The sequence below is a fragment of the Eurosta solidaginis genome, chromosome 3 (genome assembly GCF_040869045.1).
Source record: "Eurosta solidaginis isolate ZX-2024a chromosome 3, ASM4086904v1, whole genome shotgun sequence".
In the NCBI taxonomy this organism is placed as follows: Eukaryota; Metazoa; Arthropoda; class Insecta; order Diptera; family Tephritidae; genus Eurosta; species Eurosta solidaginis.
In genome coordinates this window covers 170,348,561-170,420,649 of record NC_090321.1, presented here as the reverse complement: position 1 = coordinate 170,420,649, position 72,089 = coordinate 170,348,561, and the positions used below count along the sequence as shown (strand labels likewise).

The window sequence follows — 72,089 nt, the reverse complement described above, 5'->3', positions numbered from 1 at the left end:
ACTATGTGTTGCCACCTGAGACGTGGGATGTGCTGGGGTCCTGGCAATTCACACACTCACTCATACCTGACAACACAAATTCGGCTGAGAACTAAAAAAAACTATAAAAATTAGACAAAAAAACCCAATTTAGCGGACAAAATTATTTCCAAGCCGACTAACGGACCACATTCCGGGAAAATAAAAACCCCAACTACACAAAAAAACTTAGTGCGTTCAGTACTGCCTCACCGCGTGAATACAAAAATCCGGATAACTTGACGTGAAGTCACATGGCTCCGTCAACTACTGCCCCCGATGACCAGCCCGGACAACCTGATCCGTCCAACCATCCCACCGCAACGTAGGTGGCAGCTCCTGTGGCTGCTCACTCGGACTGGTGGGATGGTCAACTTCACAGGTTGACCCGACTGACCCCCGCGACCAGCGCCTCAGGTGCCACGTTGGGCGCCATCTGTTATGGATTCGCATTTACAGTGGAAGCAGTAAGGAAGGCGGTCGGCATGATGTGGTGGTGCACAGTGGCATCATTGTCGCTGGAGCGGGTCCTTGCCAACCTTACTGTTCCTTCGCCATAATCAGAAAAAAAGTCATATCATGCCTATCAAACTAGCAGCTGTCAAATTCAAAAAAAACCGACGGAAGCGCAGAGACCGACTCAAAACGCTTATAAATTCAAACTAAAACAACATCCGGTCGAACCGGATGTCACGGACAGACCGTTGACATTCAAATTTAAAAATTAAAAAAAAAAACTACACGCAAAAAAAATTATCGAACCGGACACGACCGGTTACTAACTGCTGAAAATTAAAATGAAAAGCTGAAAATTAAAATGAAGGCAAAAGGAAAATAAACAAAGAGGGCCGAATATATATAGGAGGCGCCACGGGTGGTGTTGCGACGCCCGGTGCATTATCCCACCCTCAAAAACCATGGCCACCGTCGCACCTAAAGTTCCGGTGGCCCCTTACCTGGATGCCTAAGTTCCTTCTAAAAGAATGTAGGCGCCAGCATTCCCATTTTAATTACAATTTATTTATATATACATCTTTAAATTCGAGGCATTACCTAATATAATATACTGTTTCGAACATAAGTATGTCGTTTCAATAAGGCCACGGAGCTCGTTTTATTTTCTATCCTTATGTTGACGTGTTTAATTTGGTTACAATAAATTCCATTTCATTTCGCTAATACGTAAGAGAATGCAAAGAAAATTGCCTTTAATTAAATAAGTCAACTGGAACTACGCTCCAGTAGAGTTAGACTGCAGTGTCCTAAATGCGACAACGCTCGCCCGTCTGCATCAAATTTGTATGTACGCACTATTTATATATATATATATATATATATATAAGGACAATTCCGAATGTAGCAAAACTAGAAGTAAGGGTTACTGAAGCGCAAGTGGAAGGAAAATAAAAGGAACCCAACCCCTTGGAATGCGAAACTTCTTAACTAAATGTTTAGGTACAACTTACAAATTTTAGTGGTCTAACCTAATCTTAGAATATTATCTGGAACTTCTATGATTGCATTTAAATTGCACACCAATGTTCCATATTCTGAATGTAATACATACTTTATCTTTTTGCAAGTACAATTGCATTAAATTCATTTTTATTTGTCTTATTTCGAGTCTATGGAAATTTGATTGCCACACCAATAGATATGGTCGGGCAAAAATCTCGTAACAATTTAATAAGCTTTTATAGCTTTAGTCTTCGTTGGTACATACCAACTTGTGCCGTGTGATCATATAGAGATCATGCAGTTTATGATTTTTTAGGTAACGTTTCAGTCGCAACAGTATAGTGGAGCAGAAAAAAAATATTTCAAAAAAAATTATATAACGAGTTTATTGGTTCATGATCACAAAGACATAAATCCTCTATCCCTTGTTGCGACTAGAATCTAATTTCTCGCGGAAAGGCATATGTCGCTAATGTGTAATGCATTACCCATTCACATGGCTTTCGCATGTATATATATATATATAAAAAAATATGGTTCAGAGTGACTCATTCAAATATGTAAAGTACTATATATACTGGTGACACTATTCTCTAACTTGACTTGAATAAAATAATTCACAGAACTCGAACTTTTATAATTTTGGCTTTCTACTTCTTGACTGTATTGACTTTTCACGAGCTTTACAGAACAATGCTTCTTACTCGCAAGATTACGGTGTTCGGCTTTACATTGCACATACCCGACGGGTCAATAGAGTTAAGAACACCAATATGTCCGAATTCCTATACCGTATTTCCATGGCTTTCACATGTATATAAAAAAAAATTATGTTTCAAAGTGGCACATTTAAATATGTAAATTACTGTATATATACCGGCGACACTATTCTGCAACTGGACTTGAATAAAATAATTCGCAGAACTCGAACTTTTATAATTTTGGTTTTCGATTTCTTATCTGTATTGACTTTTCACAAGCTTTACAGAACAATGTTTCCTACTCGCAAGATTACAGAACTGGTTTTACATTGCACATATCCGACGGGTCAATAGAGTTAAGAGCACCAAAATGTTCGAATTCATATGCCGTATTTTCGAATCGAGTAACAGAAAAGGGTCTTTAGTTTCATTAAGTGTGTTTGGAGTGAATTACAAAATTTTAAACGATAATCTGTAAGTGACGAATTTTATCACTTCATATAAATACATAATATAATTTCCCCGAGTTGGAACGGACTCACCCGGTTTCAAACGTTGTTGTTGGTTGTGGTGCGCGGTCGTGGACGCGCTGTGTTGGTACTGTTGGTGGTTGTTGCGCTCTGGTCCGAGGTGATCGAGTGAAACTGGTGGCAATAAAACTTCGTGTTGACTTTTACGATCTGGATGATTTGGTGCTAATTTGACGTTCGTTGTATTACGCTGCAGCGTACTGCTGGCCCTGGAGGCGGAGGTCTTGGTTTAAGAGTCTTCCAGCAATTTCGCTTGTGCTGGTAATATTATAAAAATGGTTATTTGAATTCGGACTTGTCGATGCTGTCGTATCAGCAAGATTCGTTAAATGTTTTTTAAATGTCCTTTTTGGTCCGCAGGAAATTGCAACAAAAGACGAAAGATTCCAAACGGTTAGATACTAGCTAAAGCTTCGCCACAATTAGAAGGGGAAAAAAGTATTCGCAAAAATTATTTTGCCAATGTGCTGACCGGGTAGTTGGTTGATAAGCATGTGGGGCTCAGTTAAACGGCAAGCCGTGTGCAATTAGTAGGGGCACTTTTACAATTCCGTATTGGTGGTTTTTCACTGCTGCCGCCTTTATGTGTCGCTTATCGTCCCTTTTTCGGTGAATGCCGCTTTTCTCTTTATAATTTAATGTTTCTCTTTAGTTTTTCTTTGTTTTAAGCCCGGAAACACATGGCTACTTTGCTTTTTTTTTGTTCTGCAAAATTTTTCACGTTCTTCTACTTTCCATGGCCGGAAACTCATGTCAATTTTTTTACTAGTGATCGCCGGTCTTTTTTTCTTGTTTTTCGATACTTTTCGCCCCATCACCAGTCACTAGGTGTGTTCGCACGAAAACGCTCCCAAGTGGACCGTAACCGTAGACCATAACAGCAGACCGTAACACGTTATTTGAATTCGGTATACCATTTATCACGATATCAGCACGATATCAGTTGACACAGCTTTTTCCCCAAGATCCTCAATTTCCTCACGCAATGCATCAACCTTGGTTTTGAGAAATGCAAACTCAGTTTGTGCATTTTCGACACCCGCTACTCTTTGTTCACATCTTCCTATTCTATCTTTCGCATTCGCTAACTCACCCGTAAGCTCGCTCATTCTTTGCATAACTCTATTCTCCATGGATTGCATTGACTCATTAATATTTTTAATAATATTTTCTTCGTGCGTTTTGAATTTTTGTGCCCACATTTCATTTATGTGTTCAATAATATTTTTTTCATGCTTTTCGAGTTTTTCTCTCATATTTGCATAAGCTGTTCGGCTGATATACTCTCACCTTGTATTTTTCGGTCCGTGTTCCGTGATTGTGTTGAAATTGATGCATTAGGCGACAGCGAAGTGATTGGTGAAGATACATCATTCCGCGCCAAAAGCCCTGGTTGTTGTTGCTTTGTGAGCCTTGTATTCGGTTTACTCATTTTGCCACAAAAGAAACCCAAAAATAAAAACCAACTTGAAGATTTTAGATTAAAGTCGCTTTTTACTCATTTGGAATGTAACCACTTTTATAAAAAAAAAACTAGCAGAATTGCATAAATATATCACCAAACACTTATTTGGTACAAATTTACGTAAATAAAGCAAAGAAAACAGCAATCCTTTGTCAGCGAAACAAAAACACGTCTACACAGCGAACATTTATTATTTATAAACGCTGGCTTTTTCGCAATTTCTTGCTATGTTGCACATTGGATATTCATTGATATCTAAGTATATGGGGATTTTGAACATGGAATGGGCAGTTTTACCACCAGGTAATAAAGTTGCAGCTATACCAGATGAAGCCACTGCCAGAGCTATTTTGCCTTGAGCTCGCACCTTTGCCAAAACAATTTTAGTTAGGAAAGTTTTTCCTGTCCCACCAGGGGCATCTAAAAACAAAATCTCACCTACTTCATTATCGACACTATAACAAACGCGTTCGAATATTCCTCTGTGCTCATCCGTTAAACGTTGAATGCCATTACGTAGAGTGTCCGCAAGTTCTGTATGATTATACGAAATTTCGCTTGCGTATTCCCTGTTCACGCGTTCACCGTCTATAGATGGTTCGGGTAAGCCGTATTGGGATAGTAAGTTCCACCCCATTGACAAAACTGTATTCTGAAGTTCGATTAAGCATTGATTAACAGCTCTGTCCCGCATTACGTTGTTAATTTCCCCTTCAATATGGCGTCGCATGCTTCTGAGATAGTCTTCTGACAGCTTATCCTTGTGTTTTACCCACAGAGCCATAGGATTCGATAGAGAACAAAATACCACTAAAACGCAAAACAAATGTCGCAACCGGCTTGGACTGTCACTAATGCTTGCTTCGGATATAGCATCATCCCAATGCTTGTCATCGTCAAGCAAATGGCGTTCTCGGCAAGCATCGCGGAAAGTGGGATATTCAACTCCCAAAAAAGTGCGAAGGTCCGAAAAGGAAGTAGGTCCTCGTACTGTATGCAACAACAACCGCAAGTAAAAACACTCGGCATTGTTCTGATGAACCACATATACACGTCCAATGGCATGTTCCTTAAAAATGCCGGGTTCTCCATCTACAGATCTGCCCCGTTTCCTGCGGTTAAAAACACTTCTTTGCTTATCACACGTGTAATAAGAGGGAACCTCCTCATACATTAATGTCCTCGCAAACCTGTCTCTTTCGCAAAGCCGAAAGTATGCCAGTAAAGTGGTTTGCCTCGGGTTTTCTACTCGATCTGTCACGTTTTCGCAATGAAGTATATCCTTTGCCCTCCTTCTAGATGAACCTCCAAATGCACTACAGTGGGATATCGCTAAGGAAAGCTTAATATTCTCCAAACGGCCTCTGAAGAGCTTATATAACGCCCTGATTGAAATCTAGTTATTTCGTCATTCTCATTCCTTAACGCAAACGTTGCCTGGTCACTGCCGTTATTTATATACTTGCATATATATTTAATGGATGATACACTACTGCACACTTCCACGTTGATGTGGGCCTGAAACGTTTTGGAGAGTACAGGTGAATATGGTACGACCCATCTATTGTCCAAAATTATATCTTCACCACGTAATCTTAAAGTGGCAGTAAAGCCACCTTTTTCTGGGGACCGTCGCCGATAAGAGGGATATCCATCCTCTCCCGTTATGGTGTGTTCTATAATTGCCCGTGGATAATCTTTCGAGCATCGGCCGTCCTGCATGCATGGAGAGTTGCTATTTAATATCCCGCAAGGACCATGTACCATGTGTGTTCTTACTATGTCAAATAGTGTGGCATCTGTGTTGCTGTCTGGAAATACGGCACTTATCACATTATCAATATCGTTAGGGCGTATTTTGTCTTTCAACCAGAGAAGTACATGTGCATGTTGTAGACCTCGTTTTTGTCACTCAACGCTGTACATAAAGCACAAATCTGACCCAAACAGATTGTCCTTTGTAATTAGGCATATTAGAGCTTTAAGTTTTAAGTGGAACACTCTAGCTATTATGTCGTGCCGATCGTATGCATTTTGACCAGGCAAAAGTTGCTGAGTAATTTCAGCCCACTTCGGATTTGTTGTCATCGTTATAAAGAGATCAGGCTTTACATATTTTCTAACGTAACAAAAAGCATCGTGTGTACGTTCGTGCATGTATCGTGGACCTCCCGTAAAACTGGACGGAAGTATTACTAATCTGCCCAAATTTTCTGTATCTCCATCTTGTTGCATAGCATCACGTAAGTGCACATACTCCTCAGCACGCAACCGTCTTTTATTACTCCGTATGTAAACCAAACGCTCGGTTTCAATTTTAGCATACATATCGCCGATAAACTGATCAAATAGTCCACGAAATCTTTGCAAGTATACAAAACTGTTTTCTCTTATCTGTAGCATGTATGCATAAAATTGTTGTGACGACAACTTTTTATGTGGGTTTGTCAATCTAGTAGTAGGGTTAATTTGATGTAATTCAAAGTTATATCCATCTTCCCCGTGACAAAAAATTAATGGGTATTGAAGAGCATCGTATGATCGATGTGTCTCGTATATACAATGAAGACGATCGTCATGAGTGCGCAAAACAATATCGCGCCTTTCACACTCTTGGTCAACTAAAACAACTGCAACTTCATTTGTAGTATGAGGATTGTACCTTCTTGGACGTTCTGTTGGGGGCCTTTTATCAGCACATATTACAAATTTATAATTATTATTTTGCTCTTCGGGAACGAAATCAAGGGCATTTTTAAAACCGCGTACATATGGATTTACATCATGTAGCATATATTGCAGAATAGATATCAGACTACGATTAAGTTGTGGAAAGTTTTCGTTTCTAATAGCCGCCTGATCTTCATAATTCGCTACGAAATATATTTGCAGGAACTTTGGCTCATTCTCGGGTAACAATGAACCAATAAGGTGATAAACCTGCCCTTGGACTTTGAAGGTAGGCATAAAAGGTCCTTCCGTCACTTGTTTTGCTCCAAAAGATGTCATTTGAAATGCACTGTTATGCGCACGAATGTTTTCTAAAAAGTACTTTGACTGCGAGTGATCACCGTTGAGCAGAGCTTTCAAAACTTCAGGCGGATTTAGGAAAATTTCGTAACTGACATTTCCATTGGAACAACACATTCCAACCGTTTCTTTTTGGAATTTAAGGGCATCACAAAATCTGCATTTCAAATTCATTTCGCCAATTAATGAGTATTTAGCATAATCTACTAAAGGGTTATATGCAAAAGCACTTTTTGTCTTAGTAATCCAGGAGAGTAAGCCGTTACCTACATCAATATTTGGGGGAAGCTCTTCAGTCATTTTGTTCCCTATTTAGCGTATGTCGACGCGGTCAACATGCAGGCGAACTTGGCGATTTTCCTCTGCCTCCAAATGCCGTATTCCGCGTATTCTTTCCCTCTCGTTACTTGATCTTCACCTAGGCGTTCGTAATTTTCTGCAGTCATAACTATACTGCTGCGTTGTTGGTTGCTACTTTCCAGCATTCTAGTAATGTTATGGCGATGTCGATCATTTATCAAACGTTCCTCACGATGCAAAAACGTTTCATTACTTGTTTGGCATAACCTTGGACATGATGAGTGGATGCGCTGCTCATTTAACCGGGACTCCCTTTCGACAACAGGTTCAGAACCTCGAGACAAAATGTGGCGCTCTCGGTTATTGCTGAGTCGTATATGTTGTTCTTCTTCATTTTCAAAGAAGCGATTTAAATTTGTCCTAATTTGCTGCGTACTTAAACGAATTTCTCTCTCAGGGGAGGTTTCTAATTCGCGCGACAGCGCGTGACGTTCACGATTAGCCAATTGCCTATTGGCCCTTTGGTCACTTGTTTCCTGTGACCCTAAGTTTGCTGAGCGGATGCGCTGCTCATTTAACCGGGACTCCCTTGCGACAACAGGTTCAGAACCTCGAGACAATATGCGGTGCTCTCGGTCATTGCTGAGTCGTAAAAGTTGTTCTTCTTCATTTTCAAAGAAGCGATTTAAATTTGTCCTAACTTGCTGCGTACTTAAACGAATTTCTCTCTCAGGGGAGGTTTCTAATTCGCGAGACAGCGCGTGACTTTCACGATCAGCCAGCCATCTGCCTATTGACCCTTTGGTCACTTGTTTCCTGTGACCTTAAGTTTGCGGAGCGGATACGCTGATCATTTAGCCGGGACTCTCTCTCGACAACAGGTTCAGAACTTCGAGACAATACATGGTGCTCTCGGTCAGTGCTGAGTCGTGTATGTCGACCTTCACTGCTTTCAAAAAATCGATTTAAATTAGTCCTAACTTGCTGCAAACTAAGACGAATTCCTCTTTCGTGCGGTGCTTCTAATTCGCGCGACAAAGCATGGCGTTCGCTATCAATATGTCAGTGCGCATCACTTTCGGAAGGAGTTTCCATAGACCTGATAAATGCTATACGTTCTCTATTTGCCGAAAGCCTCGTTTCATAATTTTCACTCGATTCTTGTGATCGCATTAGTCTTAACCTCTTAGCAGCTTTAGTGCGTTTAGATAAATTGGAAAGCTTTTTGGGCATAGTGTTTCTAAAAATAATGCAATGAAAATTAAATGGGCACATAACAAATAACCTTTCTGGCATTTGGCATTACCGCATTTACGAAAATTTTATTTAGTGTATGTGTACGACAACCAATCGCACACCTACCAAAACATCGCAGTACACACGAAAACTTTGCGCCACCTGTCAGCGAATAGATAATCGAATTGCACCAAAAGGTTTGAATCCCTGATTAACGCGTGTAAAAGGTTTAAAATCTTAGCTAAAAGTACTTCATATTGTAGGTAAATTTATAGATTTTGGAGCAAATACATTTTGACCGATAACTCAGTTATCGATTAATTTATCGAAATATCACAAAATTCAAATGAAACCTGTGACCTTCCTCTATTGTTTGATGCCCATATTGTACGCATATTTAGAGGTTTTAGGTAACCTCATTTTAACCGATTATCGCAATATGGCAACGTGAAATAATTTTTTTTTAGTACGCCACTGTATCTATTCATGAATTTGATTTTTAATTTATATGAAATTGAAAGAAAACTTTGCAAAGGCATTCTTTGATATTTGTTTGGAAACTAAGTGCATTTTCCTTCGTTTTTCAAAAAAGAATCCTTAAAAGTGCTTAATTATAGCTTAAACAACTATATCTTTTTTGTTTCTCACGCGATTTTAATGAAATAAGTTCTAGATTCCCTTCTGGATTACAGGCTATCCATCTGTGAAAGTCTCATAAAAATCCATTAGCTAGTTTCCGAGATTATCGATATCATACAGACAAACAGACAAACCGACAAACAGACAAACAGAAAAAAGTGGTGCCGATGGATTCTACGACATTCCAAACGTCAAGTACACTAATTTTTTTTTTAGAAATCTTTTTTTCTAGAGATTTATTATAGTATAGATAGATAGATAGATAGGTAGATAGATAGATAGATAGATAGATAGAAGATAGATAGATAGATAGATAGAAGATGTAACTCAAATTGCCTGGTTGTTTTGTTTAAAAGATATTAGCAAAATACAGGGTGCAATTTTTTGCTAACAGATGTTCACAAATCAAACCTCATGAGTACTTGCTACTCACGTCTGTTTTTTCAGTTTGTTGAACTCTCACTAAAACAAAGTAAAACAAGTAAGGAAGGTTAAGTTCGGGTGTAACCGAACATTACATACTCAGTTGAGAGCTATGGTGACAACATAAGGGAAAATAACCATGTAGGAAAATGAACCGAGGGAAACCCTGGAATGTGTTTGTATGACATGCGTATCAAATGAAAGGCATTAAAGAGTATTTTATGAGGGAGTGGGCCATAGTTCTATAGGTGGACGCCATTTCGGGATATTGCCATAAAGGTGGATCAGGGTTGACTCTAGAATTCGTTCGTACGATATGGGTATCAAATGAAAGGTGTTAATGAGTATGTTAAAAGGGAGTAATCCTTAGTTCCATAGGTGGACGCCGTTTCGAGATATCGCCATAAAGGTGGGCCAGGGGTGACCCTAGAATTTGTTTGTACAATATGGGCATCAAACGAATGGTGTTAATGAGTATTTTAAAAGGGAGTGGGCCTTAGTTCTATAGGTGGATTCCGTTTCGAAATATCGCCATAAAAGTGGACCAGGGGTGACTCTAGAATGTGTTTGTACGATATGGGTATCAAATTAAAGGTATTAATGAGGGTTTTAAAAGTGAGTGGTGGTTGTTGTATAGGTGGTCGCCTTTTCGAGATATCGCCATAAAGGTGGACCAGGGGTGACTTTAGAATGCGTTTGTACGATATGGGTATCAAATGAAAGGTGTCAATGAGTATTTTAAAAGGGAGTGGGCCTTAGTTCTATAGGTGGACGCCTTTTCGAGATATCGCCATAAAGGTGTGCCAGGGGTGACTCTAGAATGTGTTTGTACGATATGGGTATCACATTAAAGGTATTAATGAGGGTTTTAAAAGGGAGTGGTGGTTGTTGTATAGGTGGTCGCATTTTCGAGATATCGCCATAAAGGTGGACCAGGGGTGACCCTATAATTTGTTTGTACAATATGGGTATCAAAAGAAAGGTTTTAATGAGTATTTTAAAAGGAAGTAATCCTTAGCTTCATAGGTGGACGCCGTTTCGAGCTATCGCTATTAAGGTGGATCAGAGGTGACCCTAGAATTTGTTTGTACAATATGGGCATCAAACGAAAGGTGATAATGAGTATTTTAAAAGGGAGTGAGCCTTAGTTCTATAGGTGGACGCCGTTTCGAAATAACGCCACAAAGGTGGACCAGGGGTGACTCTAGAATGTGTTTGTACGATATGGGTATCAAATTAAAGGTATTAATGAGGGTTTTAAAAGGGAGTGGTGGTTGTTGTATAGGTGGTCGCATTTTCGAGATATCGCCATAAAGGTGGACCAGGGGTGACCCAAGAATTTGTTTGTACAATATGGGTATCAAAAGAAAGGTGTTAATGAGTATTTTAAAAGGGAGTAATCCTTAGTTCCATAGGTGGACGCCGTTTCGAGATATCGCCATAAAGGTGGGCCAGGGGTGACTCTAGAATTCGTTTGTGCAATATGGGTATCAAACGAAAGGAGTTAATGAGTATTTTAAAAGGGAGTGGGCCTTAGTTCTATAGGTGGACGCCTTTTCGGATATCGCCATAAAGGTGGGCCAGGGGTGACTCTAGAATGTGTTTGTACGATATGGGTATCAAATTAAAGGTATTAATGAGGGTTTCGTGATATCGCCATAAAGGTGGAGCAGGGGTGACCCTAGAATGTGTTTGTACGATATGGGTATCAAATTAAAGGTATTAATGAGAGTTTTAAAAGGGAGTGGTGGTAGTTGTATATGTGAAGGCGTTTTCCAGATATCGACCATAATGTGGACCAGGGTGACCCAGAACATTATCTGTTGGATACCGCTAATTTATTTATATATGTAATACCTGCCAAGATTTTAAGGGTTTTTTATTTCGCCCTTCAGAACTTTTTCATTTTCTTCTACTTAATATGGTAGGTGTCACAACCATTTTATAAAGTTTTTTCTAAAGTTATATTTCGCGTCAATAAAACAATCAAATTACCTTACCATGTTTCATCCCTTTTTGCGTATGTGGTATAGAATTATGGCATTTTTTTCATTTTTCGTAATTTTCGATATCGAAAAAGTGGGCGTGGTCATAGTCGGATTTCGTTCATTTTTCATACCAAGATAAAGTGAGTTCAAGTAAGCACGTGAACTAAGTTCATTAAAGATATGTCAATTTTTGCTCAAGTTATCCTGTTAACGGCCATGCGGAAGGACAGACGGGAGACTGTGTATAAAAACTGGGCGTGGCATCAACCGATTCCGCCCATTTTCACAGAAAACAGTTAGCGTCATAAAATCTATGCCCCTACCAAATTTCAAAAGGATTGGTTAATTTTTGTTCGACTTATGGCGTTAAAATTATCCTAGACAAATTAAATGAAAAAGGGCGGAGGCACGCCCATTTTGAAATTTTCTTTTATTTTTGCATTTTGTTGCACCACATCATTACTGGAGTTGAATGTTGACATAATTTACTTATATACTGTAAAGATATTAAATTTTTTGTTAAAATTTTACTTTAAAAAAATTTTTTTTTTTAAAGTGGGCGTGGTCCTTCTCCGATTTTGCTAATTTTTATTAAGTGTACATATAGTAATAGGAGTAACGTTCCTGCCAAATTTCATCATGATATCTTCAACGACTGCCAAATTACAGCTTGCAAAATTTTAAATTACCTTCTTTTAAAAGTGGGCGGTGCCACGCCCATTGTCCAAAATTTTACTAATTTTCTATTCTGCGTCATAATTTAAACTCATATACCAAGTTTCGCCGCTTTATCTGTCTTTTGTAATGAATTATCGCACTTTTTCGGTTTTTCGAAATTTTCGATATCGAAAAAGTGGGCGTGGTTATAGTCCGATATCGTTCATTTTAAATAGCGATCTGAGATGAGTGCTCAGGAACCTACATACCAAATTTCATCAAGATACCTCAAAATTTACTCAAGTTATCGTGTTAACGGACGGACGGACGGACGGACGGACATGGCTCAATCAAATTTTTTTTCGATCCTGATTATTTTGATATATGGAAGTCTATATCTATCTCGATTCCTTTATATATGTACAACCAACCGTTATCCAATCAAACTTAATATACTCTGTGAGCTCTGCTCAACTGAGTATAAAAACATCAGACCTCAAGCCGGCAAATAAAAACTTATGAAATAGAAAGGTCGCCAAACTAATATTTACAAAGTAAAAAAAAAATAACTGGCAAACCCTAAAAGAAAATTTGAGCAATTTTTTACGACAGAACGTAACTGGAAATACCCGTTCAGATATATCGGGAGAATTATCAAAAGACGCGTTTAGACCTCGGTATCAGATCTTAAAAAAGCAAGCGAATTTATCTATCGCTACCTTAATTCACAAAGGCCCTATCTGCAATGCAATTCCTATGTAGAGAGGGCCTTGTGGATTAAGTTTCTCTTTAGTAAACTCTCAAATTTAATTTTATGGAAAACAATTTTTCGATTTTACTGTAATGCTGTTATGTCGGAAAGCATTGGCAAACTCGCCCGAATACCAGCTGATAATGTCAATACCTTAGAGCCCAATTACATACAACTTTGAGAACTTTGACAGAAGTTGCGCTCCCATTGCTATCACACGGTCCTGTCAAAAAAAGTTTGTGGAACGTAAGGTTGAGAAAAATTTTGAGCCATGAGCAAAAAACGAAGTGCTTATCTGTCAAAGTTGCACAAAGTTGTATGTATTTCGGCCACAACACGTCAAATTTCGAAGGATCCACTTTCATACAAAGTTGCTTTACGTTCCACGAACTTTGTATGGAAATGACCACTCCAAAGTTTTATGTAATTGAGCCATTAGTTACTGGTAAATCTGCTTGGGGTTCAAAAATACGTTTCTTCAGATGAGGCTACCAAAATTGAACTACATCATCCGAATGCACCTCCCAAATAGCAATAGGTTGAGTTTACCAATATGTAATTAAAAATATTCAGGGTATTCGTTTAAAGTCGTATATGCCTCGAAAAGCTCGTATAATAGTGTAAACCTCGCATTTATTTTTGTGGCAACAAATCATAACAACTTAAGTCGAGTTAAGAAATTATACCAGTTGAAATTTCCTCCAGCGATTTTTTAAAAGAAAACTGCTTCATAACTTAGCCAAATGTATTAGACTTAATGGTCTAGAAACCAAATAATATAAAACCGATAAAAGTTCTACAAAACTGTTACCAAAAACCGGCAGAAGAAATTCTGATTGGTCGAATTTCTTAACTCGACTTAAGTTGTTATGATTTGTTGCCACATATTTATTTATTTAAACGAATATATTAATTGATTAACAATAAAAATTAAAGGAAAAACAATTTGTACCCACCAGTTTAAAATTCACTTACAACAATACAACTGCACAGCACAAAATACAACTGCACAACTGAACTTCTTCAAACAACTAAAATTTATGTCCAGCTAAAATTTATAAAACCTCAAAAAATCAAAGAAGAAAATTGATTTTTAATTTATATGAAATTGAAAAAAAACTTTGCAAAGGCATTCTTTGATATTTGTTTGGAAACCAAGTGCATTTTCCTTCGTTTAAAAAAAAAAAATCCTTAAAAGTAGCTTAATTATAGCTTAAACAACTATATCTTTTTTGTTTCTCACGCGATTTTAATGAAATCAGTTCTAGATTCCCTTCTGGATTACAGGCTATCCATCTGTGAAAGTCTCATAAAATCCATTCGCTAGTTTCCGAGATTATCGATATCATACAGACAAACAGAAAAAAGTGGTGCCGATGGACTCTACGACATTCCAAACGTCAAGTACACTCATTTTTTTTTTTAGAAATCTTGGATGTACAGACACGGTTTTCTAGAGATTTATTATAGTATAGATAGAAGATAGATAGATAGATAGATTGTAGGTAAATTTATAGATTTTGGAGCAAATACATTTTGACCCATAACTCAGTTATCGATTAATTTATCTAAATATCACAAAATTCAAATGAAACCTGTGATCTTCCTCTATTGTTTGATGCCCATATTGTACGCATATTTAGAGGTTTTAGGTAACCTCATTTTAACCGATTATCGCAATATGGCAACGTGAAATAATTTTTTTTTAGTACGCCACTGTATCTATTCATGAATTTGATTTTTAATTTATATGAAATTGAAAGAAAACTTTGCAAAGGCATTCTTTGATATTTGTTTGGAAACCAAGTGCATTTTCCTTCGTTTTAAAAAAAAAATCCTTAAAAGTAGCTTAATTATAGCTTAAACAACAATATCTTTTTTGTTTCTCACGCGATTTTAATGAAATAAGTTCTAGATTCCCTTCTGGATTACAGGCTATCCATCTGTGAAGAGACAGACACGATTTTCTAGAGATTTATTATAGTATAGATTTCACAGGGCATTAACAAAAACATTTTCGAATGTATATTGTGGATTTCAAATGGTCTTACATTTTTTAGGCTATATAAACCAACTACTTCTAAATATTCTGTTGAAGAAATTTCATAGTACTCTAAGATGGAATTAAATTTCTTACTGACAAAAATTTCTAAACTTAAGTAAATTTCATTGTCGATAAGATATATTTTTTTTATTTGTCCGAATGTAAGAATTCCGTTTTCTTGTCTTAAATTTAACATAAATTCTGGCCTATAAAAATATCCATATTTACATTTAAATTTTTTTATTATTAATACCTGAGGCATTTTATTTTTATCAAATGTCTTAGATGAAAACTTCTGTGCACTTAAATCTAAATCTTCAAAACTTAAATTACATAGTGGATCACAAATAATTTCATTCTCAAATGTCATACTTTCCCATTTAATACTCATTTTTGTTTCATATCTATTAGCAAGGGATTTACATATATTTTTGTAATTATTGATAACTGAAATATCCCTTATAAATTCGCGATGCTTAGCCTCGTATCTCAGTGCCCACGTATGAATCAGAAGACCCATTTCAAAGTCAAAAAGTGATGTTTTGGGAGCAGGGGTTCTTCATAAACTTCAACTATACATTTCAAATGTAACTCTATATCTTCTCTAAGACATTGTATATGTTGTTATTTTAAGACGGGAGACAATGTAAGTTTTATTATTCGAATAAGCGAAGTAACCCCATTCCAGAAATGCGGCATAATATCATAAAAGTTAAAAAAGATGAAAGGCATGTGCAAAATAAAACATAAGTTTTGAGAGGCTGACAATCCAATGGATATACTTTGTAAATATCCGAAATTGAGACTTTTAATTTTATCGTTAATATCTGTTATTGAACGTTATTTGCTTTGCGCAAGCGTCTGAAAAAAGAGTTTTAAAATGAAAGGTAGAGCGCCTTCCAAAATATCGTGCATTACATCAAGATTAAGACTTTCAAAAATTTTGTAGTGAGATAATTTGTAATTATCACCCCATTGAGTATTTACCCTCTCTGTTTTTGACATTGGTTTAATTTTCTTCGCAGGAATTTCGCTGTTCATATTTATAGGAATGCAAAGCTTAGAATGTCTACTTAACGAGCTAAATGTATTAAATACTCTTTTACATGTTTTAGGGGAAGCGCACCTCAACTTTAGTCCATGAGACTCGGATAACAAATGTTCATTTTTTAAATGAAATACAACATTTGCAACAGTTTCAAATTCTTTGTTACATGAAAAGCAAAACTTTCCCATTGTTAGTTAATTCAAAACTTAATTAAATAATTCCTTAAACTTATTCTCGAACTTCTAGTAACCTAGAACTTGGCTTTTTTTGTCGTCAAAAGTTCGCCAAAGTAGCATCAAATTGTATATTAAATACGTAAAATGCTTTAAAATAAAGATCGAATACTTGTCTAAACTTATAAGAGGGGGGAACACCTATCATCTTACCATCAATGGTAATAAAATATTGGCAAATTGTGGCTTTATCTTGTCCAACTGCAATGATGGTGGGCTGACTAGACGCCACTGTAAATTCTGTTATTGGGGTGTTGAGCTGCAAAAAAATAAATTTGTTATTTGTGTTGATTAAGAATAAAAACATTGATTGCAAATTACGTTTTCAAAAGACTCGAAACTATCGACAGATTTTTGGTAGTTTGTTTCTTTTTGGCCACGTCCATTTGCAGCAGATGCCAGCTGCTTTAAAAAAATCAAATAAGGTAGCACTTCGGAGGGCCAATCAGTACGGTTTCCCAAATTAGATCCGCCACTCGCATCAATGAAAATGTTTTCCACACAGGTTTCATACTTTTCACAGTTTTCTAAAAAACCTTTCGAAATCGCTCCAAAATTGCTGTTAGTAACCTTATAAAAGAAAAAGGAAAAAGATGTATCACTGATTCAGCTAGTTAGTGTTTTTCCTCACGCTTAGGGTGATTTCCACAATGCTTTCGTAAAAAGTTGGTACACTCGCGCACTAAGGAACGTCGGTAGCTGTCACTTAAATTGTTTTTTTTTTTTTTTTTATTCCTCAAGAATGCACGGGAAATCTCCACATCGGAGGTAGTTTTGCAACTCCTGGTGAATACTCTACCATTAAAATAAACTTTGGCATTTATTCTTATACTTGCTTCGTGATTTGAACTTTTAGCAACTGGTGATCCCTTCTTTGGCAAATTTTCATTTATTTCCAATAAAAACCAGCTACAGTTTTTATATTGGCAAATAATTTCTTGGAAATCGTCCACAAAAATTTCAGCTCCATTGTGGTCTCTCAATGTTATTGCACAATCGATATTAATGTTTAATTGCTCCACAACTGGCAAGAAATACAATTTACTTTTGCAAAATTTCATTAATTTTTTACATTAATTACTTGATACAATTGCTTCTTTCGTCGAAAACTCACGACTTTCAGGATTTGTGATTTTAATGAAACGCAATTGTCCCTCGTGTTTAATTTTCAGAAACATCGTGCACATGACGCTTTCCCAATTGTCGGACAAGTGATACTGGTTTTACTTTTAAGCCAATAGTACTAATGTGCAGAGTGCAATGAATATAACTCTGAGTAAGAGAATTTCTTAATACGTTTTTGGTTTCGTTTTAAAACCAAAAATACTTAAAATATCGGAGAGACCATCTTAATGCCTTCCTGATCTCAAATTAAAACTAAAAAGTATTAAAGTTTGGGAGTGAGAGCACGTCTTAGTACTTTCCTGCTTTTACTTTTAAGCCAGTCGCACTAAGGAGTCGAGTAACATTAATATAATTGAGAGTGCGAGAATTTCTTAATACTTTTTTGGTTTTGTTTTTAAACCAATAATCAGTGTTGCCAGGTTATCCTTTTCGAGGCTAGATTTAGCCTTTTTTTTGCCTTTAGCCTCGAAATTTTGGGTTTAGCTTCGTGACTTTTTTCTAGCCTTTTTTACTCCGAATGTATTTTTAATAATTTCTAAAATAAAATAATTTCAATAGTTCCTGTGAACACCTAATACCTAATAATATGAGTTCTCTACAAAAGATTAATTCTTTTTCTGCTGAAAATTCGTTAAAAGTTTCAAAGCCAGATGTATTTTCTTACTTTGAAAAAGAGAAGTATAGTTATTCTTCAAGTCAAATAGCATTAATAGAGCTGCAGTGGCGAAAACTTATAACAATACAATGGAAAAATGTACACTCCACCTTGGAATTTTGGTCGGAAGTCCGAGAACATAAAAATGCATTAAAAGAACCTCCTTTTTTAGAACTTGTCGAAATCATATTTAGTTTTTTTAGTATTACCACTCAGTAACGCGGAGGTTGAAAGAATTTTTAGTGGCATGAAAATTCTGAAAACTAAATTAAGGAACAAACTAAAAATTAAAATGCTTAATGCGCTGCTTAATATTAGATGCTCGTTAAAACGATTATCTAAATGTTGTAAGGATTTTGAAATTACCGATGATCTCATATTTATGGTAAATAGCCAAACTTTATACGCAGACTTAAGCTCTTCTGATTGATTCTTCAGACGGGGAATATTTTATATAAATAATTAGTTTATATAAATAATTAGTTTATTATTATTATATTTTTTTTATGTATATACACATATGCAATCATTTAAAGTAATTCCATGTGCTAGTCAAGGAAAATGTGCCTGATATGTTTTGAAACAAGAAGTTATGTTTAAGTTATGTTTATAAGTTTTTATTTACTAATGTGTAAACTAGAATATAAAAAAAAAATTATGAATTAACCAAAAAAATTTCTGACCGTTTTTTAGCTTCTTTTTTTCTAAATTTAGCTTTTTCTAACCTTTTTTTTTGCCAATCTAGCTTCTTGTTTTGTCATCACCTGGCAACACTGCCAATGATACTTAAAATATTAGAGAGCGAAATTTAATATTTTTTGGTCGTAGATTAAAACTGCAAAGTATTTATATTTTTAAAACGCGACAATCAGCATTGATTAAAGTTTTGTTTCAAAACCATTTTGGAATAAAATTTATTTCATAATCTTAAAATAAAACTTTTTAGAATTAAAACACAAATTTAATACCAAAAATGTTCAAGTTCAATAGGAACTGGTATTAAAAGTGAGACTCCACTTTTTACTGTGTTGCCGCTGGAAACGTGGAATATATCGGCCGCTCTTTAGCGGTCTTTACATAGCAGTACCGCTTTTGGAGGAAACCAAGCTATAAGCGATTTTTAAGATAAATATTAAATAAAAAATAGGTAGGTACTTTGTGTGGAGACGCAAAGTTTCACGTTTTTTGTGGTCTGTATGAAATATCTTTGGCCATGAATCACTTATCTCAACAAAATATGACGTAAACGTATGTATTTGATGAAATTTGAAGTTTCTAGTCGTTAAAAAGGGGGCAGAAATGACAGTTTATATGGGATATATAATATATATACCACCGATCTCTATGACTTTTTCAGACAACAATATATGCTACACACGAAAGCATATGGTGAAATATAAAGAAGATACAAATATTTTAAGTACTTTCTTAATTAAAACGGAAGGAGAAACGAAAAATGTATATTTAAATGAAGACATAATCTTGTCAGACTTTGATATTCAACTTTTAACATAATCAGTGTAGCAATTTTTTCGAGGAACAAAAATATAAAGATAGAGTGCAATGAATAGGCTTTCGATGCGTCCGGCAATGTGCGCTCCACTTTTATATTTTTGTTCCTCATACAATCTTTTACAGTGTCTATGTTAAAATTTAGATATCAAACTTAAAAAATATTATGTCTTCGTTTAAAGAGATACATATTTTTCTTCTTTTTTTTTTGTCCATTTATATATAGGAAGTACTTAAGAATTGCTTTTCTTCTTTATATTTTGTCCTTTTGTTGCATTGTCAAGGTGACCTGAACTATGTGTAAGGTTTCATATTTCTAGCTCAATGAGCAGTAACTTAAAAATCGATCACAAAATTCCACAATTCTAAATGAACTTTTTAATACCTCTTAATATCCCAATACCTGCCCCATCATACATACTTTCTTGAATTTGAAGGCAAAATTTCCACATTCGGACGATTTTTTAAAATTTCACGATCCCTGGAGCATCTCGTCAAAATAGTTTTCCCTCATGTTGCATATTGTAAATAGCTTTCTAAATATCTCAATCCCTGTCCATCTAGAAAACTATTTTATCCTAAATATTACAATTTAATAGGGCCCAAAGTTTCGTTCAAAGTAGCAGATATCGGGAAGTTTCCTGAAACTCGAAAGCAAAACTTCCAAGTTCGGAAGATGTCTTGAGTTTTCACGATCCTTGGACCACCTAGAGAAAACTTGGAAGTTACTCAAATATCTCGATCCGTGATGGTAGCGTGCTCCGCCTACCACACCGAAGGTTTCGTGTTCAAGTCCTGGACAAAGCAACATCAAAATTTTGGAAACAAATTTTTAAAATTAGAAAAAAGTTTGATGTAGCTAATAGCTATACTACTATGGCCTAACACTATTCTCTTCGCCACCAAGCCTACAGGAAGGATACGTAATATTCTTATATTTTAACACGCAACCGATCCATCCAGCGTAGACTGAACGTAATTTGATGAAATTTGGACCATCCATGATATCATATTTACAGACATTTCTAAAACCCCTCATCTTATATGTGGAAAGAAGTTCAATCCCAAGCTACCTAAATAACAATGCTCATCTGAATGCAACATTTGTTATTAGACAGGTAGTTATTTACCACTTAGTATGAAATGGCTGAACTGCACCGGTACCCAGGAACAGGTTCATGAACCAGTTCAAGTTTTGCCAAAGTGATTCGGTTGCAGCTCTACCATAGATACTTTCTATGGACTATCGTTCGCTTTTTAGCTAAAATATAAAGTACTCTCAGGGCTGAAACCCATAGCCAGTAAGCTCATAAATAACGCCGAGCAACACAGAAGCTCCGTCAGAACGGGGAGGACCTTTATAAGTCATGTAAAATGAAATTATGGCTTAAATAAGGCATTAATTATCGTGTGGGTCTTTAATGATATTGGGCAGGTACTCTCTATTACAATAGCGAGGAATTGGTATTGTATGCTGATGTTAATGAAAGCAGTGCCTTTATCACACACATAATAAGTTTTCAGGATCTGTATAATTAGCCGAAAAAAGCAGGTTGGCGACTAGGACAAAACGACGTACTTGCCCAAAAGCATCTTGTAGTTTACAACTCGACAACGATTGGGCTCCCATTGTACTTGCCCTAATGTACATAAGTACGTGTCGTCATAATGGATGACGTTGAAAGTATAGAGAATGGCCCGTATTAGAGCTGGAACTTCTCTGAGCCACGCTAATGTGCATATAAACGTTTTATGAATTGCAAATATTATGGTACCGGCGACCTATGCTTTTGTTGACTTGAACAAATGCAAACAATAAGCCATTCAGTCGGCTAAGCTCCATCAGTTGACTTTGAGCGGTACACACGTTTGGTCGTCTCTTATTTCCGTTGGCGCGTAATTTTCGTATAAAGCCTTTTAACCAAACTTAAACTAATATTGTGATATTATCTATAAATACAACTTTTATTTATAAACAGAAATATACGTACAGTATCTTTTCATCGGGGATTCACGCTAAAAAAATGACTTTTATAATACGTTTTTTGGTAGTAATCTGTTCGTTGGGTTTCGCTCTACTTTTACAAAATTATCGGCTTCTTTCGCGTTCATTACCAGCACCAGAACTGAATACCAGAGAGTATTGGGGGCCCGGCAGCGGAGATAATTATAAAGAAGACACTACAGTTAAACCATTTGATATTAAGGCATGCCCTGAGGTAGAGAAAAAATTTATAAAACGTTTATTATTATAGTTAATCTGTTTTCATATGTGCACTCTTAATCGAAAAACAAGGCCTAATCGTTAATGAAGAACCTTAGCTTCGAGGTTGAAATGTGTCTGTGTCTTTCGCAATCACGCATTTGCATCGCTTAAGTAAATGCAAATTTATATGTGAATGAATGACTTACATCAGTTGTCCAGGATAAACCATATGCAAAACTTAGATGCAGGCTATATGAGTTGAAATTTTTGAAGTGGCCCCGTAATTTTTCATGACAAAAACGAAAAAGGGATAAAATGCGTAATTCATTACCAAGTATAAATAAAGTGATGCAACTTCATACGTGGTTTGAGTTTATGTCCAAAAAGTCAAAAGTGGCACCGCCCACATTTAGAAGAAACAAATTTAAAAGTTTTTAAGCTGTGAAAAAAGCGAGTAAGGTACAGGTGGGTGCATCTCATAATCCCGACTTTCAGAGTCCCGACTATATATCATCCCGATAATTTTCAAAAAATCCCGACAATACACAATCCAGACATAACAAAATTCCGACATAACAATATCCCGACAAAGCAATATACCAATAACATAATATTCTACTAGGAATAATATTCCCAGCAACTCCAAATCACAACACACAATCAGAAAAATTTAATAAATTTTCGTTGTTACACATTGATTGGGGCAGTCGGAAGTCAGTGTTCATCGACATTCCGCCGCCCTACTATGAGGCGGGACGGTGTAAGGCAGTCCTCCCACTGACGACGAGGTGCACACCCTTATTGCTAATAAAACAAAACGAAGTAAAAAATTGGAATTTAAAACTATTAAACTAACTAATAACAAAACTTTGAAGCAACTACTATTCAGTAATATATCAACCAACCGCAAGACCCGTTTATTTTGACATAGCTTACATCAATTCTAAACGTTATTGTACTGAAGACACTAATTAATAATTATATTTAAAACACTTGTGCAGGTTTCCTTAAATAAAATACTACTATAGATATAACACAAACAACTAATAATTACATGAGATAATGAATATAAAGAAGTTGCATTTCATTTCGAGAACTTGGTCATTCCTCAAGTAAAGGACACTGTTAATACCCATCCCATCGATATCCCACCCCTTCTCCAAAGTTAACTTTTATGAGAACGAGTATGGCCCATACTTTCCTTCGAGAATAGGTGGGATATCGAACATATATCGAATGTAGAAAGCGCTCAATATCGAAGGTTCCTTTTTACTGGGGAACGACTTAGTTCTCGAAACGAATACGTAGTTATATTCACGTTTAATATCTAATGTAGGACTGGAGGAAGCTATTCGTTTTCCAATCTGCCAAACCATTTATCGGATTGCAATGAGGCCTCGTCAACTTGTTTCCACTTAGAGGATATTGATGGGCGTAGTAAACTTGTTTTAAAATAAGGGGGTGGTTCACCTTCCATACGATCAAAATCTTTTCCGAAAGTAATGATCCGATTTGATTGAAAAATTACTTTAAGGTTATCTTTTTATGGGAAAATCTTTTTATACGAAAAGTGAACCAGGAACACACATATTCTAATAAAAGTACAGAATTACCTCTTTGGCCGGGTTAATATTTGAGAAACCATTCTCTCCGGGTAATGGGCTAGGGCCTGATATAAATGAAATTGATTTGTTTAAAATTTCGAATATGGGTACATTTTTCAATAGATTCATGGTTAGCATACTTTTCTTTCCGCGAATTGCATCACGGACCTACCTATTCTAAAAAATCTGACTCATTATCAATTTGTTATTTAAGTACCCGTTTGCTCAGATTATTTTAAGGATACCTTTTTTGACCCAAGTGTTCGAAAAAATAGAATTTATGGTTCGGAAGGGAATGCGGGGAAAAAGCTAGAGGGAGAGTCGTGGAGCGGGCAGGAGCCAATTCTTTCTCTCTGGGAAAGGGAGAATGACAGGAATAGAGAGAAGGTGAGGTGGAGCTAGAGATAGGGAAAGGTAAGGAAGTGGGAGAAAATAAAGAGAAAACTTGATGGGGGAAAATGTGGGAGAGAAGAAACGAGAGAACGGGAATAGAGGAGGAGTGGCCAACTATTTGAAATTATTTCATAACATACAAGACGTGTAATTTCTTTACGAGGAGACAATGAAACAGAAATGTTAGAGAATATGTTAACGGGGCGGGATGAGGGCAAAGAGGGGGAGAGCTAAATGGAAAGGAGTGGAAGGTTCTGGGTTCGAGTTCCGGGCAAATCAATATCAAAATTTAGAAAAAATTTCTCAACGAGAAAAACGCTTTTCTTAGCGGGGTCGCCGCTCGTCAAAGATTTGGCAAACACTCTGTAATTTTGCCATAAAAAGCTTCTTAGTGAAAATGCATCTGCCGTTCGGAGTCGACACGTAAAACATGTAGATTCCGTCCCGCCAATTTGTAAGGAAAATTAAAATGGGGATGACGCAAATTGAAAGTGAATCTTGGCCTAAATCTTTTTGTTTTATGGAGTGAAGTATATAACTACACTGTGATCAACATTTCTTGTTCAAAACTAAACCTAAAGTACCAAAAAAGTACACTTTCGATTGAGACTAGGTTATCTCTAGCTCAAAAATTTACAGCTTGAGTTTATATATTTCATATTTAACATGTATTTGATAAGTATATAGCCTACAAATAAAATCCTTTTATTAGATTTAAGGAGCTCCGACTATGAGTTTGTCTTCTTTCCCTACACCTTAAACCCATTCCCACTTGACTTTCCTACTAGTTCCGAACTATCGAAAATTTCGCAAAGTTATACTTGTAGCAGTATATAATATCTCGGTCCTGTTCGCCAATAACCCAATAGCATGAACAAAAGAGCTAGATCTTAACTGTAAATTTTTACACTAGTTCGGAGCTATCGAAATAGTGCCAATTAACCAACCACATTTTTAGTTCAGATAATTACAATTGAAGTTCAGAATTTTCAATGAAACTTCAATTATAATTTTCTAAACTTCAGTTGTACGCTTCTGAACTACAAATAGAAACTATGAACTTCAATTGTAATTTTGTAAATTGCAACTTCTGAACTAAAACTGAAAAGGGTGTAGTTCGGAAATATTTAAAAGTTTATTCAATAGGTACTACCCTTTGTTGTTCGTTTTAGAATCTAATCGTTTTTTTTTTTTTAATCAGTTTTGCCCATAGTGCAGATTTTTGGTAGGCCGCACTTTGCATTCAACTATTATTTTTCACATAGGTGCTAATGCGACCAAAAATCGGCTGAATACCAGAAACCATAGAATCCACACATCGAAAATTCCTTAACACTGGCATTATCTCATTTTATTTATCAAAAAAATTTCATTGAAACATACATAGCCATAATTATTTATAATTAATAAAAAAAAAATTGTTTTTTTTTTCACCAAGCAAAGTTTGCAAAAAAAAGAACTACTACTACTACAACGAAGTAAAAAATGTAAACGTCGTGATTTTTATACCTTTCATGGCCATGAAATGGTATATTAACTTTGGTCCGATGTTTGTAACGTTGAGAAATATAGAAGACAGACTCACCATTAAGTATACCGAATTGATCAGGGTGACGAACTGAGTTGATATAGCCATGTCCGTCTGTCCGTCCGTCCGTCTGTCTGTTTGAATGCAAACTAGTCGCTCAAATTTTGAGATATCTCAATGAAATTTGGCACAAGGATGTATTTTAGTATTATATTAGACATTTGTCGGATCCGGTAAGATCGAATCACTATAACATATATCTCCCATACAACCGATCGTTCAGATAAGACGATTTTGGTCATTCCTGCCACAATTTAGAAAGTATAAACGTGAAACTCAGTGATATATATCATAGAAGATATCCTGAAAAAACCACTTTGATCGGAGCTATATATAGTATATATCCCATATAACCGATCGTTCAGATAGAAAGATTTTTGGCAATTTCTCCCTTAATTTCCAATATAAAAACGTTAAACTTGGTGATATTTATTCTAATATATCATAGAAGATTTCGTCAAAAAATCACTTTGATCGAAGGTATATGTATATAGTATATACCTCTCCCATACAACCAATCGTTCAGATAGAAAGATTTTTGGCCATTTCTCCCTTAGTTTCCAATATAAAAACGTGAAACTTGGTGATATATATACTCTAGTATATCATAGAAGATTTCCTGTAAAAATCATTTCGATCGGAGCTATATATAATATATATCCCATACAACCGATCAGTTAAGGGGGTTTTTTGCCTTTTTTTATTTTATATTTATCTTAAAAATCGTTTAGGTATGTACATCTGTTCACTATATATTTCTTATCTTATACATCCGATTATTTGGAGATTACGAACGGGATAAGATTATTGTTCAGCTCCATTCATGAAAGGTATGAAGTCTTCGGCACAGCCGAAGACATTCCCGTCCTTACTTGTCTTCTATTGAAGCTAGTAAAAGCCAACTCCAACTTGTCAAGGCCATCAAGAATATGCGCGAATGCAGGTGTTGGCCTTTTATTTCTTAGATCTTTTTTGATTCTGAAGAGTTCGTTCGCATTTACACGTAGCAAAAATCTACCAAATACAATTCTGTGACCAGAAATTGTAAAGTTATTAAAGAATAATAAGAAAACAATTCTATGTGCAACCAGTTTGTGCGAATTGACACCATTGCCTACATAGTATATTTGTAATTATGTACTTAAATATGTTAATATATTTATTGAATTGTTGGAATTGTGCAACATGTTTTCGGATGAGAATTTCATTATTTATTTATATTCAAGCTTATTGATGACCTGAAAACGCAATTGTCGCGACCATTAAAATTGCATGTACCGTTAGAAGGTATTGGATTTCAATATGGATTTAATTCGAAAGAACTTCAAAATGTAGTTACATATTGGCGTGAGACCTACCTACAGAAATGGAATGAAAACGAAGCAAATCTGAAACAGTTTCCGCATTTTGAAACACAAATTCAGGGGTAAGTTATTATAAGAAACTCATACAGATTCTACACGCATTTATTTTATTTTTTTTTAACTATGCGGTTTAGCTATTCATTTGATAAAACAACAAAACCTTTTAGCTTACCGCCTTGCAATGAGTTAACAAATAGGTGAATCTCCACTTTTGGTTTCAGTTTGTTCATTAAAATTCACAATATACAAATAGCGTTCTCAAAGAGGTCAATAACAATGTCAAGCAAGACGCGGCGGCATATTGTGCGGATGTGCAGTGAATATTCAATACTTTTGTTTTCTGAAAAGTTGTTGAGGAAATTCGCCATATGTTCTAGGGGAGTGTGTTTGGTTCCAGATGTGTATGTGTGTGATTGTACATAAGCAAAGCGAGGAAATAATTTCAAATGCAAATTTGCCTGCATCAAGCATACTGTAACATGGATAAGATCTTTTGGCTTTTTAATTCAAGATGAAGAGAATAGTTATCTAACCGCTTTGGTCGATAGGTCAATTACTAGATTTTCCGAGAACGCCAAATCTTGGAAAAGTTCCTAATGCGAAGGAAGGACTCGCGCCAGAAGTACCCAGTGGTTCTGAGAAGGTTTTTGCCTTTGACTGACTTATTTAAATACTCAGACTTAAGCGCTAGTACAAGTGTAGCTGCCAACTGTCCTGTAGTGCATCCGATAATTACCAGTTCGGAAGTAGCTATCAAACCTGTAGTGCGAGACTGTCTATATTCGTGACTGGCTCCTATTTTCCTGCACCTATATTTAAGATATTTCTTTTTTACTTTTCTTTATGGACTAATAAGCGTTGTTGCGGAGCACCTGCTCAACTCTCTGTAACAGTGACATTAGCTGCTATCTTCCTAATTCCGGACAATTAGCTTTCATTTGGATAACATAGCCTGGCTAGCGTAGCCGCTGTGTTTTAATTCGCTGGACATGTTGCTGTCTGCATAGAGATCGTACAACTCACTATTAAATCTTCAGTACTCTCTGTCGCCAGCACATAGAGGTTCGTAAATATTTCGAAGAACTTCTCTCTCGAACACTCCCAGAGCCGCATCATCAGGTATTGTCAGCGCTCTTGCTTGTGCACTATATAGCAGGAAGCGTGCGAAAGGTGGCTTGTAGAGCATGATTTTATTTGCCAAGAGATGAGATTGCTTTTTAATTGGCATAGTAGTTCCTAAATAAACGAAGTATTGTACTATATCGAAGTTATAGTTGCCAACATTGGAGTGGCTGCCAAGGCGTAAATGCGCTAGCTTGCTGACAGCAGATACTTTGTTTTGTCCTCATTCACTATTAAACCCATCATTTTGCCCCTTTTCAAGTTTAGAATAAGCAGAACTTACAGCGCGGATGCTCAGGCCGATTATGTTAATTGTCTTGTTCTGAACTGAGAAGTAAGAGAAATATTAAGAAAATTGGTGGAAAATTTTGGAATCTTTTTTTATTAGCTTCCCAGAAATCTAAGGATTTAACAAATCTTCCTGAAAACGACTTCATTAATGTTCACGCTGAGATACGACCTTTTTAACAGAAAGTCTGAGATAGCATCCTTTCCACATAACCGTCGAGTAACGTAATTTTCTTCAAAACTTTTACGCTACGACCTTACTATTAGTGTAGGATGAATTCTGGATGAATTTTATCATCACCTTATTCGAAAATGTAAATTTATTCAGAATTAGAAAATTAGTTCAACCGCGCCCGAACCTCGCCCAAGACTAGATTTTTCAATGTCAGTTTAAACTCCAGTTAAAGTTGACTAGAGTCTAACCTTGCCACTTTGTTCGTTAACGTAAAATTTTGGTGCTCAGCTCAGCTTAAGCGGCCAAAGTGGCAGGGTTAAACTCGAGTCAACTTTAACTGGAGCTTAAACTCGTACTGAAAACCCGGGCGTTAAACTGCTGTTTAAACTCCCACAAAAGAAAAGATGTCTGCTACTCCTAGGTGTACTTATATGTATAAAGATGACTTTATGCACTTTGGTTATCGTCTATTCATTTCGTTTTCCTTTCCCCAACAGATTGCGCTTACACTTTATACATGTGGAGCCGAAGCTCGCCGAAGGAAAAAAGGTACTTCCACTATTATTACTTCACGGATGGCCAGGATCTGTACGCGAATTTTACAACTTAATTCCTTTACTCACAAGTCCCAATCCGAAAAGCGAATACGTTTTTGAGGTTATTGCGCCCAGTTTACCAGGGTTTGGCTGGTCACAGGTTGTAAACAAAACATAATAACTAATAATGATATACCGACTTGTTTTATTGTTTACCTCATTTTAGGCTGCTTCAAAGGTTGGTTTTGGTACGGCCCAAATAGCTGTTGTTATGCGAAATCTTATGTTACGCATCGGACATGAACAATTTTTAGTTCATGGTGGAGATTGGGGATCGATAATTGGTTCTAGTATGGCTGCTCTTTACCCACAAAACGTATTAGCATATCATTCGAATATGTGCATCGCAGTAAATCCGCTAGCCCTAATTACAAAGGCAATGCGAGCTTTGTTTCCCAATTTTTTCTTAAATGCTGAGCAAAGAGATTTCTTCCGTACTTTTAGCGAGGAAAATTCTTACATTCTTGAAGAAACTGGGTATTTACATTTACAAGCAACTAAACCGGATACCATCGGCGCAGCACTGACTGATAATCCCATTGGTTTGGCTGCATATATTTTGGAAAAGTTTTCAACTTGGACTAATCCGGCATACAAAAATCTAACTGATGGTGGTCTGACTAAACAATATACAATGGATGCTCTATTGGATAATGTTATGATTTATTATATAACTAATTCAATAGCAACATCACAACGTATCTATGCGGAGGCGTGGTCAAGCACACAAATCGATTTGGATCGTGTTCATATTAAAATTCCTGCTGGATGTGCGCGCTTCAAATTAGATTTAATGCATGCCAGCGATGGTGAATTGCAGTATAAATTCAAAAATCTTATCCAAAGTACATTCTTCAAAGATTGTGGTCATTTCCCAGCGTTAGAGGTGCCAAAAATACTCTACGAAGACTTTATTGCGTTTGTTAAAAAGGCTGCTTTATAATTTAAGTTAAGAAAAGTGTGTGTTTGACGCTAGAAAGAAATAATGATTGCATACATACATTCATATATAAGTTGTTAACTGTACACTTTACATATGCAGAGTTTAGGATGGCCCTTTAAAACTTAACATCAAATTTATCCCCTCCGAAGGTTAATACCCCGGTAAAAGATATATCGAATGGCGTTTTCTTTTCTGAAAATAGTGTCGTCCAGTTGATTCTTCTCAACTCTCTCGTGAGTTTGTGTGTTCATTTCGCAAAATTGTTTCCTCTGCATAAAAAAGGGGTATCATTACCTACAAAAAGATCTATTTTCATTACCCCCGGGCCCGGGAATCTCAAAATGCTATCCAAGCTTTTTGCTTACAGAAAATAAAAAAAACCACACCTTTAATCACGTTTCGTAGAGAGCAATCATTTTAAATTTCAACAAATTTTATAAATCTTTTAACGTGTCTGCACCCCGCATAAGGTGTTGTTGGTTTTTGGCGTTGGCTTTGTAGCATAAAGTTGAATTCGTTTTCTGTTCCAGCAGAAAAATTCGGTATGATGCAAATTCTTATGCAGCGATATACATGTATGTATGTATGTAAAACGTTGGCGATAACAGTTTTTTGAACAAAAAAAAAAACAGATTTCTTTTGGGTTTTGGGGAGTGTTTTGGTTGAAAAATTAACCCTTTCGCTATTTTTTTCGAAAATAATTTTCTTGGGTATGCGTAGTGGAACTTTTTCTTCCTAAGCCCAAATCCTATCGAAAAATCGATGGCGCGATATCGGTTAAGCGCCAAATACACGACACGAACATTTCCGCGAACATTCCCGTTATGTCATGTTTCTGCGACCTTTTCTGTCGTGTATGGTGGTGTTTGCCAGTTCGCGCAAATGTTCGCCAAAAATCAAAATATTTTAATTTTTGGCGAACATTTGCGCGAACTGTTCGTGCGTGTATGGCGAAATAGCTCATAGGCGTAGTAATTTCTGAACGGAACAGACGTGCGCGGAAAAGTAAAATGGACAATAAAAAATGTCTGAGTGAATTTATTGAATTTTCTCTGTTTTTTTTACCACAGTGAGCAATATTGCTGCAGCACAATTGTTGTCCGTATTTATCGCTGTCTGAAAGAGAACTAATGTTCGGCCAAAAGTTCGTATGGTGTATGGCCAAAGCTGCGAACAAGATTGCGGAATGTTCGCAGCCTAATACGTATGCATGTATACGCTTAAATATACTTTGTATATACAAATGCATATAAATATGTAAAAGATGGTAATTTTGATTTTGAGAATTAGTTCATTTTAGTATGGGGCCCGTATTTTTTTTTTTTGCCCCCGGGCCCGGATTTTCTCTCGGCGGCCCTGAACTCCACTTTTCAATAATGCAAAATGGCCTTTATTAAAGCACTTCACAATAACGTACTTCACAATAACACTACTATTGCTCGCAAAGTGGCTTCTTAAATCAAACTGATTGTCGCGCCTCTACTGTTGATGCTTTTATAGTGTGCGTTTTCTTCGTTCACACATTTCTAGGCGCTTCCATTTCCAGAACTTACTAGTTTAGTTAGTTATCAACTATAAAATTATAACTACAGATGCACGTGTATAGCTTCTCATATGCGCGTGTACTTGTGAGCGACACTTCCACAATTATAATTGCATACTTTTGGGAGCATCTCAGATAAGATATCTGCATGTGTTTGTGCGTCTCCTCTCCGCGGCGTGTACGTACATATGTGTAGACATAATGATTGATCTATTGATGTGCATACAAGTTACTGCTTAGCATCGCTTAGAGATGACAGTACCACTTAGTGTTGCTAATATTCGTAACACTGCCCTCCACCTAAGTCTGATCGTCTCGATCAGACAATCCTCTCGATCTAAATGCCGTTAGCATCTTCAAATGTACCACTTTTCTATTTCGTGGTTTCCCAATGGTTTGTATGCGGTACATGGTATCACTGATCTTCTTCACAACTTTGTACGGGCCTTCCCAACTGCACCGAAATTTGGATGGAACACCTTTCCGCCGGTGAGGGTTGTATAACAGTATCAGATCTCCCGCCAAGAAACCTTCCGAATTATTGTTCTTATCGTACCTGCGTTTCATCTTACTTCTCATTATCCTGGATCGTTCCCTCGCACTCTGTTGTTTGACCAATGAACTATTTCGCAGAGCTTGCGCTTGACGGATTGCCTTCGCATAGTCAGTATCGTTCCCACGTTTCACAACAGTGGTGCGCCCTGGCTTGAAACTACCCTCGCATTCCTTCTGGGAAATTCTTTCCTTCGTTTTCGTGCGTCCCTTTGGTTTTGTCAATGCCAGTGTTTATCCCGCAGGTACTTTTGATTTCGCTTTATTTGGCCCATTCGATCCATCAACCTTTACCGTTGACTTCCGTGGTCTTTGTTGAGTCTTCTCCACCAGTACTCGATTACTGCTGAGCCCTTCCTCCAAACTAAAGTTAAGTGGTAAATCCTGGTTCTCATAACGCATAACCCTTCTCTGCATATCGATCTTGATGTCATGGTCAAGTAAGAAGTTCACTCCCAATATGACTTCATCAACAATCTCCGCCACAATGAATTTGTGTAGAACCATGACCTTCCGAATTAAGACTTCACATATTACTTCTCCCAGGACTTGGTTATACTGCCTGGGACCGTACGCAACCTTGCTCCAGGTAATGGCTTTACTCTTCTATTGACCAAATCAGATCGGATTAAGGAGAGAGATGCGCCCGAATTTACAGTCAGCATACGCTCCTTGCCATCCAGCTTTCCTTTGACGGCAAGACTGCTCGATTTTCTTCCAATTTGCGAGATAGATATCACAGGACATTCAACAGCTGGAGCTAGCTCTCGATCTTTACATCTGGCACGCTCTTGCTCATCTCGTCCAGCTTTGCGTTTAAGACCACTCATGCTGTTGCAACCACTAGGATCAAGATCGCAATGACGTCCAATGTGACCGAGCTTCCCGCATTTGAAGCATTTGATAACTCTCTCACTCCACTTTTGCGATCCTTTCAGCGCCTCCAATATCGCGTCTACCCACTCTGGCATTAAATCTCAGCTGCAGGCCCTTTCAACGCCATGAACAGTGCAGCAACTTTATCTTCAGCATTCCAATTGTTCAGTGCTGCGGTCTTCTCAAACTGTAGCTTAAAGACCTGGAAAGGAACAGAACCGACAAATGTTTTTTAATTGTTTTGCAATTTGTGACGCCATGTATGTTTTCTGTTCATTCAATTGTGCTTCAATCTTTGATGTGATGCGTGTCTCCTGCGATTCCAGTTGGGATGACATTTGTGACGACATTTCTGAAATACGCGTTTCTTGTGCTTCGATCTTTGATGTTATTCGTGTCTCTTGGGATTCTATCTTGGATGTTATACGGTTCTACTGCGATTCCAGTCGGGATGCCACTGTTGATGTTTGTGCAGATATTGCAGCCAAAATCGTGTTCAAGTCTGTGCTCGTAACTGTCTGCGATGTTTCGTTTTTCTCTTAAATTTTTGTTATTGTCTCATCGGCATCAAGATGAAAGACATACTCTTCTACGTTAATTCCTTCTGCTTCCATTGCCTCTCGTAGTCGTGCCTGAAGTTCGAGTTTAATGCCGGTTGTATTCCTCTTATTTCAAATTCTCTGCTAACGTTCGTATCGCTAAACTGTTGAATAAATAACTCCACTTTTCAATAATGCAAAATGGCCTTTATTAAAGTACTTCACAATAACACTACTATTGCTCGCCAGGTGGCTTCTTAAATCAAACTGATTGTCGCGCCTCTACTGTTGTTGCTTTTATACTGTGCGGTTTCTTCGTTCACATATTTCTAGGCGCTTCCATTTCCAGAACTTACTAGTTAGTTATCAACTATGAAATTATAACTATAGATGCACGTGTATAGCTTCTCATATGCGCGTGTATTTGTGAGTGACACTTCCACAATTATAATTGCATACTTTTGGGAGCATCTCAGATAAGATATCTGTATGTGTTTGTGCGTGTCCTCTCCGCTGCGTGTACATACATACGTGTAGACATAATGATTGATCTATTGATGTGCATACAAGTCACAGCTTAGCATCGCTTATAGTACTCTGTGGTACACATTGGGCAATGAGGATCTTCCTCTATCCTACGCTTCCATAAATACTCTTTAAAACCGCCATGTCCACTCATTATTTGCGTGAGATGGTAGTTCAGTTCGCCGTGCTTCCGCTCATTCCATTGAGCTACGTTCCAAACTAGTGTGAAAGTCCAACGCCCTTTACTCGAGGCCTCCCACCGTTCTTGCCACTTAGCTATTGTTTGTGTCCTTGCTCTTTTCTTGTCTTCTTCAGATGGTCGCTCGATATTAGTGTTATACAGATCGGCCATTTCGCTTGCCAGTAAGTCCACTGGGATTTTCCGGGTTAGAACCAGGATCGCGTCGTCGGACACCGTCCGATAAGCACTTGCTATTCTTAAAGAAGCAAGTCGGTACGCTGCTAATATATATTTTTGATGGGTCTGTTTAGATCCATACCACACTGGTGCTGCGTATAGTATTATTGAGCTGGTTACTGTGGACAATAGCTGACGTATAGCTTCGCTCGGACCACCAATGTTAGGCATTATTCGCATAAGTGATCCATTAACTTTGGTAATTTTCTCCCCCACCGCTCTGAAGTGCTCTTTGAAAGTTAACTTAGAGTCAATGTGCACTCCTAAGTATTTTAAGGAATCCTTTGAGGTGATTTGATGATCCCCGACAGTTAAGACTAACTCGTTCGCCGACCGTTTGGAGCTTACTAATACCACTTCCGTCTTTTGGCTAGCCAACTCCAGTCCCGTATTGGTCAGCCATTCCTTTATTCTTGCTACGGCGTCATTACATAATGCTTGAAGCAGGTCCAGTTTCTTGGCCACTACTACCACTGCAATATCATCAGCATATCCCACAATTTGCGTGTTTTCTGGTAGATCAATCTTTAGCACCCCGTCATACATTACATTCCAAAGCGTTGGACCGAGAACAGATCCCTGTGGGACGCCTCCTGTGATTTTGTACTCTTTTGCTCCTTGATCCGTGTCAAAAAGAAGTACTCTGTCTTTAAGATAGCTACCTATAATTCTGCGTAAGTAAGCTGGAGTGCCGAAGCTTTGCAGCGCTGCCATTATCTGCATCCAGTTCGCAGTGTTAAAAGCATTCTTGATGTCCAACATAATCAGTGCACAGAACTTCCTTTTATTTTGGCCTACAGAGATAGCTTCTCTAGCTATATTGACGACTGTTTGTATTGCATCTACGGTGGATCTTGATTTGCGAAATCCATATTGACTATTCGATAAGCCACCTGGTCTTTCTAGAGTCAGCTGTAGGCGCTCACTAATTATACGCTCGAAAATCTTCCCTAGGGAATCCAGCATACAAAGTGGCCTATATGAGGATGGTTGGTCCGGCTGTTTACCACGTTTCAGCAATAGGACAAGTCTTTGTCGTTTCCACGGGCGAGGGAACACGCCTTCTTGCATACAGGCATTAAAAAGATCAGTAAATAATGTAGCCCTAGTTGTGATCGCGGCTTTAAGGGCTATGTTTGGGACTTCGTCGGGTCCTGGGTATTTGTTATCAGCAACTGTTTTTGCAGCACCCAGCACCTCTTGCTCTGTAATTTGCGGAATTTCCGTACTTTCTAGATCCTCGCTTGGATAAGTCCAGCGATCTTGCGCCGGGAAAAGTGTTTCAACAATAATATTCATCAGTATCGGGCACGTAGGTTGCTGTGATATCGGTCCTTTAACTTTGGCCATCACAGTTCTGTAGGCTGATCCCCAAGGATCTAGGTCGACATTATCCAGGAGTGCCCTAAAGCATAACTTCTTGCTCTTTTTTATGGCATTTTTAAGTGCCTTTCTTTGTGCGACATAGGTGCTTTGTAGCTCCGCATATCGTGGTGATGAGCGTGCTCTCTGCGCTATTCTTCGTGCTTTGTGACATTTTCTACGCTCTTCCGCAATTTCCTCATTCCACCAATATACCGGAGTGCGCTGTGCGTTTCCGCGACTTCTGGGCATGGCAGCATCACATGCCATACATAGCAACTTAGTGATTTGAACCGACTGGTCTTCCGCATGCGATTCTCGTACTATGGCGTCCTTCCAGATAATGTCAAATATTTGTGGGTCGAAAAGGTGCTGTTTCCATTTCCTACTTTGTCGATGTCTTCCTGCTACCGTTCGTGGAGTTTCGAGCAGCTCTACGCTAATAGCTTTATGGTCGCTGTGTGTGTAGACGTTGCTTATGGACCATTTTGCTCGTCTTCCTATTTCGCTGCTAGCGAAGGTGAGATCTATAATGGATCGTCTGGTACCTGTATCGAAGGTATATATCCCTGGTTCATTTAGGAGTTCTAGCCTCAAAGAAGTAAGGCTTTCGAGGAGAACTCTCCCCCTTTCGTTGGTTCGTCTACTTCCCCACACAGATGACCATGCCTTGAAGTCTCCACACACTAAAAGCGGGTGTTTACCTCGTGCTTCAATGGTGATCCCGTATATCATGTCTTCGAACTCGGCGATGGTCGTGCTCGAAGGGGCATAGCAACTGAAGACGTATATACCATTGATTTTTGCCCACGTGAACCCTGCTACCGTTGGCGTCATAATTTCCTGTGGGAGAAATTTCCCTGGTGCCCAAATAGAGGCTTTCCCTGCTGATTCTGAGAGCCAACCCTGCTCCTGGCGATTTTTGTATTGTTCAGAGAGTACCACTATGTCATATCCTCCTTCATAGACTGTTTGGGATAATAGCTCTTGGGCTGCCTCGCAATGGTTTAAATTGAGCTGCAATACCCTCATGAGACAGTCATTTTACCGCCCTCTCGTTGTGGGCATTTAAAACTGCCTGCTGAATGTTGTCCCCCACAAAGCGCGCATTTCGGCGCGTTTTCGCAACTTGCAGCCTTATGACCTTCCTGGCCGCATTTCCTGCATAGGCTAGACCTATCTACAGTCTCCTTACATTTCTGAGCTATATGCCCGTAGCCCCAGCACCTATAACAGCGTTTCTCTTGCTTGAGCTCTCTAATTCGGCAGGAAACCCATCCTACCCGGATTCTTTGCGTATTAAGAACCGCCTTGGCATCATCCGCTGTAAGGATTATAAGTGCCGACTTCGTGCCACTGTACCCTGTGCGTATGCTTTTTATGGCAGCCACATCTGGAAGTTTGATGTTGCATTGCTGGTGGAGGGCGTTGCAAATCTCCTCGGGCGTAGTAATCTCATCGAGATCTCTGCACTGTAGCGTGACCATTTGGGACTTTGTTATAACTTTAGCCGAGTCTTTTAGTACCGCTTCAATTTCTGCTTGGTACGCGCTTGTTTTCCCATCTTGCGATTTTTTCAGCTCTAGTAACAGCTCTCCTTTCGCGGTTCTTCTAATCGTTTTGACGTCATCACCCAGGGATTTTAATTCGTCGCATCTTCTCACTTTACACAATATGTCGGCGTACGTCGCATCCCCCGCCTTGGAAATGATGGTTGCATCCGGCCTAGCCTTAAGTGCTTTTTTCTTGCTCTTCTTTTTAGCTAACTGCCACTCTCCCGTCTTTTGGGCTGCAGTTTCCTCTTTCCGCTCCGTCTTCTCTTGCGTTTCTTGCCGTCGTTTGTGACCACCCACGTGCCCTGGCAAGACGTCTTTTAGTGTAGTAGTGGGTTTTACCACGTTGTTCTCCTTGGTCGAGTACGAATTATTCCCCGGTCGCTTTCCTGGGGGTGATGGACTTCTATCCTTGGCACATTCGCTTGCACGCAATATATGTTCTAAATTCTTTACCTCTAGGGCCGACTCGATGTACAGCACTTTTATTACGGAGGCCAAGCGCTTGGTTTCCGCATGTATATTATTACGCCCTATGAAGAACTGCATCAAGTCCTCAATCGCCTTGCCTAGCTTGGTCATCTTTTTTTCTCCAGGGGGTTTTGCTGATTTAACGCAGCTGACGCCTGCTTAATTAGCTCACTTAATAATGGTGTGCCCGTTTGAGCCTTGCTGTCGGAGTTCTTTTTGCAAAGCTTCGGTGTAGCACCCGGCGACAACGCTCCTTGCTTGCTTTCGGCCTCCGCTCCTCTGGGTTTCGTAACCACTTGCGACGAATTGTTAAGGCCCCCAGCCGATGGGCCACGCCCTTCTGGAGAGCGAGCTAGCTTCCTTCCTACAAATGGATTGAACGCCATTTCATTCTCCTATGTTTGGTTTTTTTTTAGTATTGTTGTTGCTCATCATTTATTTAATTGGGTCCCCACTTGAGGCCGCTATCTGGGTCCGAGTGTGCAGTTACCTATATAGATCCCGTGGTTGTCTATGCGAAGGCAGGGAGGCCACGTGAAGGTTGACGCAGTCCCTCATGAAGACTGCGTTCAGAGCCAGATCAGTATTAATCGGGAGGATCTCAACCGAAACTGCACCACAAACTTAATGATGACGGACTTTGAACGTACCCCAAAGCCTGCCAAGGTTTTAACGGGACGGAGACGAATAGGACGTTAACCGGAAAGTCATTTCGACGGTGTGTCAAGCCGTGTACTGAGATTTGCCACATTCGCCAGCCCTTAACAAACATATCCGAGTCGTTGATTCCAGTATACCTTAATTAAGACCTTACTGGGATCAGTTTTAATGTGACAATCACCTTAAATTTACAAATAATTTACCTCTTTACCTTCCTGAGTGTATCCCACGTCGTATAGTTGCCTCCCTATCTTGGGTAGGTATTCCCTCGAAGCAACCCCGTACTAGGCTGTGGATGCTTAATTCAGGTCGGCATCTACTCGCCCTGCCACTGGAGGTTCTCAGGGTGCTTTAGGCCTTTTAAGCCAAACCCTCCTCACCAGCCGATCTTGGTCGAGGGCTGCTTATTTGATATTCGCAGCTAACCTAATTAATAGGCCGTTCACTGTCCGCCAGCAGTGACCCCCTTGGCCTGAGCTCAGACATTGCGATGTCCTAGGAGAGGAGTAGGTGATCCCACTCTCGCTTTGTTTGTGAGTATTCCATAGAGTACATACGTGAGAGTACTTTCCAAAGTACTTTCACTGTAGTACTCCATGGAGCACCCACAGAGGATCATATGCCAAAGTACTAAAGAGGAATTGTGTCGGAAAAAATTATCGGAGTGAATTTAATTTAAAATGAAAGTAAATGAAGAGGGGCAATATAACTTTTATATTTTATACTACGAATATTCGTATGTTATTTAGCATTTGCGTGAATAAAGAAACTAATATTTCTCTTTACTATAGTATGTATACATAAAAGCAGTGCGCGGTTGCATTTTTTCTGAGTTGCCATAGTAAAATTTTATTATCAGTTGTTTGTATGCAATATTTTACTTTTGGCAACTCTGTTCGATCGTCATCGTGTCGTGATCACGGTCGTTAAAAAACGAGCAATGATCGGCTGATGGTGGTCCGCAAACGCATTGCAAAGGAGTATTATTAGAGTACTCCAACATGAAGAAAATGGAACACGTAATCCAACAATTTTTGCAGGGTAATAATAAAATTTTACTTTGGCAACTCTGATAAATTGCAACAGCGCACTGGTTTTATGTATACATACTATAGTAAAGAGAAATATTAGTTTCTTTATTCACGCAAATGCTAAATAACATAAGAATATTCGTAGTATAAAATATAAAAGTTGTATTGCCCTCTTCATTTACTTTCATTTTAAATTAAATTCACTTCGATAATTCTTTCCGACACAATTCCTCTTTAGTACTTTGGCATATGATCCTCTGTGGGTGCTCCATGGAGTACTACAGTGAAGGTACTTTGGAAAATACCTCACGTATGTACTCTATGGAATACTCACAAACAAAGCGAGAGTGGGATCACCTACTCCTCTTCTAGGACATCGCAATGTTAATTGGAGCATATTTTTTGTATGAATACAGATTAGATTTGGAGCAGTCTTATACTCCCAAAGGAGTATTCAATTCAATTCAATTTATTTATAAGACTCGTTGGTTGAGCGTAAGACTAATGTCTTTTAAGCCCATCATCATTAATTAATTTACAATAGTTTCATATTTAATTAATAATAATAATATCTAATAACAATAATAATTACTGTATATGCATATCATAAAAAATTGCATTAATTTAAATCATAATTAACAACTTATAACAAATATTTTAGGTATAGAAAGATTTATTCCTTAAAATATGAAAAACAGAAATTAAGGTCATAAGAATGAAAAAGTAAAAGAAAATAGGAAGAAATATTTAGATATTTAAAAACTTAAACACTTCCAATTTAAAGCGCCTGGGATTTGTTATCGATTTAATTTTGTTTGGTAAAGAGTTCCAGAGTTTGACAACACTGACAAAAAACGTTCGTGATGAAGTATTATAATGATATTTTGGTACGATGAGGTTGCGTGTTCTAATCGAATGCGCAAAAGCCAACTTTTCAAAAAGGTACTTTGGATTTCTCATATTAATGAGCTTATGCATATATATAAGATTACGGTACTACAAGTAGCAAGTCAGATTGCAATCGAGTATCTTGTAACTAAATTGTGAGATGTGGTCATACTTACGCCTACAAAACACATACCTAGCACAGCTGTTTATGGCCATTGCAAGTTTTCGCTCAGATGCGCTATCTAGGTGCCCGTAGATGAGTTCGCCATAAGAAATGAGTGGAACTATAAAGGTTTTCACCAAACGTAATTTTGTATCCTGCGGGACGAAGTAAGCTGTGTACCACAGCTTTCTTAGAATGAAAAAAATTCTAGATATGATTTGGTTTATATAATCGGAGCACCCAAGGTATGAATTAACTTTGTAACCAAGGCTAGTTACAACTGACTCGAAATTTATAGACGAGTCCTCTAAAATTATTGGGGGAAAGAATTTCTCACAATTCGACCTGTATGAAATACATATAGCTTTGGTTTTTTTTGCGTTAAGACTCAAATTATTACATTTGGCCCAAATAGAGATTGATTGCAAATCATCATTGATTCTAGCTATCAAATCTTCACATAGTTCTGTTGGACGGGATAGATATACTTGTGCATCATTCGCATACAGGTGTATGGACACATTTTTACAGCAGTAGACCATATCATTAATAAAAATACTGAACAAAATCGGGCCCAAAATGGATCCCTGAGGTACCCCCGAATGCAATCTTCTTAGCTCAGAAGCCATATTTTTAGTCACAACCTTTTGCCAACGATTACTAAGGTAGTTTTTGAGCAGATTTACCGCGCTTTCAGAAAACCCAAAATACTTTTCAAGCTTGTGCAAAAGTATTGTATGGTCAACTTTGTCAAAAGCCTTGGAGAAGTCCAATAGAGTTAAAACAGTTAAATCACCTTTATCGAAGGACGGTCTCTTCAATTACTTTAAGCATAGCAGTTGCACAGCTGTGACCCTTTTTATATCCTGACTGGTTTTCGGCAAGAAGATTATTGTTGTATAGATAATCAACTATTTGCGTAACCATTAGCCTTTCCAAAACCTTTGACAAAGAAGGAAGTATGCTAATTGGCCGAAAATCTGATGGAATGGCACCCGAACGATTTTTAGAGATTGGATTAACTTTAGCTATTTTCCAGGAGTCCGGAAACGTCGAGGTAGTGATGGAAAAATTCAAAATGTGTGTTATGGTTGAAAGTATGAATGGAATTATCAGCTTTATAAATTTTAAGCTTACGTTGTCCTCTCCAATGGCATTCGATTTAATTGAAAAAATACTTTTTAGAATATCATACTCAATCACGGTTGAGAAGTCAAATGTTTTTTCTGTTGCAAGTAGTAAGCTTTCATTCAGTTTAAAATCTCTGCTGCTTTGGATAATGTTTGATTCTAAGAAGTAATCATTCATAGAGTTGGCGTCTAAATTGCATTCTATACTAGTTTTACTCCCAATTCCAACAGACTTTAGATGGTTCCACAATACTTTGCCAGATAAGTTTACATCTAACTTGGTACGGTAGTGCTGCCTTTTAGAGTTTTTCCTGGTCATATTAGCTTTGTTACGGGCAACGCGGTATGCTTCCCAGTTTTCGTGCGTTGGTGTACGTTTCCAACGTATGTATAGCTGGTTTCTCGTTTTTATACTTTGTAATACCACCCTTGTAAACCATGGAGGTTTTTTATTGGAGACTTTGGCTATTCTTACAGGGATATATTTATCATAAAGATAATGTAAGCTTGAAGTAAAAAAGTCTAGTTTTTGGTTTATATCTGGAAAGAACCAAGCTGTGTTCCAATCAAGGATGCCAGCCTCATATCTTAATGCACCAATATCAACAGATTTAAAATCCCTGTAATAAAATTGTTTGTGTACATCAGTATTAAACTGTAAATCATACGCTAAAAACATCATATCGTGATCTGATACACCTGGAATGGAAAACTGATCACAATGAAGTACGTTTGAACGATCAGACACACATATAATGTCAAGCGGACTTGATTTACAATTATGACCAAAGCAGGTGGGAAATTTATTTATTACTTCCAAACCAGCAGAAATCAGCCTATCTGTTAAATCAATGGAACTGCTATCACTATTGAGAAGATCAATATTGAAATCCCCACATAACAAGACATGCTCATATTTGGGAGCTAACTCAACAACTTCATTGAAAAGGCCACTAAGATCAAATCTTCTACTAGGATTGTAAACACATACGATCAAACATTTCCTGCAACCATCTCCAATTTCTACCACCAAATACTCAACCGGATCATCACAACTTGATTTAAATATAATTTTTCGATTAATCCCGGATTTGCAGTAGATGCCGATTCCACCACCTTTCGCCCCCGTTTGCCTATCATTTCTTAATAGTTTATAGTCACGCAGTACACAAGTATTATCACATACGGACTCACTAAACCATGTTTCCGTTATGCATACTACATCAATATCAAGGCCCTGCAAAATATAATTAATGTAATCCACTTTTTGATTATTAAAGCTTCTAGCATTAAAGTAGCATAATTGCAACCCGGTATACTTCCTACTAACAAGCTTCAAGAGAAAATTTAAACATCTTTTGTCAGCAGTAAAACTCATATCTGCGTTAAACGTGCTGAGATCCAAAATCGGCGCAATTAATTTGGAAGTTTACAGTGGCAGTAATTGAGTAATAGAGAAAAATACACAATATAAAAACAAAAGAAGAAATATATAGGGAAAATAGGGAAAAATTAAGAGAATATAATAAATATGTCAACATTGTTTGTCCTAATTTTTATGTAATGTGACTTGACTGGCTGACAAGTGCATCAACGCTCCCTTTGCTGTCCATAAAAACTGCCTCTTTTCCGTGATGTACTCTCACATAGATTCTCCCTCTAATGCTAAATGCCGACGAAATGAGTTTTTGACGTTTCAGTTGAGTTGCGTAATGCATTAGAGCTCTATTTGCTTTTGTCAAACTTTCATGTATGTAGAAATTACCCTCACCGCCTTGACCAATATCGGATAGCATCATTGATCTCTTTTTGTGTTTACAAAAAGCAGCGACTGCTTTAAGAAACTCTCGCCTATCATATTGGCAATTGAGTTTAAACAGTATTGGCGCTGAGCTCGCTTGGCTTTTGTTTTGTCGCATACGAAAACACTCACGTACACTAGGCATGGCAAAACCAATTGCCCGGCATACATCACCAAACATCTCACTCAAGTTTTCTTCATTACATTTTGGTATGCCATTTATAATGAGATCTGTTGACACCGCCGCACTCTCAAACTGCTCAATTGTTTTTCGCGCCTTTTCTGCTTCCGCCTTGAGCGATAAAAGCTCAGATTGCATGCCATCGACTGCTGTTGATCTCAACCTCTCAATAGCAGTGACTCTATTTTCAATCACGTATATTCTTTTCTTTGTACTAGACAACTCACCAGCTATTTCACTCAATCGCTGCATAAATCTTTCTTCCAAACCACTCATGGAGTCGTTTAGCCGTCTGATTATATTGTCCTCGTGTTTATTGAGTCTTTCTTCCAGCAATTTCATAAATTCAGCGCTTCGCGTGCCCGACATTTGTTCAAGCAAATATATATATAAATATATGTAATTAAATTTACAGAAAAATATAAAATATTGCACGATAAACAATCGGTGGCCCCTCTTAAAAACTTTTAAAATGTTCAAAGCGGTTTTATGAAGCTTAAAATTGTGATTTCTTATTTGAATACTTTGTTTAGACACACAAAAAGTCCTGATTTATTGCCAGCCAACACACGCACGTTTACTCTCTTTGCATTCCCGATTACATTATTTATAGAGTACTCGCGTTTTTTGAAGGGTATACATAAAACTAGTGCCCTGTTGCATTTTATCAGAGTTGCCAAAGCAAAATTTTATTATTAGTTATTTGCATACAATATTTTACTTTTGGCAACTCTGTTCGATCGTCATCGTGTCGTGATCACTGTCGTTAAAAACGACCAATGATCCGCTGATGGTGGTCCGCAAACGCATTGCAAAGGAGTATTGTTAGAGTACTCCAACATGAAGAAAATGGAACACGTAATCCAACAATTTTTGCAGGGTAATTTTGCATGTAAATGCAACAACAACGATTTGACCCAGATAAATCCAGATAGAAGTCTGGTTCAATTTGTGAGCCAGATAATTTGTTAATTACTTGTTTTTAGTTTGGCAACGGTGCCCTACTTTTTAAAAAATACCCTGCAAAAATTGATGGATTACGTGTCCCATTTTCTTCATGTTGGAGTACTCTAACAATACTCCTTTGCAATGCGTTTGCGGACCATAATCAGCCGATCATTGGTCGTTTTTTAACGACAGTGATCACGACACGATGACGATCGAACAGAGTTGCCAAAAGTAAAATATTGCATGCAAATAACTAATAATAGAATTTTACTTTGGCAACTCTGATAAAATGCAACAGCGCACTGGTTTTATGTATACATATTATATTAGTTTCTTTATTCACGTATGCGTATGCGTATTATATTAGTTTCTTTATTCACGCAAATGCTAAATAACATAAGAATATTCGTAATATAAAATATAAAAGTTGTATAGCCGCTCTTCATTTACTTTCATTTTAAATTAAATTCACTTCGATAATTCTTTCCGACACAATTCCTCTTTAGTACTTTGGCATATGATCCTCTGTAGGTGCGGAGTACTACAGTGAAAGTACTTTGGAAAGTACTCTCACGTATGTACTCTATGGAATACTCACAAACAAAGCGAGAGTGGGATCACCTACTCCTCTCCTAGGACATCGCAATGTTAATTGGAGCACATTTTTTGAATGAATACAGATTAGATTTGGAGCAGTCCTATACTCCCAAAGGAGTATTCCTTACATTATTTATAGAGTACTCGCGTTTTTTGAAGGGTAGATATCGCTGCTTAGCCTTTCGCCGTATGAGTTAAATGAGAAAAACAGCGGCGCCATCTGCCTATCACATTTCACATGTGCGAAAATATCACGACATCTGCTTCTCAAGTCTCTCAATGATCCAGAGCATTCCCGTGAGAATTGAGCGTAAGTCGGAGCTGTAAAACTCACTGGATGAGGGCAAACAGCGTGTTGCATTTGCAGCCCAAATGCGATAAAATGCAGTGAATTGCATTAGGGTCGTTCCATTGGTTTATCGAGCTCTGGCTCTGGCCCAAATCTCATTGGAACGATCTGTATCAACTTTATGAGAACTGGCAGCACTAATATAAAACATCTATTTTGTAGAAAATAAGAAGAAACGTACACAAAATTTTAAGATACTGATAGAATTATTAACATTTAAATAGTTTCGCACGTAAACAAACTATTTATTTTCCTTACATCATCTTCAAGTTGTTTACTCTTTCAGTGTTTTTGCTTTTAAATATGGCGAGATCTTTTATGTATACACAAATGTACACGTATTTAGTTCGTGCTACAATGGCTCAACTATATGGTTGGCTCATCTCACCAGCTGATTTTATTTTTTTCATTTCACTGGAGTAGGGATTGTCAGAAGGAGATGGCAAACTTAAAAAGAAACCAACGAATTTACAACATTTTCTTACTACTTACAAAAGCTGCTAAGTTTTATGTTTTCATTCCATTCGTCTAACACCAACACGCTAATTTTGGCAATGTGAACAAAGGTATGTTATTGCTGTAGAGATGAGCCAACCATATAGTTGAGCCATGAGTGCTACCAACTCAAAAGTGGTTAGCTGTTAAAAAATCTACTACAGAAAACGAAACGAACAGAACTGCTATACGGATCAGAAATTGAACCAGATAAATATCAGGATCACAACGTTGTTGTTGCATTTGCATGTTAAATTTCTATCCGTATCTCGCTCAAGTCTCAATGGAACGTAACTATTGTAAACTTTACCAACCCTACAAGACGGAGGTAACCAGTTCACCAACACATTCAAAGCTTTTTTCGCTCTCCACTAACACATCGACGTTTCATGCTGTCATCGTTCATTAATTATTCCGGAAAACATTGAAACGCAAAAAAATATAAATTGTTTACAACGAAAAATATCTTGTGCTTTTAGTTGTGACATGTGACGGAAATTAAAAATGTTGTTGCAGAGAACACCTTTTTGCGTTGGCGACCTTCGCCCAAAATAACATTAAGTTAATTTGAGTTGTGACATGTGATGGAAATTAAAGATATTGCTGCAGAGACCATCTTTTTGCGTTGGCGGCCTGCGCCCAAAATAATATTTAGGGTAGCGTTTTACAAGACGGTACACCACCTAATTTAAAAATATAAAATAATAATAAAAACGGAGCTCGAGGCGCGCCTTTTGATTCCACGTTTGATAATTTTTGATAAAAATTGGGTGGTGCACCGTCTTTTAAATCTTTACCATATTAAGTTGTATAGAATCGACGGGATGGCCTATAAGGTTTTATGTCAACTAAATCGCTCCCGATATGGTCGGGCTAGTACCTTAATGGTTCCCGGAACGTACCCGATCTGCATCCGGCAAAGGACCAACAAAGTCGATAACGGGGAGTGTCCTTATCGCTACAACAACAACATTATTTACTTTCTGATTTTCATTCATACGTATGTGCATTTAAAAAATAATAAAAAAAATGTTATATTATTCTAATAGATAGCATCTCCGCCGGGTTGCGATTCAGCTCAGAATATGCCAAAATCAGAGGAAATCTACAAAAACAAGGTACTTTACAACAACATGCTTTGGAATACGGTACCAAACTGGTTGGATGTGTTTCCCTAAAAAAGGGTGGAACTACGCATCTTGGTTTTCCAGTATTTGCTTCGGTAATTTATATTGATTTGTAGTGATTAAAAATTGCAATAGTAGATAATGTAATGTGAATTAAAACTGAATAGGTAGCCGGAGCAAAAAAGGCAACTGATCGGCATGCAACTGTTATTTATGTTGCGGCACCGGGAGCTGCTTCTGCTATCGTAGTAGCATTAGAAGCAGAAATTTCTTTGATTTTTTGCATCACCAAAGGTGTGCCATAACATGATAGGGTTCGCGTTAAGCACGCTCTCTTAAGGCAAAAAAAATCGCGTCTAGTCAGGCCCGATTGTCCAGGAATCATCGCACCAGAAAGGGTAAGTGAATTGGCTACCATATTAAATATATAAGCAAAATGTATGAATTTTTTAGTGATAATTTGTCATGCTTTTGTTGATAATCAACTGAAGAATGCAAATACGACAGAGTTCGAAGTTGATGTGAAAACCAATTAATTTTTTTAATTAGCGTTTGGAGAGAAAAATACATATGTATGTATGCATAGAACTGCATAGAAGGGGAGGAAAAATTAATTATAATCAGTAGATTTGCAAGATTTTTGTCATTTTCCCTGCATCGCAGTTGTCATTACATTGCGTTAAGAGAGGACATCAACACCTTACTACCCACATCCAGTTAAAATTATTGTAAATTTTGCTCTTTTCATCACTGTTTTAAAACGTGGAAAATTATATATCGAGCATTCCATTGAGAATGGTACATTTTAGCAGACTTTCGCATTGCCGGCATTATTAATATTCAATCCCTAGAAGGTTTAATGTAGTCATATCAATAGTTCCCGAGATGGTGGGGCTAGTACCACAATGGTGCTTGTTACCGGAACGTAGATAGATAGATCATTTATTGAGGATTGCACAGTGACTTGCACATCTCCTTCACAGCACCTCATCCTGGCCGACTTCCTTGATGAACCCCAGCAGTGTTCTTTGCTTGAGGGATTAAATGTGGGAATGCTCTGGCCATGGTGAGCCCATAAACTTAGCCCTACGTCTTGAAATTGCGCCGTAATCTAGAAGGATATGGTCCACCGTCTGCTGATCTATCACATCTGTATGTGTTGTTCGATACTATACCCAGCTTTTGCATGTGACTGTTCAGTCTACAGTGTCTTGTAAGAATAGACGTTGGGGTTCTTAGGTAATCTTTTTGAGAGGCCTATTAATGCCCTATATCGAGTTGTGCTGTAACCCCCTAACAGTAACTTAGATTGACTCAGGCCTGGCATATTGCGCCAGTGTTCTCTCTTTTCCCTCCCTTCTGCTAGTAAATGCCCCTCAGGGATCTGTTCTAGGTCCAACTCTTTGGAATGCGATGTATGGCGGGGTGCTAGAAATCGACCTTCCCGGAGGCACGGAAATTGTCGGCTATGCAGATGATATTGTCGTAGTAGCAGTGGCCAAGAAACTTGATCTGCTCCAAGCATTATGTAATGACGCCGTGGGAGGAATAAAGGAGTGGTTGACGAACACGGGGCTGGAGATGGCTAGCAATAAGACAGAAGTGGTTCTGATGAGCTCAAAGCGGACTGTGGATGAGTTGGTCCTAACCATAGGAGATTATCAAATAAATTCAAAGCCCTCCTTGAAATATCTAGGAGTAATCATTGACTCAAAACTAACTTTTAGGGAGCACTTCAGGGCGGTGTGGGACAAAGTTTCTAGAGTTAGTGGAACCCTAACGCGAATAATGCCCAACATCGGCGGCCCAAGCGAAGCTACCCGTCAGCTATTATCCAACGTAACCAGCTCTATAATATTATATGCAGCACCAGTATGGCACAGATCTAAAATGGTCCACCAAAAAGATATACTAGCAGCCTACCGCATTACTGCTATACGAATAGCATGTGCTGTTCCGACGACGCGATCCATGTTTTATCCAGGAAAATCCCAGTAGATCTACTTTCAGGTGAAATGGCCGATCTGTATGCCATTGGATTCAGCCGACCATCTGAAGATGCTAAGAAAAGCGCAAGGTCACGAACAATAGTTAGGTGGCGAGAACGGTGGGAAGATTCGAGAAAAGAGCACTAGACCTTCATGCTAGTCCGGAATATAGCGGAATGGTACGAGCGAAAACACGGCAAACTAAATTACCATCTCACACAGATATTGAGCGGGCACGGTGGCTTCAAGGAATATCTAAATAAGCGTGGGATAGAGGAGGATCCTTTCTGTCCAAGCTGTCCGTCCGAATTGGAAAGCGCAGAACATGTAATATTTCACTGTCCTCGTTTTCACGGCGAAGGACTGTCTGTAAACAGAGTTTTTGGAGAGGAACCTTCCATTAGGAATTTAGTTCCACGAATTTGCGGACACATAGATTGTTGGATTGCTGTGAGCAAGATGGCCTTTATAGTAATGACGAAATTGATGATGCATGCCGAAAGGGAGCGCAGAGAAATGCGCATACGAAGTAGTGGCGACTAAATCGCCTTTGAAGTTACTTTACCAGGTCCTGATTCTAGTTATCTGAAATTTCTCTTGTGCCTTTGGAAAAGAGCTATGTGTGGAGCCCTATTTATGGAACACTTTTCTGCTTATATTAAAAACTTTTAATCTATTCTTACTGATATGACTTTCTTTTTCATTCTAGGTAATTTGATTTTGACGATGTGAGGATAGAAATATCCCAAATATTCCAGCTGTGGCTGTAAGAACATACATTTGCTCAAATTAGAAGAAAACTACACGGTTGAGCACATCCAGTATCTACGTTTATACAAGGAGGAACACCACACTACTTTCACGGGGATGTAGCCACCGATCACGTTGTTGTAAGAGCTTATTTTAAATATGTTATTCATAAACACTGATTCTAATATTTTGTTTTGGTTTTTACTTTAGAGTCAACCTGTTATATAAGCGATGTCAGCTATGCCTGTAACTTAAGCGCCTTCAGATGTAATAGTTACCGCGGACGCGGTCACAGGAGTGGTTCACTACGTGGGGATTACACTAATCAAGGACTTTCAATATCGGAAGGTTTTCCAGCACCATAACACACCAACAATATGTGCAATCACCCGAATAAATTGTACAACAAACGTTAACACCACATCATCAGCCAGCAGCAACAACAAGAATCGCAACAAGTTGAAACTTCTAATCAATTAATGACTAGTCAACCACTATCCTGCACTCCAGGATGTAGCCGCCAATCACGTTGTTGTAAGAGCTTACTTTACACATGTTATTCATTAACACTGATTCTAATATTTTGTTTTGGTTTTTACTTTAGAGTCAACCGGTTATGTAAGCGATGTCAACTATGCCTGTAACTTAAGGGCCTTCAAATGTAATAGTTACCGGGGACGCAGCCGTGGGAGTAGTTCACTACGTGGAGATTACACTAATCAACGACTTTCAATATCGGAAGGCTTTCCAGCACCATAACAACACCAACAATAAATTTTGTACAACAGACGTTAACACCACATCAGCAGCCAGCAGCAACAACAAGAATCGCAACAAGTTGAAACTTCTAATCAATTAATGACAAGTGAACCACCAACATATTCGCAATATGCGCATCCATCAACAGCAACATATGTCGCCAACTTTGCAACACAAAATCCAATGCTTCATCCAGCGTCAGCTGCATAAAAAGCCACTGGTACATCGTTATATGTTTCACATATGCAACATATGTATGCGAATGCACTTGAGGTGTGCAATTATAAGTGGTCCATTTGTTTATTCGCCCGAATATCAATATATACCAGGTGAAGATAGCCAACGCCATTCTACTTTATGCATCGTCTAGAGAAGCTAGAACATTTACAATTTAAAAATTGTGGGATTTTCATACAGCTACACCAAGCTTCAACAAATTATTGGACCATGAGATTTCTCATATGCCCAATAGTCAGTATTTAAAATGTAAATTATGCCATTGGGACTAAAGCACATTCAAGTATGAATTTTAGTATACATGCACAACACGCTGAAACAATTGATGTAACAACGAAAAGTCTAGAATTAACTGTTTGTCCATATTGTAATCAAGAACTTGCATCACAATGGTACCTACGCAAACACAGGAACATGAGAAAACAATGGATAAAAGAACATCTTTTTTCGAATGTGGTGAAGAATTTAGAACAAATACAAGTTTACGTGTGCATGTTTATGAAAAGTTTGCTCGTTGTACACTACAAGATCTGAACGGAAATATCCTCAGAGTATGGTTACACCTATGTGGCATCTACAAGTTATTTATAATGACGAAATGAATTACAGTGCTTATTTGGATTGTGGTGATGCTCCTGACATGCTGCGTATATTCCGCTACGTCTGATCTTACTATACCTACCAAACTAATATGACTCTGTAAACTGATAATGAGCAACACCACCACCGCATGAATAGTGTATTTATATAGTTTATGAATATAAAAATGCAAATATGTAAATATTACTAGAATAATAGGACATGATTTTAAATGTAAAAATTATTTTAAACATGCATTATTTATGAATTAAATATTATTTAAACAAAAAGGACGCGTTTCATTCATATAAAAAGCGAATTGACAGAAGGTAACCGATACGGGTAACCGATAGGTCAGTTACCCGTGTTGTTGTTGTTGTATATGTTTTGGTTAGCGATAACGAAAACATAACTGATGAAGTAACTTAAAAATGTAAATAACATCGAGCGAGAAGGAATGTCGAAAACACAATAGGTAAGAGCGAGAGAGTGAGTCACACGTACACTATTTTGAGAGAGCGCATGCGTTACCTTTTTCACGACAGCAATGTAAAAGTCATTAAGACGATAATTGGTGAACAAGTTATTGGTGACGATTAAGTAATCGAATAGGGAACGGGTACCTGTCTTGTAGGGAAGTAGCGCAACTAACAGCTGACCGCTCAAAATTAGCGCACTCACAAAAACATCACTAATGGCCATATTACGGAAATCTTTAGGGAAATTCAAGTTAACCCATTTTCTCCCGATACTAGATTCCGTGAAGGAAATCGCATGAAATTTTGTGTGGTTGCTATTATAGGACTACTGAACGCTATTACAAGTTTTTAGGCTGATAGGCCTCCTGGATGCGACAGGAGAGACTGTTGCGAAAACGCAACATTGGGAGAAATGCTGCAAAATGTGATGCACTTAAATAATCAAATAAATTCAGAACTCTAGACAATAATGCTTCTAAAAATGTCTTTAGTAGAAGTAATTTATTTTATAAAGTTAAAAATATTTTTATTTGGTAATAATTAACCTTATTACAATTAACATAGCTTTTTATTGCCAATTTGCTTTGATATTCATCGAAACATATTTTTTTTTTGCTTTTTTTGCATTCATTACCAGTTTACGAATGGGACATAGCACATCTTTTAAGCTGGAGTCATTGGTGCCGTATGTTGTATCGCTGTATCCGTATCCCCAACGTAATCAGCTGTTTATCGTTACGACGGTAAACCAAAACCCAATTGGTTGGCTACGATACGGTTACGACCTTAGCGGCACCAATAATCGATTGCATTGATTCTCATAAGGTTGGTCGAATCAGCTGTTAAAAGGTTACCGATAAAACACCAATGTCTCCAGCTTTACGTTTGTTGCCTGGAGGTTTCCATACTTAATGATCACGAACATTAGTTCGAGGAAGATGGACTGGTCTACGAGTATCTGCTTCTTCAACGTCTAATGTATCACTGTTTTCTCGAGAAACTTCTTCTTCGCAATGTAAAAGCTTATATCATGCCATTTCCGTTTTAAAAGCAATTTGAGACATAGAACGAGTACCCAAGCAGGTTAGGGGGCTTAGAATATACCCGCGGCAGGTATGCCTATCGTACGAGGCGACTAAAATACCAAATTGATTCAAGGGGTTGTGTGGTGCGACCCTCTAAAGGGGTTGACAGCGCAACATATAGCTTTTCCAACCCAATTGTCAAACTCACCTACCCGTGGCGAATCATATTTCATTAACAGCCGCGGCTCTGGTGACCCAAGTTCCTCATGGAAGTAGTGGTGGGGAGGGCGGGATGGTCTAAAAGGTTTAATGTGGTCATATAAATCTTTCCCGAGATGGTCGGGCCAGTACCTTAATGGTGCTTTGTTACCGGAACGTACAGGATATATATCCTGCAAAGTGTCTTTATCGTTAATACAAGAACAACAACCACATAGGATAAGTTCCTTCTGATTTCCTAACCACGGAAAGAATTTTCCGTGCATAAAAAATTATACTGTTCAGTGAATTATCATGTAGATCTACTTCCCCCATATGTTGATTATAGTCATTTATAAGTCCAGGTTGTCTAACAGTAACGAAAACGTCGAACCGTACCTAAGATTCAATGCTTCAATTTGAGGGCGGATTTTAGCAAATCGGTCTGTAGCATCAATATCCATTAAATATAAAACTCTTTTTATCAATTGAAAGTCATTGCGTGATAATGATTACAACTATAGGTACACCAAGTGTTTGCTATGTACTCCAATATGGTTCAACCTGGGGGGTACTTTATGATGGATGAAACGATACATCTGCTGTTTAGTAACATCTGTGACGATATTATTCTGATAATATGTTTGTATTCGCGAAGAGCATTTCCATAATGTCTTTGTCAAAAAATTTTATAAAGGTTGTTTTTCAACCTGTTTGAAAAATAAAGTAATAAATAAATAGAAACAAAAAATTTACACCCAATCATAGATGCAACGATGTTGTTTTTTAGCGGTTGAACTGTTGTTTTATCAGGCGATGCGAATTTAAAATCAATACGTTTCGTTTTCTTCCATTTGAGTGCACCAAGATCTTTTTCTGCAATATGCTTGGTGTTTTTTCCAGAACAAGATGGTCCATCGTCAGGTGTTTCAGATAAACATGGTAGCGGTGACCCAAAATCTTCCACATCTAATTCAACCTCGACTTCTACCTCTCCACAAAAAAAAAACTAAATACCCACAATATTTACCAAAACGATGAAAAAGTTCTCCTAGGTGTCTTTCCTTAAATTTTCCTTAGTGCCGAATGCATGTTGTTGTAGCATTCTAGAATGGCATAGTTTTAGCCAGCGTTGTTATTTCATATTTTCTTGTAAAAAAACTTGAAATAAAACTATATTAATTTTTTTTATTTTTACACAAACAACAACATAAAAAAATCATTATTTTTTAGACCTTTTTCAAAAATGTGCTAAATCGAAACAAAACCAAGGTAATAAAAATTTAGGCCATATTTATAAATCAGATTCAGATTTTATTGTAAAGTCGAAACACTTGCAAACACTATTTATTTCATAATAGTTTTAAAGTCTCGAAGTTGCTGTTGTGAAAACGCAACAGCAGTAGAAAATGGGTTAAATTTTTAAACAGACATACAATGTTATAATTTTGGGATAATTGCAGTAACTGAAAGAAAATGTTTGCTTAAACTCAACTATTTAATTATTTTTTCTAAATGTATCTTTAATATTGATACAATGATTGAAGGTCTATTAATCCAATGCAACTCTGCTCTTCCTACTTTTCTTCATTCCACTCCATTCGAGTGCCTTCTTTCACTGAATTCAAGTGGCCTTCCACCCTATTCGCAACAAACCCTAAATTTAAGCTGCCAAACTATATAGTAAACAATGATGAAATGAGTCATTTCGGATATGTGATTTGTATGAGGAAATGCGTCGCATTTTCAATTTTTCGAACAAAGTGGGGAACAAGTGCAGAATACATACATTTGTAAAAAAAAAAAATAAAAAATCGAACTTTATAGAGATTTGTATGCTGATTCTAACGGTATATTTCTTTTTTGGTGCAAATGAAAGGTTTGGGGGTAATTCCATGTCAAAAGGCGAAATTATGAATTTTTCAAATCAAAATATCTGCGAAACTAGTGAATGGATTTCAAAAATAACTTACAAAAATACCTTTCATCTGATGTATATATATCTTTAACTTTCCTAGTCTTTATTTACCAAAAATTTTAAAAGGCTCTTTTTTGGAGGAAATTTTTTAAATTTTATTTTTTTCAAAAAAGGCTTAACTTAAACTATCTAAAACTAGTCTTATCTATTCCTACATTAAACACGGCTTCCTTTTAACCTAGTTAGCTTAGTCTACAAAGTTTAAACATATATATTAAATTAGATTTCTTATAACCTAGTGTACTTAGTCTACAAATTATTATTAAAAATAGCCCTTAGCCGATCTAAAACCGGCTACTCCATGCACAGTAATTCTCCGTAGAACACCCTTCGATCCAACACCGGCTGCGCCATGCACAGTAATTCTGCGTAGTACACCCTTCTGCGTAGGCGGCCTTCGCCGCACTTTAAAAAAATAACCCTTAGCCGATCCAACACCGGCTACGCTATGCACAGTAATTCTGCGTAGAACACCTTTAAAAAAATTACCTTTAACCGATCCGACACCGGCGACAAGAAAACTAAAAAAAAAACTCACCTCCAAACAAACGCGTCAATGTTCTGGGCGCATTCGACCAATTTCATTTCATGACCCTCTGCACATAAATGTGTACCTTCATAAGGCACCAAACCCCACTCCTGAAGAGCTGCTAGTGCATCTCTTGTTAATGGACCACTTTCGTTACAACCGAAGATTTAAAAAATTTTTAATAAGTTTAAGTTATCCATGTTATTACGCACAATTAAATTCCACTTTTGATAATAACGGGCTCTTTACAGTTATTAAAAGCTTTACTCTAGAGTAGCCAAGAAAATACAAAACAATCAACATAAGAGTTATAAGGTAATATCAGCTCCTTTACGAATGCAAAATTTTAAATAGTGTAACGAATTTTCTGCAAATCCTCTTATTTGCAATCCTCTGCTAAGTTCGAATCACTAAACTGTTGAATAAATAACTCCAATATTGAATGATGGAAAAATGGCCTTTATTAAGTACTTCACAATAACACTCAAACTGTGCAACGAATAGCTTAATAACCAAACTGATATCTTAAAGGAAACTGACTTTCAAAATAATAGTGCTATTGCTCGCTAGATATCGTCTTACTCGTAACTGCTTGACAATTCAAATCAAACTGAATTCCTTCTTACTCGCTGGCGCCGCTTTTATAGTTTACGCTGCATACTTCTAGGCTCTTCGATTTCCAGAAGTTACTAGTTGTTTCGGCTACAAAATCGCCAGCCACAACTACGTGCACAAATTATTGCTCTCTCTTGTGACAACTCAGATAAGGTATATGCATGTGTTTGTAGTTTACAGTCTCCCGCACACACATAAGCGTATAAGTAAATTCATCGGTGTGTGACATCTCATCTCTCGCTGCCTTGTATGTAAATGTTGCTCGTCGGAATGTGTACATATGTGTAGACGCAATTATTGATTCGTTTATGTAGATACATAATGATTGAATTATTGATGTGCATTCACGTCACTGCTTAGATCGGCTTAGAGCTGGCAGCACTCCTTAGTTTTGCTAATATTCGTAACACTGCCCTCCACCTAAGTCTGATCGTCCCGATCAGACAAATCTCTCGATCTAAACGCTGCTAATCTCTCCAAATGAACCACTTTCATTTTGGTTCGTGGTTTGGTAGTGGTTTGTATGCGGTACACTACATCGTTGATCCGTTTTACAACTTTGTATGGGCCTTCCCAGTTACACTGCAATTTCGGGGACAACCCTTTTTTTCGTTGTGGGTTGTATAGCAGCACCAAATCTCCTTCCTGAAACCCTTCCGAATTAATTGCTTTATCGTACCTCGCTTTCATCTTGTCACTCATAATCTTTGCTCGTTGCCTTACCAGATCGTGTATCTCTCTCAGCTCTTCTTCTAAGACATCAGTGGATTTCTTGACATTCCTCTCCGCATCGGCATCTATCCCATACTTCAAATCAGCTGGCAGTCGAAGGTCATTGCCAAAAATTACCTTTGCGGGAGTTTGGCCCGTTGTGTCATGTACTGCCGATCGGTAGGCCATCAAGAATAATGATATGTGTGTATCCCAGTCCTTATGGTACTTGTCGACTACTTTCCTTAAATGCTCCTCCAATGTTCTATTGAAACGTTCCACCATACCATCGGACTGAGGATGCAATGCAGTTGTCCGTGTTTTTCGAATGCCCAACTTCTTGCACAGTTCTTGGAACACAGCTGATTCAAAATTCCTGCCTTGGTCAGAATGTAACTCCATTGGTACACCATACCTTGCAACCCATTCGTTTTTAACCACTTCTGCTACTGTTTCTGCTTCTTGGTTTGGGATTGGGTATACCTCTGGCCATTTACTGAAATAATCCATAACCACCAGTACGTATTTGTTTCCGCGGTTGCTAGTAGGAAATGGACCTGCGACATCCATGGCGATTCTTTCATATGGTGCACCTGAAATATACTGCTTCATCTGGCCACGACTTCGGGTTTTGGGCCCTTTCGCTCTGTTGCATACCTCGCAATTGGCAATCCACTCGGTGACCGACTGACGGCAACCAACCCAATAGAATCTCTGCTTAATTTTCTCGAGTGTCTTCGTGATTCCAAGATGGCCTCCACTTGGACCATTGTGCAACTCGCTGAGCACGTCAGGAATCCTCTTTCTGGGAACAACTATAAGTTTCTTCTTGCACTGACCATCCTCACTCTCCCATACTCGATGCAAGCAACCGGATATCAATTCCAAACTGTTCCACTGTGCCCAATATGACTTCGCAATGGGACTCTCTGCTGACATATCCTCTCTGCTTGGTCTTTCGTTTCGTTCGAGCCCTTGCATAACATGTGACAGACCTGTATCTTCTAGCTGACACTTTCTTAGTTGTTCCTTGTCCCATTCATCCGTACACGTTATAGTCATTAGCCGGACATCTATAATGTCTTCTTTAGCCTCGGCCTTTGAACAGTGCTTGCATTCCAAACTACATGGCCTTCGTGACATTGCATCGGCATTTCCATGGGTACTACCTTTTCGATGCTCAATGGAAAAGTCATAGCTTTGAAGTCGCTCGATCCACCGTGCCAATTGTCCTTCCGGATTACGGAACTGCAGAAGCCATTTCAATGCTGCGTGATCTGTCCTGACATGGAATCGCTGGCCGTAGAGGTATTTGTGAAAATGTTTAATGCACTCTACCAATGCCAACAGCTCTCTCCGCGTAACACAGTAGTTCCTCTCTGGTTTTCCAATCGAACGGCTGTAATATGCAACTACCTTCTCCTGTCCATCGACCAGTTGTGATAAAACGCCTCCTATAGCATATCCACTTGAATCTGTATCTAGAATAAATGTTGCTCCTGGAATCGGATATGCTAACATTGGGGCAGTGCACAAACGCTCCTTCAATGTTTGGAAAGCCACTTCTTGCTCCTTCTTCCATTCAAAAGCTTTGTTTTTTCTTGTAAGCTCATGGAGGCTATGGGCTACGCTGGAAAAATTTGGTACAAATCGGCGGTAATATGTGCACAGCCCAAGAAAACTTCTCAATTCATGTAGATTCTGTGGTCTTGGCCAATCCTGTACAGCCTCTATTTTTTCGTTCGCAGTGCAGATGCCCTCTGTCGTTACCTTGTGACCCAAATAATTGACTTCCTTTTTAAACAGCGCACACTTTTTGGGACTTAACTTCAGACCAGCGCCAGCTATTCTATGGAAAACTTCCTCCAAGTTCTTAAGATGTTCATCAAAGTTCTTGCCCAATACGATGATGTCGTCCAGGTACACCAAGCATGTTTTCCAATGTAGTCCTTTCAGTACCTGGTCCATGAGTCTCTCAAAAGTAGCTGGTGCATTACAAAGTCCAAAAGGCATCACTGTAAATTGCCAAAGACCATCACCGACACTGAAGGCTGTTTTCTCTTTATCTTCCTCCTTCACCTCCACTTGCCAGTAGCCGCTTTTCAAGTCCAGCGTGGAAAACCATTTCGTACCAGATAGCGAGTCCAGAGTGTCGTCAATTCTTGGCAATGGGTAGCTATCCTTTTTCGTTACGTCATTCAACTTCCGGTAGTCCACGCAAAACCTCATTTTTCCATCCTTTTTTTTTACAAGTGCTACCGGTGAGCTCCATGGACTAGCTGATGGTTCGATGACGCCGCTGTCGTTCATTTCTTGAATGATTTGACTCACAACTTCCCGCTTCGCCAGTGGAACACTACGTGGAGCTTGACGGATCGGTCTCGCATCTCCAGTGTCAATTTGATGTTTCACAACGTTGGTGCGGCCTGGTTTAGAATCATCCTGGTCAAATATGTTCGCGTACTTTAGGAGCAGTTGTTTTGCCTTACTCTGATATGCTTCCTCTAGTCCCTGCATCCATGCCGTGATGTCATTTGAAAGATCAGTATTACTAGCTGAAACGTGTTCCTGGAGCTGTTCACAGTTAATAACCACTTCAGCCTCTTGGCATCTTCCCAAAATAGCTCCTTTAGTCAGTTTGAGTGGTGACTTGAACTCATTGAGTACTCTTACCGGAATACGTCCATCTTGTTTTGTCATAGCCAGGGTTTTTCCTACAAGTATGTTTAGTGCTGATTTGTTTGCTGCTTCGACAACCCACAATTTGTTTGTCCCACAATCTCCATCAACCTTTGCCCAGATGACTGCTTCGGATTTTGGTGGTATTTGCTGACTCTCTTCCACCAGCACTCGTTTACTGCTGTAGCCTCTCTCGTAGCCGAAATTAAGTGGTACATCCATGTTTTTATATCGCATCGTCTTGCTTTGCATGTCGATCTTGATGCCCTGGTCGATTAAGAAGTCCACTCCAATTATGATTTCATCAACAATTTCTGCCACTATAAAATTGTGTACTACCATGACGTTCCCAATTGCGACTTCACATTCTACTTCTCCAATTACCTGGGTGTCCTCTCCCGTGGCTGTACGTAATCTTGCTCCAAGCAATGGTCTTATCTTTTTGTTGACTAAATCCGCTCGAATGATGGAATGAGATGCACCCGTATCTACAGTCAATAACCGTTCCTTTCCGTCCACATGTCCTCCAACAGTAAGGTTGCTCGATCTTCTTCCAATCTGCGAGATAGAGATTATGGGGCATTCAATTGCGGGAGCCAGCTGTCGCCCCTTGCGGCTGACTCGATTTAGTTTAACGATTGAGTGGTCTTGGATATTTGCTCATCACCTTCTGCTCTGCGTTTACGACCACCCACATTGTTGGAGCTATTGGGACCGCTGCTGCAATGTCGTGCAATATGACCTGGGTTGCCGCACTTGAAACATTTAATAACTCCGGCATTTTTCTGTTGTGATCCCTTCAGTGCTTCCAAAATAGTGTCTACCCAATCTGGTCTTTCCACTTCTACACGATGAGCTTTGTATGCTGGTTTACTCAATAGTGAGGCCGTTTCCTGAGTCAATGCATGTGATACCGTTTCAGAAAATGTCAGCTTTGGGTTTGCGTATGTAGCTCGCTTCGTTTCCACGTCCCGTATGCCATTTATGAAACTCTGGATTTTTACCCTTTCAGTGTATTCCACGGGTGCGTCCGCATTTGCAAGATGAGCCAATCTTTCAATATCTGAAGCAAACTCCTGCAATGTTTTATTTGCTTTTTGGTAGCGGTTTTGCAACTCAATTTGGAATATCTGTTTCCTATGCTCGCTTCCGTAACGTCTCTCTAAAGCGCTCATCAATGTTTCGTAGTGGTTCCGCTCGTACTCTGGGATGGTCTGTAAGATTTCCGCGGCAGGCCCTTTCAGTGCCACGAACAGAGCTGCAACTTTATCTTCAGCATTCCATTGGTTCACTGCTGCGGTCTTCTCAAACTGTAGCTTAAAGACCTGAAAAGGAACAGAACCGTCAAAGGATGGTGTCTTTACCTTTGGATTACTCGCTGAAACAGCTGGGCGGTTTAGTTGTAACTGCTCCATACGACCTTTTAACGCTTCTATTTCGGCATCAATTTTGTCCTCGAGTTGTAAAATTTTTGCATCCTGCTCTTCCAGTTTCACAAAGAGCTGCGCTGATACCTGTTCCGAAATTTGTGCCGACATTTCAGATATACGTGCCTCTTGCGCTTCCAGTTGAGATGCCAAATATGTCTTCTGTTCTTCCATCTTGGATGTTATACGTGTCTCCTGCGATTCTAGTTGTGATGCCATATATGTCTTCTGTTCTTCCATCTTGGATGTTATACGGTTCTCCTGCGATTCCATATATGTCTGCTGTTCTGCCAGTTGAGATGACACTGTCGATGTTTGAGCAGATATTGCAGCTAAAATCATGTTCAAGTCTGTACTGGTAACCGTCTGCGATGTTTCGTTCTTCTCTTCAATTTTTGTTGTCTCCTCGCCATCAAGATGAAAGACATGCTCTTCCACATCAATTCCTTCTGCTTCCATTGCTTCTCGTAGCCGTGCCTGAAGTTCGAGTTTAACGCCGCTTGTATTCAATCCACGGCTCTCCAACTCCTTCTTCAGTTGCGGGATCTTCAATTCACTTAACTTTGCCATGTCCTTGTTGTCCTCTAGAATTTATTCAACAATTCCTCTTCTGACACCAATTGTAACGAATTTTCTGCAAATCCTCTTATTTGCAATCCTCTGCTAAGTTCGAATCACTAAACTGTTGAATAAATAACTCCAATATTGAATGATGGAAAAATGGCCTTTATTAAGTACTTCACAATAACACTCAAACTGTGCAACGAATAGCTTAATAACCAAACTGATATCTTAAAGGAAACTGACTTTCAAAATAATAGTGCTATTGCTCGCTAGATATCGTCTTACTCGTAACTGCTTGACAATTCAAATCAAACTGAATTCCTTCTTACTCGCTGGCGCCGCTTTTATAGTTTACGCTGCATACTTCTAGGCTCTTCGATTTCCAGAAGTTACTAGTTGTTTCGGCTACAAAATCGCCAGCCACAACTACGTGCACAAATTATTGCTCTCTCTTGTGACAACTCAGATAAGGTATATGCATGTGTTTGTAGTTTACAGTCTCCCGCACACACATAAGCGTATAAGTAAATTCATCGGTGTGTGACATCTCATCTCTCGCTGCCTTGTATGTAAATGTTGCTCGTCGGAATGTGTACATATGTGTAGACGCAATTATTGATTCGTTTATGTAGATACATAATGATTGAATTATTGATGTGCATTCACGTCACTGCTTAGATCGGCTTAGAGCTGGCAGCACTCCTTAGTTTTGCTAATATTCGTAACAATAGTTTACCTTTAACGTATATTTTAGCAAAAAAAATTAGCAATGCTATACATTATGTATTTTTGCAATTAATTAATACAATGCATAAACCCATACATACATAAATAACATCATATATATACCTACATCAATAAAAATAATTTAACTCATATGACACCTTCTTTGTTTTTCGCCCCTAAATAATCAAGTTATACCTTCTAATATAAAGATATATATACCAAATTAAAGGTAATAAAATTATCTCCAACACGATAGTATTAAAGTATTTTGTCAATAACAAATTTTTTCGACTTATTATTCGATTTACGATAAGTTAGCAATCATTTTCCCATAAAAAAATAATGTTATAAAAGAAATTTCTTCTAATTATAGATGTTTTATATATCAAACAAAACCTTGTTTTAAAAGCTATCTAAATACATTACAGATGCCAAGATTGACTCAATAGTTTCAAAGATATTTTGTTTTAAAAAAATGTAAAATTTACCTTTTGACGTGGAATTAACCCTACAGTTATTATCTGCACCAAAAAAAAATTATACGGTTGAACTCACCATAAACACCACTACCGATGCTCATATAAATTTTTGTAATTTGACAAGTGTATGTATTCTGCACTTAAGCCCAAAGTGAAGCTTTTGGGGCAGTGTAAACGTGATATTAGCCAACACATAAGCAAAGATCACACGCACTCAAGAATTCCTGTATGATTTTCGATTATCCTTTTAGAAACTCATAGAAACTTTCATAGAAGACTGGGGTATAATAGATAACATATATCCTACTGTCTACCCAAAAGTCATCATGTAGGGATAGGAATTGAGTAAGCAAAAAAAATGTCTGGCAGCTTAGTTAACCTTTAGCGCCAAAGTCATCCCGTTACGTTTTTACAAAAAATTAAAATATATGCTAAAATTGTGTAAGCACGCGCGATAATATATTTTAAATGACAACTCCAGCAATGCCCGATTTAAAAACACCGGTGGCCCTAACACACTGCTCCTCTGAGAAAATATCACGTCATGAGATGCTGCGCTGGGTAAATACCACCGTGCAGGGCGAATACACAAAAATAGAGCAGCTATGTTCAGGTATGGTCAGCGATTAGTCCAATAATCGATAAGCAAAGACTTTTATATAAAGTTTAAATTCGGAATACTTTTAGGTGTCGCTTATTGCCAAATGATGGAGTTGCTCTTCCCCCAGTCGGTTGGTGTGAAAAAAATCAAAGTCAACGCAAAATTGGAGCACGAGTTTTTGCATAATCTCAAACTTTTCCAAATGGCTTTCACTCGCATTAACTATGAGAAATCGGTGCCAATCGAACGCCTGATAAAGGGACGATTCCAAGATAATTTCGAATTCTTGCAATGGTTTAAAAAGTTTTATGATGTACATGCCGAGTGTAAAGAAAACTTGAAAGTTCCAGTATTACAAAAACAAACGCAACGTACCACCAAGCCATTTAGAAAAGAGCCAGCTGAAGAGATTGCAACATTTACACCACCAACAGCAAATTCAACTCAAATTAATGCGGATGAAAAAAGCACGCCACTAACTTTGCAAAAACTACAAGAGACTCGCAGTAAGCTGACGAAAGAGGTTTGTACTGTATAACACAATTTTAAAAGTCCAAGCACTGGCACTACTTCTATAATAAAGTGTATTGCTCTTTATTTGGCGAGATACGCAGGTCTGTATCACACGAGTATTTGTAACGGCGCCGGGAGAGTGGTATAGCTTGCTGGGTAGCATTGCGACTAGTCGTTAACGACTACCACGAAGATCCCGATATTGATAGATCTTGAAGAAGGCTTTGTGCCCATAGACGAGGTCCGCAGGAGGCCCTTGGGCGGGATAGAATAGATGGACAGATAGGTTCAATATTAGCAAAGGACCATCAACATTAAGGCATCGAGCCCCGGGAATCCCGAGACACCCGATCCATTTTGCAATCCCGAAATCTCTGGACTCTATTAAAATCGCAGGATCGCTGCATCTCATACTGCAAATTTAAAAAACTTGAACTGATGAATGATTTTGATTGTTTTTATTTTTGCAAGACCCAATTTTATATCACCCTTCGTTAGACGTTACGTTTTTAAAACATTGAACTGTATAAACATTTATGATTCAACTACTCTGGTGCATTTACGTTATATCGTTATTTTTGAATCAAAATTCAAAAATAACAATCTGAGTAATCCCGGGATTTTAAATCGCGAAATCTCGGGCTTCCAAAAGGTTCTTCGGATTTCGATGCCTTAATTAACATCGATAGCACTCCCCAAAATCTTCCGATTGCCTAGATGGTTCAATGCGGCCATATTAAATCGTTCCTAAGATGAATTATATAATAGTTATTGGAATACAGAGTAACACCAAATAAATTAAGGATTTTATATTACTTGTATTACACTTCATCACTTTTTTTATTTTATAGACTGCTTTGCTGTTAAACGAACGAAATTTCTATTACAAGAAACTTATTGAGGTGGAAAAAATGTAAGTCGACCTAACTCCAAATTGATGTATTTCACTAACTAGTATGTTTTTTTCCAAAAAAGTTTAAAACAATTTACGGATCATGACGAACTGTGTGAACGCATTTTGGCCATATTATATGCTGGTGATAATGATGCCCAAGACAATGGTAATAATGCGTCTGGCTGCGAGTCAGCAGAATTGTAATTGAAAGCTAAAAGCTTGCGTCCATGTCCTTAATACATATATTTTGTAATCAAATTATGTCTTAAAAATACTGTACACTATATCAATGCAATTTTTGTTTTTGTATTTCATTGTTACTTTACGATTAAAATCTTTTATTTTGCCTGTAATTTCAATTGCTATTATCTGTTTCGCTAGCACTATCATAATCACATACTAAAGCCAAACTTTTTGGTAAATCCACCAAAGAAGCTTCCACCGTTTTAAGATTATTGTTGTGTTCTATTTTCGTAGCTGTGCTACATGACTGCGAAGAACTTTTGGTGATATTCTCTTCGGGACAATTTTCATTTTCCGAGGAGCTTGTTGCCGTTACTGTTGAAGTGGTTTCGTTTTTCTTTTTAATGCCCAAATCGACAAATTGTAGATGTGTATTCAAAACTTTTTGACGTTTAAGTCCACCGAATGTGGTTTTGGTGGCACCTGGTAGCGCCGGTTTCATTAAAATATCTAAACGTTTTTCTGCTTCCCGGTCTTGTGCCGATTTGCTTTGTAGCATCATTAACGCGGCCATTTGCTTATCTTGTGCGATTTCGGGTAGGAGTGCTATATCAAGACCAGTCCTTGCCAACAATTTGTCATCGAGTTCCTTCTGTGCTTTTAGTTCTTTCTTCTTTGTCTGAAAGCGATCATTGAATATAATTGTTAAGTTTCTTAAAATTACAACAATCTGAAAACCTTACTCGAAACTCTGCTCGCAAACGACAATTTGCCTCATAATTATCATTCCAAACATTGCGATTACGATCGACAAGTCGCTCTAATATCGGTTTAGCGTCTTCGCCGGTTTTAACATCTTTTGCCAAGTGTTCCAGCTTGTACATGGGATCATCGAACAGCCGCTTTTGAGCTTCCTTCGTCTCCGGCACAATCTGCTCATTATTAAGCGGGTCCCAACGATTTTCCTGCCGTCTCGCACCAGACAGTATCACATAATCCAGATTGCCGGGATCCGTCTGTATTTCAAAGTGATTATCGCAAAGATGACATTTCATACGAAACTTATAAATAGGTGTGGAATAATACATTCCTGTTTTGGTCTTTTCCGCATTGTAACGCACACCCATTCCAATATGGTTCTTGCATCCATCACACCAGATATTGTATGGCATTTCAAAACGAATGATGATGATGCCCAGATGAATCTTTCGGGCGCGCTCACGCAAGGCATGAGTGCCACGAAATTTATTTAAACCTCCTTTCTTCGGATCATAATCCGGAGGATAGTATTTGTTCTGACCCTTACGTTCACCCATGTCTAACTCAAAGTATCAGCAAGTGTATAAAAATCTAAGTTTTAGGAAATTACGATTGAACGACCTCGCGAAATTCAACAACGATCAGCTGATTTCATACAGTTGCGATTACAAAATAAACATCATTGTTGAACTAAAATGTAGACTCGTTTCATCGGCAATTTTCTTTTCATACAATTTTTTACATCAACGCTGTTGGCGCTCCCTATTGTGCTTTCTATTCCCGTTAACTTTTATCAATTTTTCTTTTAAGCAAGTGTGAAATAAAAAATGGCATACAAGCAGAGAGAGGAAGAGGTACTCTTTCCCCCTCTTCTCACCCCCTCCGCCTATGTCGCAACACATAACTAAGAGGAATATATTTGGGATACCAAAAAATTGGTGGAAAAGTAATAGGAGGAGAGGGAGGGATAAAGTAGAGGTCGTAAGAAAAGAGAGAAGTTGAATATTAAAGAAGAGAAAAAATAATAGGGTTCGAAGTAGGAAGAGGAAGTATTGAGCAGTAGAAGAAGACAGAAAGAGAGAGTAACAGGGATAAATTAATCACTAAGTGTAGCGTCTTTCAGGAACCATTCAGAAATAATTAAAAAATAGCTCCAGATCGATTAGTGTGGGATCCATAATATATGCGCGCAGAACCTCTTTCTGCATTTTTAGCTTTCGGGAGCTCTTGTGGCCACGGAACATCTTTCTTTCGACAGAAGTTAAACGCTCAATACACTTTTTCGCCCTTGTAAGAAAAAGTTCAAGTTGTTCAAGTTAGTTGTTTTTAAAGCATTTGCCATTGCTTGAAATTCCTGGTGCTTAGTCATAATAAAAAAAAAAATTGGTTTTAAATTTAGTTGCAGCTTTTTTGACAGAAGCTAATAGAAAATTATGTCCAAAAGCTGCAACTAAATTTAAAACCTATTGGCGCATAATCATAGTCAAAATAAAATAGTTTTTAAATTTAGTTTCAGCTCTTTTGACAGATAGCTCATAGAAAATAATGTCAAAAAGCTGCAACTAAATTTAAAATCTATTTTATTTTGACTATGAAGAGCCTGTTTTTCCGCTAAAAGTATTCAAAAATTTAAATACTTCTGTGGCGTTGCTTATATTTGACGCTTTAAAATCTCCATAAGATAAGAATGAAACGCCTTGACGACATGTTCGCTTTGAAGCGACGGAAGCTTTTTTGTAAATCCGGCGATTTGCTGGTTTTTATTGAAAAAACGTTCTATTATCGCCAGCCTTAAAATTAAAAAAAAAGCAGCCCTCTGTTAAATTCGTGAGAAATGTGATCTGGCGTGAAATTAAAAGTGCAACACTGGAAGCAAACAGCTGTCAAATTGTGTCAATTGCAAAGTCGTGGCAATCAACTTCCAATTGGTTTCTTACAGCAAAGAAATACCTGGTGCTTTTGCCGTTTTGGATAATAAAACCTATTCATTGGATACAAAAATAAATATGAAGGTCTATACAAACGATGGAAATCCTTTTGGGTTTAAGTTACAGTTGTTGGCCAAATTCGCCAAATGTCCTGTGGAAGTAATCAAAGTCACTATAAATGGTAAGCGTAGTTGTAACCAAAACTAGACTTGCTAAGTGCCACTAACGCTTTGGGCAAGTTATTCATTAGAAATGTATTAAAAAATGGGTGTTGTATACTTTGTTATAATAAAATCTGATGCAATAAAATTAAAAAAAAATGATGCAATACTCTTCTGCACTTTCTATCAACAAAGATCCCGCCTGTAAAGAATTTATGTTTCTGCCTACTGTGGTGATGGAAAACGGATTGAAACTATTTTCCACGGATGCTGTGGCCAAGTATCTTTTCCCAGATGAAGGCACACTACGTGATGAGGTATATATTTACTCTACAATATAGTACAATTGTACGTCTTAATTGTTCAAAGTAACTGTTTTATTGTACAGTGGTTAGAGTGGTCGAGCTTGAAGCTGGCGCCAGCTTTAGCGCGATATTTATCTGTGGGACACAAAACCAACACAGATGATATTACCGTATTAAATTTGTTAGTTAAGAGATTGGACGACAGCTTAGCAGAAACACCGTTTATAGCTGGTGATAAATTAACAGCAGCTGATATTTCCGTATGGGCGCTACTCGCACCTGGGCGTACATTGAAGAGTGCTCAAAGTATAGAACATCTTAAGGCATGGCACCTCAAAATTTCTGTACTACCTGAAGTGCAAGCAGTATTGGGTGAAACTCCGTTATCTACCTTGACTTACACATCGCTTCAACAGTCTAATCGTTACGGTGGACTCAGTCATATTACCTTAAATTTACAAACGACATCTGAGTCCGAGAAGTTGTTAGTCGATGGGAGCAGTAATTTAGCAGACACAGTTACAGAAGACGAGCTAATCAATGCTCGCAACAGTTTTGTCCTTGTCGAAATACTAGAACGTAAGGAACCACGTACGGTGTTACCAAAACCAAACGAAAGAAACATACTGGTCACTTCGGCTTTACCCTACGTAAACAATGTACCACATTTGGGGAACATTATAGGATGCGTGCTTTCCGCTGATATTTTTGCACGGTAAGTGGAAATAAAAGTATAAAGTGCAAACAATAATGCTGCATTTAACTATATCATTGCAGATATTCTCGTGCAGCAGGTTACAATACTCTTTATATAAGTGGGACTGATGAATATGGCACAGCGACAGAGAATAAGGCACTTGCTGAGAATCTTACACCGAAACAAGTTTGTGACAAATACTTTGATCTGCATAATTCCATTTACCGCTGGTTCGGTATCGGATTTGATTTCTTTGGACGAACATCATCGCCACATCAAACTGAGTAAGACTGATTTAAGCTTAAAGCAAACTATGTAAGATAAATACATTTTCATTAAAGAATCGTGCAAGAGGCTTTTAATGATGTGTATAAGAATGGCTACATTTTTACTGAAAGCGTTGAACAGCTGCTTTGTGTTAAGTGTGATCGATTTCTAGCTGATAGGTGAGTAAAAGAATAGTAAACAATAGCAAAAAATTACTTTATCCCTGCTTAACAGATTTGTAGAAGGCGCCTGCCCTCATCCTGGTTGTGGTTATGAAGACGCGCGTGGTGATCAATGCGATAAATGTGGAAAGCTGGTGAACGCCACGGAACTGATACGCCCACGCTGTAAAGTTTGTAATACTGCACCTGTACTACGTTCTTCCGATCAATTGTTTCTTGATTTACCCAAAATTGAACCGAAATTGCGCGCTTGGCTGGAAAGTTCTGATATGGGCTGGACGAACAACGCTCGCGTTATCGCGCGTTCATGGTTGCGTGAAGGCCTAAAGCCACGTTGTATCACACGCGATCTGAAATGGGGTATACCCGTGCCGTTAGCCGGTTTTGAAAAGAAAGTATTTTATGTTTGGTTCGATGCTCCATATGGTTACATCTCAATGACAAAACACTATACGAGTGAATATAAACAGTGGTGGATACCCGCCAAAAATGTAAATGTCGAACTTTTTCAATTTATGGCCAAGGATAATGTACCTTTTCACTCGGTGGTATTTCCTTCGTCATTGTTGGCAACCAATAAAGGTCACACGACTGTTACAAATATTATGGCGACAGAATATTTGAACTATGAAGATGGTAAATTTAGTAAGAGCCGAGGCATTGGAGTATTTGGTAATGATGCACAGGTATTCGAAAGTTTTCCATATTTAATCTAAGCTAACGGTATTTATCTTATTAAAATCTCATAGGAGACGGGTATACCTTCAGATATATGGCGCTTCTATCTTGCTTCTGCACGTCCCGAAGGTCAGGACTCTAGTTTCAGTTGGAATGATTTGGCTGCACGTAATAATTCAGATTTGCTAAACAACCTCGGAAACTTTGTAAATCGTGCTTTAGTATTTTGTGAAAAAAACTTTAATAGCGTCATACCTGTGATGACTCTGACGAAAGATGAGCACTCATTGTTGGCACTTATAAATCGCGAAGTACGAGGCTACATAAATTCACTAGAAAAGGCAAAACTACGTGATGGAATTCGCCATATGCTATCCATTTCACGACATGGCAATGGGTATATGCAAGCGCAACAGCCATGGGTCCTCCTTAAGGGAACTGACGACCAAAAGGCACGTGCTGCCACCATCATTGGAGTTTGTGCAAATATTTCTGCTTTATTAGCGAACCTTATGTTCCCATATATGCCAACCACTGCACGTGCACTTTTTACTCAACTCAATAGTAAGCAAACCCTGCTGGCTCCTGAGTAAGTAACTGTATGCCGTGTAAGTTTTATCGAAATAAAATTTTGATTTATTGTTTTAGTAAACCCTTCATCAATATTTTGCTACCAGCTGGCCATAAAATTGGTAAACCTGTACCACTGTTTACAAAATTAGAGCAAAGCTTCATTGACGAATTAAAAAAGAAATTTGGTGGTGTCCAGGATCAAGTTAAAGACAACAAACATAGTGCTAAACCAACAAATACAGTTGTGAAGTCTGCCCCACTTACTAATGGCATGCAAACAGTTGCTCAACTTGAGGAAGCAGTGCGTCTACAAGGCGAGAAAGTACGTCAGCTAAAATCGTCCACAAAAGACAAAGGTGTTTGGCAGCCAGAAGTTAATATGCTGTTGGATCTTAAGAAACAACTAACCAATGCGCAAGCTGCTCCACCAACAAATGCGTTATCGCAAACAGTGGTCAACGATGAAAGAATCAAAGAATTGGAAGATCATATAACACAGCAAGTGAGTAAGGAATGAAGTTTAGAAGACAAGCGCTGTCATTATGCTTATTATATGTTTTTTAGGGAGAAAAAGTGCGTAAATTAAAAGCTGCAGGCGACGCTAGTGTGTGGAAGCCCGAAGTTGAATTTCTATTGCAACTGAAAAAAGAGCTATTCACACTCACTGGTGCATCAGACCCTACTACGCAAGGAAAAAATAAAAAGAAGAAGTAGACATTCAGTTATACAGTGTCATTAATGCTGAAATACAATTTGTAACTAAATTTGTATCTCATTATTTTAGCTGCATATATTCGACAAATATAAATTATCTTCTCCGTTCATCTGATATAGATTTATTCGCGCTCACCCGAATGTTATTTTAACATTAAATTACGCTTTAGATTGAAGGCTAAACGACTCAAAATGGTTGCTTTCTTTTGATATTCTTAATTTTATTGCTTACTTATTTATTGAATTGTGTTGGTTATATAAAGAATGTGATGTACTAAAATATTGGCTTATGCTATTGTTCACAGTATATTAAAATAAAATATTATTTAAAGTCATATTATCGCATCGGATCATAATAAATAAAATTGTGTTGTTAGCCATACACTGAATGATTCTCTCAAATTCAAGCTTAATCATCATGATCGCTCTCTCGAAAAAATGCAAAATGACCAATGACGGCGTGGGCTTTACCTACCTAACACATATTTTCAATCTGTCGCTTTTCTCAGTTATTTCTCAGAAATGGAAACAGGCAAGGTAGTATCACTACTGAAACCTGGAAAAATAATGAAATAGGTTTATATCGTTCATCTCTCTCCTATCGCTGGT

General features: G+C 38.0%; 4 protein-coding genes and 2 long non-coding RNA genes across 8 annotated transcripts; 4 read left to right on the top strand and 2 right to left on the bottom strand.

Annotated features, from left to right (window-relative positions):
- Positions 1 to 16,525: 16,525 nt before the first annotated feature.
- LOC137244615 (uncharacterized) lies at positions 16,526 to 45,997 on the bottom strand. Its single transcript, XR_010951131.1, has 3 exons — positions 45,938 to 45,997; positions 16,843 to 17,091; positions 16,526 to 16,780 (listed from the first exon to the last, which is right to left on the bottom strand). It is a non-coding gene; the product is annotated as an uncharacterized lncRNA (long non-coding RNA).
- LOC137244613 (juvenile hormone epoxide hydrolase 1-like) lies at positions 21,660 to 30,162 on the top strand. The gene is made up of 4 exons (XM_067773845.1): positions 21,660 to 22,032; positions 26,831 to 27,030; positions 29,051 to 29,249; positions 29,316 to 30,162. The coding sequence occupies exons 1-4, from the start codon at positions 21,838 to 21,840 to the stop codon at positions 30,090 to 30,092; spliced, it is 1,371 nt and encodes a 456-aa protein (XP_067629946.1). The 5' UTR covers positions 21,660 to 21,837; the 3' UTR covers positions 30,093 to 30,162.
- Positions 45,998 to 46,543: 546 nt separating the features above from the next.
- On the top strand, positions 46,544 to 51,904 carry LOC137244614 (uncharacterized). 3 transcript variants are annotated; one of them, XR_010951129.1, is made up of 6 exons: positions 46,544 to 46,830; positions 47,224 to 47,396; positions 47,469 to 47,699; positions 49,999 to 50,179; positions 50,250 to 50,573; positions 50,644 to 51,904. It is a non-coding gene; the product is annotated as an uncharacterized lncRNA (long non-coding RNA). The 3 variants fall into 3 exon arrangements; XR_010951130.1 differs by lacking the exon at positions 46,544 to 46,830 and adding an exon at positions 46,840 to 47,174; XR_010951128.1 differs by lacking the exon at positions 46,544 to 46,830 and having other exon boundaries at positions 46,840 to 47,396.
- An 11,432-nt stretch (positions 51,905 to 63,336) lies between these two features.
- Positions 63,337 to 65,386, top strand: LOC137246782 (microtubule-associated protein RP/EB family member 2). The gene is made up of 4 exons (XM_067777793.1): positions 63,337 to 63,637; positions 63,712 to 64,148; positions 64,990 to 65,051; positions 65,114 to 65,386. Exons 1-4 carry the CDS (start codon positions 63,493 to 63,495, stop codon positions 65,235 to 65,237), a joined length of 768 nt encoding a protein of 255 aa, XP_067633894.1. The 5' UTR covers positions 63,337 to 63,492; the 3' UTR covers positions 65,238 to 65,386.
- On the bottom strand, positions 65,262 to 66,634 carry LOC137246781 (coiled-coil domain-containing protein 130 homolog). Its single transcript, XM_067777792.1, has 2 exons — positions 65,960 to 66,634; positions 65,262 to 65,895 (listed from the first exon to the last, which is right to left on the bottom strand). Exons 1-2 carry the CDS (start codon positions 66,530 to 66,532, stop codon positions 65,389 to 65,391), a joined length of 1,080 nt encoding a protein of 359 aa, XP_067633893.1. The 5' UTR covers positions 66,533 to 66,634; the 3' UTR covers positions 65,262 to 65,388.
- Positions 66,635 to 67,868: 1,234 nt separating this feature from the next.
- MetRS (methionyl-tRNA synthetase 1) lies at positions 67,869 to 71,815 on the top strand. Its single transcript, XM_067773844.1, has 9 exons — positions 67,869 to 68,084; positions 68,260 to 68,381; positions 68,453 to 69,084; positions 69,147 to 69,350; positions 69,408 to 69,512; positions 69,568 to 70,201; positions 70,265 to 70,782; positions 70,842 to 71,268; positions 71,331 to 71,815. The coding sequence occupies exons 1-9, from the start codon at positions 67,982 to 67,984 to the stop codon at positions 71,478 to 71,480; spliced, it is 2,895 nt and encodes a 964-aa protein (XP_067629945.1). The 5' UTR covers positions 67,869 to 67,981; the 3' UTR covers positions 71,481 to 71,815.
- Positions 71,816 to 72,089: the final 274 nt, after the last annotated feature.

Bases quoted from the DNA above. Each gene is read 5' to 3' on its own strand.
- LOC137244613 (XM_067773845.1), top strand. From the start codon at position 21,838: ATGACTTTTATAATACGTTTTTTGGTAGTAATCTGTTCGTTGGGTTTC. The intron at 22,033-26,830 runs GTAGAGAAAAAA...TTTATATTCAAG, and splicing joins ATATTAAGGCATGCCCTGAG to CTTATTGATGACCTGAAAAC. The intron at 29,250-29,315 runs GTTGTAAACAAA...ACCTCATTTTAG, and splicing joins CAGGGTTTGGCTGGTCACAG to GCTGCTTCAAAGGTTGGTTT.
- LOC137246782 (XM_067777793.1), top strand. From the start codon at position 63,493: ATGACAACTCCAGCAATGCCCGATTTAAAAACACCGGTGGCCCTAACA. The intron at 63,638-63,711 runs GTATGGTCAGCG...GAATACTTTTAG, and splicing joins AATAGAGCAGCTATGTTCAG to GTGTCGCTTATTGCCAAATG. The intron at 65,052-65,113 runs GTAAGTCGACCT...TTTCCAAAAAAG, and splicing joins CTTATTGAGGTGGAAAAAAT to TTTAAAACAATTTACGGATC.
- LOC137246781 (XM_067777792.1), bottom strand. From the start codon at position 66,532: ATGGGTGAACGTAAGGGTCAGAACAAATACTATCCTCCGGATTATGAT. The intron at 65,896-65,959 runs GTAAGGTTTTCA...GATCGCTTTCAG, and splicing joins GTTTGCGAGCAGAGTTTCGA to ACAAAGAAGAAAGAACTAAA.
- MetRS (XM_067773844.1), top strand. From the start codon at position 67,982: ATGAAGGTCTATACAAACGATGGAAATCCTTTTGGGTTTAAGTTACAG. The intron at 70,783-70,841 runs GTAAGTAACTGT...TTATTGTTTTAG, and splicing joins CAAACCCTGCTGGCTCCTGA to TAAACCCTTCATCAATATTT. The intron at 71,269-71,330 runs GTGAGTAAGGAA...TATGTTTTTTAG, and splicing joins AAGATCATATAACACAGCAA to GGAGAAAAAGTGCGTAAATT.